Genomic DNA, 72089 nt, shown 5'->3' with positions numbered 1-72089 from the left:
TTGACTTAATTGGCACATTTATTTATGAGGTACAATTTTGTCATAGGGCATTAGCATATTTAACACGTTTGTCTGAAACTCTTTTCTGTATTCATGTGATTATATAGAATTTCAAGAGACATTTAAATGTCTTATGCATTTAAATGTTTGTGTTGTAATGCAACATGCTTTCATCCTGTTGTCTTTTTAGCACGATATGTAGCTTAACCACCTGACCTCAAAGAGGTATGATGCAATTTTCCATTTATAACTGGAAAATCATTTGTCACACAGTCAAAAATAATTTCTTTTAAATCGGAATAAGGTAGAATTAGTTGGTTTCGGTTAAGAGCAAATTAAAGCATTCAACTGGGATCTAAACATTCTGCAGCACAGTCCTGTAATACTATAAGATTCTCTATGTTGGAGAATACTGTGATGACTGTGAACAATAAATTGATTAACTATGAGACTGAAAACAGCTTTAGAATAAATCTCAAACAGACCTACCCTTTTAAGCATGAAACAAAATATAACCTAAATTGAAAAAGAAATCCACATATATTAACTTCGAAACCATTAAGAATTAAGTATGGAAGAGTTCAGCAACAAATCTGAACTCTTCTGGAGTCATCAAAGGAACTATCAAAGGCAAACCCTATTAATATTTTAAAAAGGCATTGAAGAAATTACCCTAAAGGAGGTATGGGTTTAGGTCTTAGATTTGAAATGAAGTTATAGAAGCTGGGCCCAAGGCTTATCTTACTGAAAAAAGTAGAGGTGATGTCAAGAGAAATTCTGAATTGTGCAAAATTGTGCAAGTAAATCCAGGCGAGAAGACGGTTCTCACTGTTTCAATACACTCAGTTGCAGTGATCACAAGGACTCAGATTTATTCTGCTTTCTTGTCACATTTCTGTCATTGTTTACAGCCAATGTCAAACTTCTACCCATGACTGAAGCAATATTACAAACTTATCAGGACGCTCAGAGCTTCTTTCAGCTGTAGCCACATGCTTTAAAACATTGTCAAATATCTTCAGTTACACTGACTTGAATGAGGGTAATCATTTGTAAACATTTGTCCTTTAAGTTAAATAACCGTATATTGCTGTGAGTGCAGCAGTACCGAGATCATCAAAACTGATTGCAACTGTGTAGACCCCGAATATTTAAATGCCTGTCAAAAAAAATGTTGCCCCATTCATTACATTAGAGGTCCTGATCCAAATTTAGCCTGAAGCTCTACAACAGCATAAAATATTCTCTAATGTTAAACAAATAGCCGGTTAGCTCTTGTAAATGTGCCATTCAGTTTCACAGAGAAGTTCTATGTACTGATGTCATCCTTTCAGCCACTTCAACATCTAAGTTTCTTGAAATAAGTGGACAAAATTTGACTCAAATGGTTTACTATGTCACATCATCTGCTGAATGATATGTGATTTTTGACTCTTGCAATATCTAATCACATTTCATTTATTCTCAAGCAACGAGCACCATTGACAAGGCAATATTTATTTCACCTCAGAGAAAACGGGAGCTGCAGATGCTGGAGAATCCAAGATAACAAAGTGTAGGGCTGGATGACCACAGCAGGCCAAGCAGCATCTTAGGAGCACAAAAGCTGACATTTCGGGCCTAGACCCTTCATCAGAAAAGGGGGATGGGGAGAGGATTCTGAAATAAATAGGGAGTGGGGGGAGGCGGACTAAAGATAGATAGAGGAGAAGATAGGTGGAGAAGAGAGTATGGGTGGGGAGGTGGGGGGAGGATAGGTCAGTTTGAGTAGGATGGACAGGTCAAGGGGGTGGGATGAGGTTATTAGGTAGGAAATGGAGGTGTGGCTTGAGGTGGGAGGAGGGGATAGGTGAGAGGAAGAACAGGTTAGGCAGGCAGGGACGGGCTGGGCGGGTTTTGAGATGCAGTGGGTGGAGGGGAGATTTTGAAGTTGGTGAAATCCACATTGATACCATTGGGCTGCAGGGTTCCCAAGCAGAATATGAGTTGCTGTTCCTGCAACCTACGGGTGGCATCATTATGACACAGCAGGAGGCCCAGGATGGACATGTCATCTAAGGAATGGGAGGGGGAGTTGAAATGGTTTGTGATTGGGAGGTGCAGTTGTTTACTGCGAACCGAGGTAGGTGTTCTGCAAAGCGGTTTCGAAGCCTCCGCTCGGTTTCCCCAATGTAGAGGAAGCCACACCGTGTACAGCGGATGCAGTATACCAGATTGACGGATGTGCAGGTGAACATCTGCTTGATGTGGAAAGTCATCTTGGGGCCTGGGATGGGGGTGAAGGGGGAGGTGTGGGGGCAGGTGTAGCACTTCCTGCGGTTGCAGGGGAAAGTGCCGGATGTGGTGGGGTTGGAGGTGAGTGTGGACCAGACAAGCGAGTCGCGGAGAGAGTGGTCCCTCCGGAAGGCAGACAAGGGTGGGGTGGGAAAAATGCCTTTGGTGGTGGGGTCGGATTGTAGGTGGCGGAGGATGATGCACTGTAGCGGAGGTTGGTGGGGTGGTATGTGAGGATTCTCTTTTGGCGGTTATGGCGAGGGCGGGGTGTGAGGGATGAGGTGAAGGAGACATGGTCGAGGGCATTCTCGACCACTGCGGGGGGGTGTTATGGCCCTTGAAGAACGAGGACATTTGGGATGTGCGGGAGTGAAATGCCTCATCCTGGGAGCAGATGTGGCGGAGGCGAAGCAATTGGGAATAGGGGATGGAATTTTCGCAGGAAGGTGGGTAGGAGCAGGTGTATTCCAGGTAGCTTTGGGAGTCAGTGGGCTTGAGATGGACATCGGTTTGTAGATGGTTGCCTAAGATGGAGACAGAAAGGTCCAGGAAGGTAAGGGATGTGTTGGAGATGGTCCAGGTGAACTTGAGGTTGAAATGGAAGGTGTTGGTGAAATGGATGAACTGTTCGAGCTCCTCTTGGGAGCATGAAGTGGCGCCGATATAGCCATCAATGTAACGGAGGAAGAGGTGGGGTTTTGGGCCAGTTTGAAAGAGGGACTGTTCCACATAACCTACAAAGAGGCAGGCATAGCTGGGGCCCATGCGGGTGCCCATGGCCACCCCCTTAGTCTGTAAGAAGTGGGAAGAATCGAAAGAGAAGTTGTTGAGGGTGAGGACGATCTTCCAATCAACGACTTTCTTTTTCAGTCACTGTCATCCTCTCGTCTCTTCACTTGTCTTTTTAAGATGCTAGGGAAGAGATGAAGCAAAGCAACCCACTCTACATTTAAAGGAAGACCAATTCAAGCACATTTCTGGGTTTGATCATCTGATATGGTTTTGTCAATGGATGACATAATTAGAACTTTGTATAGCAGTATAATTCACTCTGTTAAAAAAAAATTTAATTTAAATTTGGATATTAATTTACATTTAATTAGAAGTAGATGTTACTTGTCAAGACTAAAATCTGATGGATCCTCCAGCGGGGAAAGAGAGCAACAGTTTCAAATAATTCTGCCAGATGTTGAGAGTTCAAATTAACTAAGTTTCACTTATACCCATGCCTGCAGTTGCATTAGCAAATTAAATCATCATTCATTTCCATTCACCTATGTATGTAATGCTGGAAGAAAGTAATGAATGAATCATGAGACTGATTGCATGAGCACACAATTTGGAGTTTCTTGAGGTCGTATTCTCAATACCTAATCATATCTAAATCAGTATAGCTTTGAGAGTTTGCTTTGAAAGACTTACCAGCTATTTGGCTTGCGTAATACTAAACTCGCTGAACCTGGCAGTTCATAGGAAAAGAGACAACTGGCAACTGGAAGGCTTTCAAAAGTGAAGGGTAAAGCTAGTAAAAGCAGGGACAATGGATGAATAAAGACATGAGGGTCTGGTGGAGAATAAGAAGGAATCAATTATTAGACATAGACAACTGGGATCAAGTGAATTTTTTGAAGAATATCGGAGTGTAAGGGCTTTCTTAAGAGAGAAATCACCAGAGCAAAAAAGGGCTATGACACAGCGTTGGCAGATAATGTTAAGGATAGTCCAAAAAGATTCTACAAGTACATTAAGAGCAAGAGAGCAACTAGGATGAGAATAGAGACCCGTAAAGATCAACAAGGTTGACTATGTGAGCCACATGGGACACATACCAATCAAATATTTTGTGTTAGATTTTACTGTAGAGAAAGAAATGTCTTGAAAATAATCAACATTACAGAGGAGGAAGTGCTGGAATTCTTGAAAAAAACATAAAAGTGCATACAGATAGCACAGTGTCGAGCAGGAGGAACACAGCAGGCCAGGCAGCATCAGAGGAGCAAGAAAGCTGACGTTTCAGGTCGGGACATAAAGTGGATATATCCCTGGGACCTGATCAAGTTATTCAAGAATGTTACGGGAAGTTAGGGAAGAAATTGCGGCGTCCCTAGCAAAGATATTTGTATCATCTAGAGCCACAGGCGAGTTTCCAGAAGACTAAAGGGTGGCTAATGTTTTACCTTTATTTAAGAAAGGTGGTATGGAGAAGCTGGGAACCATAGACGGTGAATCTGACATCAGTGGAGGGTAAATTGTTGGAGGGGATTCTGAGAGACAGGATTTATTTTCTTTTGGAGACGCTATGACTGATAAGATATAGCATGGTTTATGTGTGTGGAAAATCTTGTCTCACTAACTTGATTGAAGTTTTAAAAACTGTAACAATAAGACAAGGGCAGAATGGTCATTGTTCTACACACGGACTTGAATAAAGCCTTTGACAAGGTTCTGCATGGTAGACTCATATTAATGACGCTGCATACAATATCTACTGTTCTGCTCTTATCAATCTTTTTGGATACATCTTTAAATAGCTTAATCAAGTTTGTGAGACAAAAGTTAGATCCCATGGGATTCAGGGTAAGCATACCAACTGGATACAAAATTGGCTTGTCAGGAGACAGAGAATGATGCTGGAGAATAGTTTTTCAGACTAGAGGCCTGTGACCAGCAACGTTCTTTAGGGATCACTGCTGGGTCCATTTTTGTTCGTCATTTGTATAAACAATTTAGATGAGAAATTAGGAGGCAGGATAAGTTTGTAAGTTAATAAGTTTGTGGATGACACCAAAATTGGTGGTCAAGTCAACAGTGAAGAAGGTAATCTGAGATTACAAAGAGATCTTGATCAGTTGGGCCAATGGGCCAAGGAGTGGCAGATGGAGTTTAACAAGTTAAATGCGAGGTGTTGATAAAACAAATAAGGCCAGGATTTATTCAATTAAGTAGGACATTGAGTAGTGTTGTTGAACAGAGAGTTTCAGGGGTTCAGGTACATAATTCATTGAAAGTTACATCACAGATAGGGTGGTTAAAAAGGTATTTAGCGTGCTTGCCTCCATTGCTCAGACCATTGAGTATAGATGCTGGGACATCATGTTGAAGTTGTACAGCACATTAGTAAAGCCGCTTTCAGAGTACTGTGTGCAGTTCTGGTCACCGTGCTATAGAATGGATATTATTGAATTGGACAGGGTGTATAGAATGAACCAGAGGGCTAAAAGCTAATGATAATATTGGACAAGAGGATGAGAAGATAAATTGTACACGTTGGGCTGAAGGGCTTGCTGATGATACTTGACAAGCTGCACGACCTTGGCTGAGTCCTGTGAATATTCCTTTACAAGCCAAAGGTGACACCCGCAGCTTGTTTTCTAGTTCTGTGTTTTTTGTAGCCACCACTAGTTTTGTCTTTCTCTATCTGCTTTCTTTGTGCTGGTTGTTTGTTACACTGTATGAGAGAGAGAGAGAGAGAGAGTTTCATTCCAAGGAGTAGGACTTCACTTTGACTCAGAATCATGAATGATGCCAGGAACAAACCTAAGCCTCCAGACCAACTCTCAATCAAGGGGCCCCTGAACGGCAGATGAGGTTGAGGCTTGTTGTTTTTTGTCTTTTCTCTTCCATTTATTATTACCACTATAATTATTTATTATTACCTCTGTAATCATTATTATTACTAAGTAACATTCACATTTAAGCAAATTGCTGTGGTTGAGCCTTCCCTTAATTATATTTACCTACAAAGATCTGCTTGGATGCACACTGCGAACCATGACATGTTTAGTGATGAGGATGGGATTTGGGAAAATATTTAAGAGAAGGGAAAGGCAATCTGATGCTTTGGAGCCATGTTCCAGGGTGAAATGTGTCAGACTGGATTTGGGTCCATAGTTAACTTGTTACACAGTTAGGACCTCCACTAGGATGGGGGACGATTAAAACCAGAAAAAAGAGAGAAAGGAGGGTTATTCATATAGTCTGCCGTGCATGAATGCCTGTGGGAGACAGGCTTCCCCTGAAAACAAGGACAATGTGTCACAAATGGGATAGATATTGTCAACAGCTCTGTGTTCTACTTGTAGGGAATTGGAAGAATGCCAGGCCAAAAACAGGCAGCTTGAGGCTACATTGTTTGCGGTAGAACTGCATAATGCTATCTTAGCAGAAGCAGTTATGACAGCGCAGGAAAGAGCTGAGAATGTGGGGGAGAAACAGATAATAGTGGTGATGGTACAACAGAAAAAGAGAGCAAAACGATGCAATTGGAAAGTTGACCCAATCAAAACAGGCATATTGTTAACTTCATAATTGGATCCTGACCTTTGGGATGGAGACATTTGGCATTCATCTGATTCAGAGTGTAAATGGACAGATAGGGAATGGGATGCTGCACCTCCAGAGCTATCCTCAGAAATGGAACTATTAGCACAATCCCTAATAACAAATAAGGCAAAACACCTAGGAGGTAGGAGGACCGAATCCACAAAATTTGAGAATAGTGAAACATTACACTATAGCGGAATTGCAGGATTTGGGGTTTTGCTTCAAGCAGAAGTTGGGTGAGCCCTTGACCTTATGGCCGTCATGGGACCAGGGTGTGGCTCATGTTATGCTGAGTGCCACAAAATGAGGGAATCTGGGAGCACTAACTATTGATCCACATGTGAATAGTGTCTTCGGAAACACAGGGCAAACTGGATCGTTTTTTAATGCACTGACACTCGCAGTAGGAAACCAGTACCCTTCCCCAATTGACTAGGAAGGTGATGTTGGAAACAAGGAGCGCATACCAGAAGGTATTAAATGTTTGAGAGATTTGGCCGTGCAAGTGGGTGTATATTCTCCACAGTTTCAGGACAGACATAAGGAAGCTTTCACAGCTGGAATGAGGAGTTAGCTAATGTGAAATGGCCTTGGCTGGATGAGAGGTGCCCTACTGACCCTATGAGGCCCACCCCGACAAACAGGAACAACAAGTTGGAGAGAGATAATGGGAACTGCAGATGCTGGAGACTCCAAGATAACAAAGTGTGAAGCTGGATGAACACATCAGGCCAAGCAGCATCTTAGGAGCACAAAAGCTGACATTTCAGGCCTAGAACCTTCATCAGAAAAGGGGGAGGGGGAGAGGGTTCTGAAATAAATAGGGAGAGAGGGGGAGGCGGATCAAAGATGGATAGAAGAAGATAGGTGGAGAGGAGACAGACAAGTTAAAGAGGTGGGGCTGGAGACAGTAAAGGTGAGTGCAGGTAGGGAGGTAGGGAGGGGATGGGTCAGTCCAGGGAGGACAGACAGGTCAAGGGGGTGAGATGAGGTTAGAAGGAAGGAAATGGAGGTGTGGCTTGATGCGAGAGGAGGGGATAGTGAGAGGAAGATCAGGTTGGGGAGGCGGGGACGGGCTGGACTGGTTTTGTGATGCAGTGGGGGGAGGGGAGATTTTGAAGCTTGTGAAATCCACATTGATACCAATGGGCTGCAGGTTTCCCAAGCAGATTATGAGTTGCTGTTCCTGCAACCTTCGAGTGGCATCATTGTGGCACTGCAGGAGGCCCAGGATGGACATGTCGTCTGAGGAATGGGAGGGGGAGTTGAAATGGTTCACGACTGGGAGGTGCAGTTGTTTATTACGAACTGAGCGTAGGTGTTCTGCAAAGCGGTCCCCAAGCCTCCGCTTGGTTTCCCCAATGTAGAGGAAGCCACAACGGGTACAGTGGATGCAGTGTACTACATTGGCAGATGTGCAGGTCAACATCTACTTGATGTGGAAAGTCTTCCTGGGGTCTCGGATGGGGGTGAGGGAGGAGGTGTGGGGGCAGGTGTTGCACTTCCTGTGGTTGCAGGGGAAAGTGCCGGGTGTGGTGGGGTTGGAGGGGAGTGACGAGCGGACAAGGGAGTCACGGGGAGAGTGGTCTCTCTGGAAGGCAGACAAGAGTGGGGTAGGAAAAATGTCTTTGGTGGTGGGGTTGGATTGTAGATGGTGGAAGTGACGGAGGATGATGCATTGGATCCGGAGGTTGGAGAGGTGGTATGTGAGGACAAGGGGGATTCTCTTTTGGCCATTATTGCAAAGGTGGGGTGTGAGGGATGAGGTGCGGGAGACACAGGGTCGAGGGCGTTCTCGACTACTGCCGGGGGGATGTTGCTTTCCTTGAAGAACGAGCACATCTGGGATGTACAGGAGTGGAATGCCTCATCCTGGGAGCAGATGCGGCGGAGGCAAAGGAATTGGGGATTGGGGATGAAATTTTTGCAGGACGCTGGGTGGGAGGAGGTGCATTCCAGGTAGCTGTGGGAGTTAGTGGGCTTGAAATGGATATTGGTTTCTAGGTGTTTGCCTGAGATAGAGACAGAGAGGTCCAGGAAGGTGAGGGAAGTGTTGGAGATAGTCCAAGTGAACTTGAAGTTGGGGTGGAAGGTGTGGGTGAAGTGGGTGAACTGTTTGAGCTCCTTTTGGCGCCGATACAGTCATCAATGTAACGGAGGAAGAGGTGGGGTTTAGGGCCAGTGTAGGTACGGAAGAGGGACTGTTCCACGTAACCTGCAAAGAGGAAGGCATAGCTAGGGCCCATGCGAGTATCCATGGCCACCCTCTTTATCTGTAGGAAGTGGGAGGAATCGAAAGAGAAGTTGTTGAGGGTGAGGACGAGCTCGGCCAGACGAATGAGGGTGTTGGTGGAGGGAGACTGGTCGGGCCTGTGGGACAGGAAGAAGGAAAGGGCCTTTCGGCCATCTGCATGAGGAATGCAGGTGTATAGGGACTGGACGTCCGTGGTGAAAATGAGGTGTTCAGGACTGGGGAATTGGAAGTTCTGTAGGAGGTGGAGTACGTGGATGGTGTCACGGATTAGGTAGGGAGTTCCTGGACCAAGGAGAAGAAAATGGAATCCAAGTAGGTGGAGATGAGTTCAGTGGGGCAGGGGCAGGCGGAGACAATGGGTCGACCAGAGCAGTCAGGTTTGTGAATTTCGGGAAGGAGATCGAAGTGGGCGGTGCAGGGTTGGGGAACAATGAGGTTGGAGACTATGGGTGGGAGGACTCCTGAGGTGATGAGGTTGTGGATGGTTTGGGAGATGATGGTTGGTGCTCATCTCCATCTACATGGATTCCATTTTCTCCCCCTTGGTCCAGGAATTCCCCAACTCTCCATTCAGAGCCGTCTCCGTCTCCCCCTTTTCTGATGAAGAGTCCAGGCCCGAAACGTCAGCTTTTGTGCTTCTCAGATGCTGCTTGGCCTGCTGTGTTCATCCAGCTCCACACTTTGTCCCAACAAGTTGGAGATGGGGTGGGTTCGAAGATGAAACAAAAGATAACCTCAAGGCAAATGGTTGTGGCATCACTGAAAGCAGGAATAGAGAGGAGTAAGGTAGATGGAATACCTCTGGTGCCTGTACAATATGTGGAGAACGCACTGCTCTGTGAAGCTTAAGAAAGAAAGACAGATCAAATCAGATGTCGAGGGAGGAAACACAAACCAACAGAAGACAGGGTTTGCACTCCACTCCAACACAGAAAATGTTGAAAACATGATAATACATAAGGAAGCTAAAGCTGTCTGAAATCAGAATTTGGAATTCTGGGGATCACATAGACACTCATAAAATTCTCACAGGATTGGACAGGTTGGACATTCAGGGAGGATGTTCCCGATGGTGGGTGTGTCCAGAACCAGGGGACACAGTATGTGGATTCGGAGTAGATGTATTAGGATGAAGAGGAAGAGACATTTCTCCACCCAAAGAGCAGTGAGCCCGTGGAATTCATTACCACAGGAAGTAGTTGATGCCAAAACATTGACGATATCTAAGAGGCAATTTGATTTAGCCCTTGAGCTGAATGGGATCAAAGGTTATGGGGAGAAAGCAGGATTAGGCTTTTGGGTTGGACGATCAGCCATGATTGTAAAGAATAGCAGAGCATGCTTGAAGGGCCGAATGTCCTCCTCCTCCTCCTACCTTGTATGTTTCTATGAATCCATTTATTAAATATGCGTAAGCCTTTCTGACTGACAGGCAATGACCCAATACAAATAGGCAGATTTCGCAAAATAAAACAAAAGATGTTGTGATTTTCAGTGCTCTATGTGATCAGTCAATTAACGTATCTGTGACCTTTGCAATCAGTCCAATTTCACCGTTATTTTCAGATTCTGTTAAAAGTCATGTTATTGCTATGAAATAAGATGATTGTGTCTCACATAATTTATGTGCCTCAAATCTGCCTACAATGTCAATTGTATCCTCTCCAGCTACTGAAACAGTATTTGCAATGCAGTCAGAACCTTCACCTTCCTTTCACACAATTGCTTCAATATCAAACCCAATACCAACATGTGAAGAAATTCAAACCCATTGTACAGAAGCCTACGTAGAAAAGCGAATGCTTACGCACTTCTCTAATGGAAGCAAACCAATCAGTGCAAAACAAAGAACAGCTGAGAAAAAATTCTCATACAGTGTTAAATGGTAGCCTTAAAAAAATCATTTATTGCACCAGAGGATGAACACTCTGCACCTTTGTCATCAGTTGGAGCACACAGTGTAATTACAAAATTGAAACAGACAACTTCTGCAGCATCAAAAGAGCTGCTGGAGATTCGGGAATATTCTCAAGCAGGACAACCAACCACTGCATCTTGTGCTACTCCTCCTTCTCCTGCTCCTCCTCCAGATTTTTCAAAATCTGAGAAGTTCACTGTCAAATCTCTTGCACGGACTGCATTATTAATATAGAACATACAGCAGTACAGCACACCACAGGCCCTTCGGCCCACGATGTTGAGGCGACCTATTATCCTACTAAGATCAAATGACCCTGCATACCCTATATTTTACTATCCTCCATGTGCCTATGCAAGAGGCACTTAAAAGTCTCTAAAGTATCTGACTCCACACTCACTGCCAGCAGCGCATTCCACATGCCCACCGCTCTCTGTGTGAAGAACCTACCTCTGACATTTCCCCTACACCTTCCTCCAATTGCCTTAAAATTATGTCTCCTCATAACAGTCATTTCCGCCCTGTGTCTATCCACTCTATCTCTGCCTCATCATCTTATACACTTCTGTCAAGTCACCTCATCCTTCTATGCTTCAATGAAAAAAGCCCTAGCTCCCTCAACCTTTCGTCATAAGACCTGACCTCCAATCCAGACAGCATCCAGGTAAATCTGCTCTGCACCCTCTCTAAAACTTTTCCATCTTTCTTATAATGAGGTGACCGGAAATGAACACAATATTCCAAGTGTGGTCTAACCAGTGTTTTATAAAGCTGCAGCATTACCTCACGGCTCTTAAACTCAATTCCCCTGCCAGTGAAAGCCAACACACCATATGCCTTCTTTACAACCCTATCAACTTGGGTAACAACTTTGAGGGATCATGGACGTGGACCCCAAGATACCTCTGTTCCTCCACACTGCCGAGAATCCTGCCATTAACCCTGTATTCTGCATTTAAATTTGACCTTCCAAAATGAATCACTTCACACTTCTGGGTTGAATTCCATCTGCCACTTCTTTGCCCAGCTCTGCATCCTGTCAATGTCCCTTTGCAGCCTACAACAGCCCTCCAAATTATCCACAACTCCACCAGCCTTCGTGTCATCAGCAAACTTACTAATCCATCCTTCCACTTCCTCATCCAAGTCATTTATAAAGATCACAAAGAGCAGAGGTCCCAGGACAGGTCCCTGTGGAACACCACTGGTTACCGAACTCCAAGCTGAAGACGTTCCATCGACTCCTGTCTTGGAATGGACAGCCAGTTTTGTATCCAGACAGCGAAATTTCCCTGAATCCCATGCCTTCTTACTTTACGAATGAGGCTACAATGGGGGACCTTATCAATTGCCTTGCTAAAATCCAAACCCACTGCTGCTTTGCCTTCATCAATGTGTTTTGTCACATCCTCAAAGAATTCAACAAGCCTTGTGAGATATGACCTGCCCCTCACAAAGCCATGCTGACTATTTCTAATCAACTTGTCTTTTTCCAAATACACATAAATACTAACTCTCAGAATCCTCTCCAATAATTTGCTCACCACAGATGTAAGACTGATCTGTCTATAATTTCTAACCTCATGTTTTTCAAAATTTCTAACACATCCTCCTTCCTAATTTCAACCTGTTCAAGCATATCTGCCTGTTTCATGCTGTCCTCACAAACGTCATGGCCCCTCTCACTGGTGAATAATGAAGCAAAGTATCATTAAGGACCTCCGCTACCCCCTCTGACTGCACGCACAAGTTCCTTCCACTATCCCTGATATGCCGTACCCTCACTCTGGCCATCCTCTTATTCCTCACATAAGCATGGAATGCCTTGGGGGTTTCCTTAATCCTACCCACCAAGGCTTTGTCATAGTGCCTTTAAGCTCTCCTAAGTCCATTTTACAGTTCATCCTAGTTACCTTGTAGACCGCTAGAGCCCTGTCAGATCCTTGCTTCCTCGACCTTAAGTAAGCTTCCTTCTTTCTCTTGACTAGGTGTTCCACATGTCTTGCCATCCAAGGTTCCTTCACTGTACCATCCGTTCCTTGCCTCATGGGACAAACCCATCCAGTACTCATAGTAAGTGCTCCCTAAAGAACCTCCACATTTCTGTTGTGCATCTCCCTGAGAACATCAGTTCCCAATTAATGCTCCACAGTTCTTGCCTAATAGCATTGTAATCCCTCCTCCCCCAGTTAAATACTTTCCCATACCATCTGCTCCTATCCCTCTCCATGACAATAGTAAAGGTCAGGGAATTGTGATTACTTTCGCCGAAATGCTCTCCCACCGAGAGATCTGACACCTGGCCTCGCTCGTGGCCAAGCATCAAATCCAATATGGCCCCCCCACCTCGAATTGGCCTAGCTATTGAATCAGAAATCCTTCTCAGACAAACGTGACAAAATCTGCTTCGTCCAAACTATTTGCACTTTGGAGGTTATTTGAAGCGATTCAATCTAGCGCTGATGCAGCTTGCTTAAGAAACATCTCAAAACTGAGAAACACAGTGCAAATCAATGAACAAAATCTGTGCAAAAATCAAGCTGCACAAGCCCATACATTTCTTAATGAGCAATATTGGAAATAATCACACAATGACCTTGTCTATTCAAGAACCTTAATGACCTTGAAATGCCATTGAGAATACTTTCAAGAATACAGAAGAATTGTGAACAATTTGTGGACCGGTTTGAATACTCCTTTGATGATTGGTTGCTAAATGTCATCCTGTACAATTTGTGCTAACAAAGTGTGGAGCTGGATGAACACAGCAGGCCAAGCAGCATCTTAGGAGCACAAAAGCTGGCGTTTCGGGCCTAGACCCTTCATGAAGGCTCTAGGCTCAAAACGTCAACTTTTGTGCTCCTAAGATGCTGCTTGGCCTGCTGTGTTCATCCAGCTCCACACTTTGTTTTCTTGGATTCTCCAGCATCTGCAGTTATCATTATCTTTGTACAATTTGTGTCGTTTTGTTTCCTGGATCTCAAGATCTGGGAAGACTTTGAAACTTTAGTTTATATTTTGAGAATGTATGATCATTTGAAAGAGTGTTGTGTGCCTGTATCAGTGTGCGACATATATGATTAATGTGGAGATAGTGTGAGCTGCCGATGCTGGAGAATCTGAGAAAACAAGATGTAGAGCTGGATGAACACAGCAGGCCAAGCAGCATCACAAGAAAGAGCTGGAAAGCTGACGCTTCGGGTCAAGACCCATCTCCAGAAATGGGGGAAGGGAAGGGGATTCTGAAATAAATAGGGAGAGAGGGGGAGGCGGATCGAAGATGGATAAAGGAGAAGGTAGGTGGAGAGGAGACAGACAGGCCAAAGAGGCGGGGATGGAGCCAGTAAAGGTGATTGTAGGTGGGGAGTTAGGGAGGGGATAGGTCAGTCCACAGAGGACGGACAGGTCAAGGAGGCAGGATGAGGCTGGTGGGAGGAGATGGCGGTGCAGCTTGAAGTGGGAGGAAAGACAGACAGGTTAGGGTGGCGGGGACGAGCTGGGCTGGTTTTGGGATGTGGCCAGGGGAGGGGAGATCTTGAAGCTTGTGAAGTCCACATTGATATCATTGGGCTGTAGGGTTTCCAAGAGAAATGTGAGTTGCTGATGCTGCAACCTTTGGTGGCATAGCTGTGGCACTGCAGGAGGCCCAGGATGGACATTTCTGAGGAATGGGAGGGGGGGGGGTTGAAATGGTTCGCGACTGGGAGGTGCAGTTGCTTAGTGCGAAGCAAGCGTAGTGTTCGGCAAAGCAGCCCCCAAGCCTGCACTTGGTTTCCCCAATGTGGAGGAGACCTCAACGGGAACAGCGCAAGCAGTATACCGCATTGGCAGATGTGCAGGTGAACATCTGCTTGATGTGGAAAGTCTTCTTGGGGCCTGGGATGGGGGTGAGTGGCGAGGTGTGGGGGCAGGTGTAGCACTTCCTGCAGTTGCAGGGGAAAGTGCCGGGTGTGGTGGGGCTGGAGGGGAGTGTGGAGCAGACAAGGGAGTCATGGAGAGAGCATTCCCTCCGAAAGGCAGAAAAGGGTGGTGAGGGAAATATGTCTTTGGTAGTGGGGTCAGATTGCAGATGGCGGAAGTGCAAGAGGATGATCTGGAGGTTGGTGGGGTGATATGTGAGGAAGAGTGGGATTTTGTTTTTGTTGTTATTGTGGGGAGGGGTGTGATGGATGAGTTGCGGGAAATGCGAGGACACGGTTGAGGACATTTTCGACCACTGTGGAAGGGAAGTTATCGTCCTTGAAAAACGAGGACATCTGGGATGTCCTTTTAAAAAACTTTCAGTGGTTGTGTAAATCTGTGAAATATTGATTCAAAAATTTGGTTTGTAAAACTTAGTAAAAATTTACCTTTTGGAATTGGGTCCACGTTGTATTTGGACTGGGTGAATTTTAATTCCAGAAATTGTGATGTTTGGAATTTTATTTTCTGGCCAGTGTGAACTTCTGAATATTGTTTTCACACAAGTGTATCTTTTATTCTGGATGATAAGGGATTGACTTGTTGTTAATATCCAAGTGATAGGAAAGTTGGAATGTTGAAATTGCAATTCCCTGTGTGCGAGGAGTTTAGGCAAGGCAAGTTTAACAAAGGGGTGAGCTTTTGCTTCCTTCCAAGAGGAAGAGAGAGGGATGATGTAATTACATGCAGGAGTTTAAGCCCCACCATCTTTTTGGATCATAGTCGATTAATACTAATTAACCATTCTTCTTGATGTGGAATGGATGGAGCTTGTTTTTTTTTGGAAATTGGAAACAATGAAGGCTGAACCCGTTTGCAGAATTTCAATGTTGCAATACAGTGATGGATGAAGAACCCTCAACCCATCAAGCCATTTGTCAATGACACATTTCACTGTTAGAGAAGTACTGTGAAAATATTAATTGTAGTGACTGCCAGGAATCTCAAAACCACTGAGCCTGTGTATACCTAAGCACATCATGACAAACACTGCATGAAGGCTCACATGCTCTTGTGTTCTAAATTTCATTTAAATGGAATAGTTGGCTTAAAATTAAAAGGAGTTCTTAGAAATAATAAAGTGTATGCATATAGACTGAATGGTTTCAATACCTAAAAATAGTCAGTGACTTTAAGGGAGTAAGCAGAATATTAAATCTGGACAAATTTACATCGAGATAGATCAAATATCTCGAATGAGTCATCAAGTAACTTTAAAAAAAAGTGAGTCATCTTCAAGAAATATCAAACAAAGTTACTTGTGTGTGAATCAAACAGAAATGTTTGACTTCTGTATTAAGATGTTATAAGATTATGTTCCACAGACAATCAAATCTCTCCAGTTCTCTGGAATTAGATATGTTGGTAACAGTTGCAAAGCTGGATGAGATAAAGTAATTTGGGATGGAGACGGGTTACAGAAGACAACAAAAATTAGAATAATGGGTTGAAAAGGTAATTGACATTAAAATGCATTTGGATGGAGAGGAGGTTTGGATGAGAGCATTAAACTGATAGTTTTCTCTTGGTGATTTGTGTATCCTTGTCTTTTCTTTTAAGAGAACAGATTTGGTGACCAAGCCACTATCTGAAGCATTGGGACCATACATGGAGAGATGAGTAAAACCCCATATAACATTTGTTAAGAATGCGTGACATGGCCTTGGGATACCTATGTAAGTGTGCAAAAGTGAATGTTATCTCAGAAGTAACAAACGTGAGATGGTAAAAAAGCATGAACTGAAGAACAGGTCTCTGACATGTATACCTACTTGACAAAAGGAATAGGGTGGCTTGGAAGACACTGACACAAAATTCATAGAGAAACTGACTTTAAAACAATGAATTAGCATGAGTGAAAAAAAAATTACAATCAAAATTAGTGCAGCACGGTGGCTCAGTGGTTAGCACTGCAGCCTCACAGCACCATGGGACCGGGTTCGATTCCAGCCTTGGGCGACTGTCTATGCAGAGTTTGCACATTCTCTGCGTGGGTTTCCTCTGGGTGCTCCGGTTTCCTCCCACAGTCCAAAGACATGCAAGCTAGCTGGATCAGCCATGCTAAATTGTCCATAGTGTTCAGGCGTGTGTGGGTTAGAGGGGGATGGGTCTGGGTGGGATGCTTCAAGGGGCAGTGTGGACTTGTTGGGCCAAAGGGCCTGTTTCCACACTGTAGAGAATCTAATCTAATAACTAATGTGTAATTAGTTATTATGTCAAAGTGTTACAGAATTGAAAGAATATGGATTCTGGGAGGAGTAATTGTGGACTGAGTGAAAGGCCCCATAAGCTTACATACAGATACCCCACCTTGAGTATTTGTATGACTAAATCAGCCGGTGAAATTGTAATGTGTTAGGACAATTCGGCTGAGCTAAGCCTCGGGAAGTGGAGGAGCCTGTGGATAGGGAGCTGGAAAAGAAAGCACACAAATTTATGAACCTGAATATGAAATATGATGAATTTTAGAGCAAGTTATGTAAATAACTTAACTGAAAAAGAATGTAGATGACATTCTGGTCAAGTCAATCAGGTTGCATAACTCACTGGTTCCATCATGGCCTTGACTGTACATCAGGAGCGATATGTATCTATTAAAGGGTCGGTCTCAAAAGGCACTGCAATCGTTAAGTTGATGATACATGCTATTGTTGTATTCTTTATATTGATGCTGGATATTTTCACTATAATTTTAATCTTCTAGTGCAGGCCACGTGCTCTTATAATTCTTGCGCAATCGTTGCTGATTTGCGCCTACATTTGCAATTGCAACATAAGCTGTCAAATATTATCAACAGTGGAATGGTATAGGTTGGGCCAATGGACTAAAAGTTAATGGTCATACTCAACAAGCTGCATGACCTTGGGTAAGTCCTATGAACATTCCTTTATGAGCTGAAGACGACGCCTGCAGCTTGTTTTCCCATTCAATATGTATTGTATCAGCCAGTAGTTTATCTTTCTCTATCTGCTTCCTTTGTGCTGGTTGTTTATTACATTGTATGACAGAGAGAGAGAGAGTTTTGTTCCAAGGCGTGGGACTTCACCTCACCTCGGAATCATGAATGGTGCCAGGAGCGAACCTAATCCACCAGACCAGCCATTGATCAAGGGGCCGCTGATGGGCAGAATGGCATGAGACTTGTTGCTTTTTCTCTTATTGCTTCCATTTATTATTACCAGTATAATAATTTATTTTTACCACTGTAATCATTATTATTACTTTATAAGCATTCATATTTAAGCAAATCGCTGTGGTCGGACCTTCTCTTAATTAAATTTACCACAATCTGAAAAGAACCACTTGGATACATGCTGTGATCCAATGCAAGCTTCAGAAAAGACTTACCAAGATATTGCAGAGACTGGAGAGTTTGAGTTATGGGGAGACACTGAATAGCCTGGAACTTATTCACTGGAGCAAAGGAGATTGAGGGATGACCTCATAGAGGATTATAAATCATGAGGGGCATAGATAAGGTGAATAGCAAAGGTCTTTTCCCTAATATGGGGAGTTTGAAATTAGGAATCATATTTTTAAATTGAGAGGAGAAAGATTGAAAGGGACCTGATGGGCAACTTTTTTACACAGAGGGTGATTCGTATGTGGAATTAACTACCAGAGGAAATGGTAGATGCAGGTACAATTACAACATTTAAAAGACATTTTGATAGATACATGAATAAGAAAAGTTTAGAAGGATATGGATTGAATGCAGACAAGTGGAACCTGTTTAGTTTAGAAAACTTGGTTGGCATGGACGGGTTCATGTTCATATATAAACTTCCATGCTAGGACTGTGACAAACATTACATTGGACAGACAGGAGGAAAACTAGCTACGAGAACACATGAACACCAACTAGCAACAAAAAGACATGACCAATACTCACTCATCTCCATTCACACGGATAAAGAGAACCACCAGTGTGATTGGGATAACGTCAGGATCCTAGGATAGGCCAAACGGAGACAAGCACAGGAATTTCTGGAGGTCTGCTTCTCCTCTAAGAAGGCCATCAGCAAACACATAGAATCAGACCCTACGACCAGATCCTGCGAAGGAAAACCGGAAATGAGGCAATCAAATCCATGGACCCCAGAGTTTAAATACCAAGCGGGAAAACACTAGAGCGCTTCATCGGAGTCTGCACTGATGATGTTACCGAGCAAGGTAATGAAATGTCTGTGAACAGACGAACCAGCTTGGCAAGCCAACCAAACACAGCGTTCACAACCCAAGCCACAAAACTACTCAAGTACCTCAACAAGTTGGATCAAAGGGCCTGTTTCCATGCTGCATAATTCTATGACTCTACAATCCATAATCTAAACTTTTTACAGCGATTTTCTACCGTGATTTCCCTATCACGTGATTTTCTATGGAGAATCCCTCGAGCGCAATTTTTTTGTAGCACAAGGCCACAGAAGAATGCAACTATCGCATTATAGGAGAAATACCTGTATTGAGAATGAGGTGATATTGTACAAGAATATTCTCTTACCCCCAACACAGTGATAGTGTTCCTTTTGTCTTCACCTACTATCACATCAGTATCTACATCCGTAGTGTCATCAGCTGCCATTGCCACCACCTTCAAAAGGGATGCTGCCACCAGACACATACTTCCCCCAGTCCTAAGGAAAGGTGACTTGACTTGAAATGTTAACTCTGATTTCTCTGCACAGATGCTGCCTGACCTGCTGAGCTTACCCAGCAATTTCTGTTTTTGTCATATATTCCTCTCCCCTCCCTTGCCTGCCTTCTACGAGAACCATTCCCTTGGAGACACCATGGCCCAGTCCTCCTTCACTCCCAAGAAGTCCCCACAACCACGTGGCACCTTCCACTACAATTGCAGAAGGTGTATCATCTGCCTATTTATTTCCTCCTTCCTCATTATCTAAGGTCACAGATACATGTTCCTGGTGAAGTAATTATTCACCTGCACTTCACTCAATCTAGTCCACTGTATTTCTTGCTCAAAATGTGGTCTCCAGTGTATTGGGGAGGTAAAGTACAGACTGGACTACCACTTTGCCAAACAATTACATTCTGTCCACAAAAATGATCCTGAGCTTCTGGTTACCTGCTATTTCAGCACACCAGTGTGTTCCTTGGCCAACATCTGCCTGCAGTGCTGCAGAGATGCTCAGTGCAAAGCTGAAAGAATAACATCTCATTTTCTGCCTGGGAACTCTGCAACCTTCTGGATTCAATTTGAGTTCAATAATTTTAGAGACTAAACATCTTCTCCCACCTCCCTACCCCAATCCTCACACACCAGGCCCTGTCATCACATGGACTGCTACCACAAGCAACCCATTGTCAGTTTCTAATGGTCCCCATTAGCAGTTATTCCTTCTGCCAGGCTGAGCATTACCCATTCCTTTCTGCCAAACTGTTTTCCTCTCTCTCTGGGCTCCATCTCCACCTAACATTTATCCCTTACCCCCTCCTGCACCCCTTCTCTAGCATATATACTAACCATTTCCTGCTAAAATCAGTTCTGAAGATACGTCGCAGGACCTTAAACATTACCTTTGCTTTCTCTCCACAGATACTGCCAGACCTGCTGAGTTTTTTTTTCCAGCAATCTCTGATTTATTTTCCGATTTCCAATGTCTGAAGTTCTTTTTTTCCCAACAGGAATAAAGTTCACTTTGATCAAATTTCCAAACACACTGGAGATAGGCATTATGGAGGATACCTTGAACATTTTAAGCATCGTTCATAGTTGTTGTAACACACTGTAATGGAAACAAACTTTTAAGCCTACTCTTGTTTTCATGATGAAAAGGTATTTTGAATAACTTTGGGTAAAGGACAGGGTTGAGTCCCTGGCAGTGCCCTTAGACTCCTGGCATGGCAGAGTTTATTAATCAGTGAACGTAGGGAAAGTGACAGAGATCCATGGCGATGGATGGGGAGCATACCCAGGAAGGGCAAAGGTGGTGGACAGGGACTGAGAGTGGAAAAGATTGGTGGTGGGAATGGTGGGGTGTTGGGAGGGGGAAGCATGTGGAGAGATACAGAGAGGTTGAGCGAGAGTAGAATTGCAGTGGGTTGTCCAGGCAGATGCTGTAGATTCATAAGATCAGTGCCTTTCCACTTAGGCCTTTTCAGGGGTCAGCTGCCAGGTTTTCTGTGAAACCTACCCATTCAGAGTTGAATGGATAATGTCTCAGACATTGAGGTTTGCAATTAGGTTTAATGATGTTATGGCATTGTGATTCAGACTTTTAACACTTTAATCTCCTGCTCACTCACACCCACTCTTTATGAGTTAAAATTCTCCCCGTAACTTAAATTTTTAAATTAAATTGATTGGTTGTCAATGTGTAGTTAATTACACCTTTTGTATGGTTCGATGAACAGAACTACAAATTATTTGAACAATTTTTGTATTAATACATTATATTAACTTTCTGTAATAATCAATAGAATAAATGATTTCATTTTAAATTTCTACCCACTGAATCCTTGCTTTAAAACACATCTTGTGCAAGTTGACATTATTAATAGCATTGATACCATTCTCAGTTTTGCACTGCTGATAAGATTGCCCAATTCTAAAATAAAGCCTTCAACTTCACAACATGAATGTGTTAGATCAGGATAATTGCAGAAAATGATAAACAAGCTTAAAAAATTCACTACAAACCTTTCTCTCCACACGCTCCATACACCATGCAGACAAATTGCGGATGAGGTGAGTGAAACTACATCAAACATTATGCACGAGAGCATCATAACCGTACCAGGGTTTCTTGTACATGTAACTCAAGTAATGATCATATGAGCTGAGATTTATTGAACGCGTTCTTTGTTGTTATGTTTTTGCCTCTTATGGAGCTCTGTCTGTGCCAGATAATCCCAGCTACTGGCTATGGTTAGCCCTGTGAGACAGATCCTGTGTCAAGATTCTGGAATTATTCAATAGTAGCAAGCACACGCTTGTAGCTCCAGTATATTTGATACAATTTCTTATCAGTACTGATATATATTCAATGTCATAAGCGAAGAATAAATTTGTTTCAGCTTAAAATCAGAGCCAAATCTTGTTCCCAAATAGCACAATTCATGCAAGTAGCCTGAGTTCTAAATTAATAGGTTGATGAGGATTTTTTAAAAGTAAACCTTTCAAGGTACATTTTCCAGACATTACAATGTTGAATCCTTAACATATCCATACGGTTTTCACGTTGTTTTAATGAGAATGCTAGTATCTATTTTAACTTGGAGTAAACATGCAGCCTTTCAGTCCAAGTTAAATTTAAATGTGGGGAGTAATTTTTAACCTAACGTGTCAGCAAACTGTCAGTATCATATGCAATAGTTAAATTGCAATCCTCCTGCTTTTAATCTTCATTAAAGTCAGCCTTGAGTAATATTGAATAATAAGTAGAAATACCATCCATCTATCCTGTGAGTTTTCGACCTGGCGAGCTGGGTTTAAACTGTCCACAGTGATTGCAGATAACAAAGATATTTTCCAGTAACTTGAATGAAAACTACTTTTAGCCCACTGGGTAGGATTTTGAATCATTTTCATACATTAAAAAAATCACAATTTCAATGTATTACTGTTAGAATTATCATTCGTTTTTTTTCAATAACTTGCCTTGAATCTGAATTCTATACTTTCTGGCTTAATATGATTCTGAAGTTTAAAAAAAAATCAATGAGAATTATCAGTATATGGTCCTGCTTAGAAAAATCAGAGTCTGAGATGTTCCTTGATTGAACTATTGCCTTGTTGATTATTTGATTCATTTAAGCTGACAGCACATTACTTTGGCAGTATGACGTGGCATCAGTTTAATATAACTCAGAAAAATATACTAACCTTTAAAGGATCTGATGGTACTAGTCACAGGTGGCTTGCAGTCTGGATCATGATAATGTTGCTGAAGTGACAACCTGACTTTTCCCTCTCGGGCCACTGCCTAAGTACTGGCCATGGGAACTCAAGTAATCCAAGATCTCTTGTAATAAATCGAAATCAATTAGAGGTCATAAAATTGTTTGTATAGTATAGGATGGACAGGCTCAGGGCAAAATGGCAATTTTCCTCAACATTGCTTTTGGTGCTGTATCAGGGTAAGATCCACGTTTGTGACAGCCAGGGTGCTAGGTGTGAGATTTGTGTGCAAACAGAGTCATTAATAAATTAACAGAGCAGCTCACTGTGACCCAGCATTTGTATAGCAACAGTGCTGGAATGTGAAATTATACTATCGGGGTAGTGACTTGCATTTTGGCAGTGCGCAGGATCAGCAGTACTTTGAAGTGAGATGCCAAGGCCTGAGAGTACTGATGGGGAACTCTAAGGTTTCATGACAATGCCGATTATCCATGGAGTTTCTCAGAAACGACAAGTTGTGTGATCGCACAGAGGTGCTCATAAAATGATTCATAATCCACTGTAAATGTAGCTGCAATTCCTTTTCTCACATGGTAAATCAAAGCCGCAAGCATTGACTGTGGCATCTAAAAACAGACGGGAGAAACTGGTCTGTGATAATACCTCCAGTGTTGTAAGGGAGCATGAGGAAGGAAGGTAGGGAAGCAATTTTCATTTGCATTTTCTCTCTGAGCAACCATTGAGTATCTTACCTGCACTTGGTAATATATATAGGGATGGCAGAGTGGAAGCAAGCAGATCACTGTCTCTGTACTGCCTCCCTTCAGTCTGCTAAGAAAGGTAAAATCCTGTCTCATCACTTTCCTATATTTATGATCTTATCTGCAGGCTTTTAAACATATGTTTCCTCCTTGTGAAAATTAACGGACAGAAAATCATGAGATGAGGCTACATAATTTCCTAGTATGCAAAATTAGCCCATATCAGGGGCATGTTATTAGTATATTTGCCATTTTTCACAGTGCTTAATACAGAATAATTTTTTATAAGCAAACGGAAATGCGCCAAAAAGTGGTTAAAGTTCCACACTTAACACAGTTTACAAGATTTACAAAGTAGATGAGAAGTAACGATGTTCCTCCAGTTCCTTGACCAGAATTTTAAAAATTTTTTATCGTTCTTTAGAATAGACAAGTTCTAATCAATGGTGTGTGATAGATAATCAGATTTTTTTTCTCTGATAAAATGGCTAATGTTTAAATAATCCACAGACACTGTGAAATTCTTTTGATGATGAGAGTTCTTACTATGGCTATTTGTTTGGTCTTAACTAATATCTAATTAATGATGCTTAGCAACATTATGGCTTTGAAATTATCCAGTGGCATACCAGAGCATGAACACTTAAGATTTCTGTCTGAAATTTGTTTCTCCATAGTTTAAAATGGATACGTTAACCCATTGTATTGAAACAAGTCGACACCTCTTTGAAAATAGTAAGTGGGAAACTTAACTGTACTGGTTAATCATTTACAAATGATTCTTCTTCAATGTTATTTAAAAACTCCTTGGAATTATGACTGGAGCGGTTTACAGGACAGAAAGAAGCCATTTCACTCATCATGTTTGTGAAGACCTTCTCTAGGACAATCCTGAACAAATGTTATTCTCCCTCTTAGTCACTCTACTCTTTGGAGTTCAGAAGATTGAGAGGTGATCTCATTGAAACCTATAGTATTCTTAAGGGGAATGATGGATAAATGATGAGAGGATGTTTCCCCTTATGGGACAGTCTAGGGATAGAGTGCATAACCTGAGATTCTTGATCAGTAGCAGAATCAAGGGCTATGAGGAAAGGGCAAGAAAAGGAAAATGAGGAAAGATGCTTCAGCCAAGATCCTATTGGATGGCGAGGCAGGCTGGAGGGGTGGCCTACTCCTGTTCCTGTTTCCTGTGGCCTCATCGTCCCTGTCTAAATCTTCCTCTGCTTTAAGATTTAAATACATTTTTATTAAAAAGGTGTTGTCCCTCTCTTGCTTCACTTAGAGGCTAGTTAAGCCATTCTATGCTTACCCAACGTTCTCCTTAATCTTCCCTGATTTCTCTCAATGGAATTTTAAAATAATGATTCTCTCAACTATGACTTTACAAGCAAAAGACATTTTTTTCCCCCTAAACCTTATCAAAGCTCTTTATATCACCCGCTTAACGTGAAGGCCCAGGTACAATTACTGGGTAACAGAGATAATGGGAACTGCAGATGCTGGAGAATCCAAGATAACCAAGTGTGAAGCTTGATGAACACAGCAGGCCAAGCAGCATCTTAGGAGCACAAATGTGCTCCTAAGATGCTGCTTGGCCTGCTGTGTTCATCCAGTTTCACACTTTGTTATCTTATTACAGGGTAACACCCTTTTTTTGTGCCATCAGAGCTTTTCTTGTTGTCAATTAAATGTTTTCACTTTGTAGTTTTGGATGCTTTCTCCTCTAGTCATAAAAATGATACCAGATTACAACTAGTCAGATTTACTTTCAGATTTCAGGTCCTTCTAATCACTCCACCCCACACCAAATGAATTAATTCATTAAAAATTACAGATAGGACCTGAAATAGCACAGTGTGGAGCTAGAGGAACACAGCAGGCCAGGCAACATCAGAGGAGCAGGAAAGTTGCCATTTCAGGTCAGAACCCTTCTTCAGAAATGGCTCTCTGTCTCCAGCATCTGCAGCTCTGACCAGCTCTGAGACAGGATCTGGAAACTAGGGTTTATAATCTACAATAACAGGTTGGCCCCTTAGATGTAATTGAAGAGAAATTACATCAGTCAAAAGGTTGCAAATGTACTGAATTCTTTGTTCCAAAGAGGTGTGGATAATCAATCAATGATGTTTCAAGAATGAGATCAAGAGATGTTTGGAAACTGAAGGTGTTAAGAGATTTGGGCATAGTGTGAAAACATAGAAATGAAATAGGAAATCCACCATGATTTTGTTGAGCAAGCTTGAAAGCCAAATGGGTCCTTTTTTTGTGTTCTTTTATTATCAAAGGGACAGATGTGAAATGGTCAGACACTCCATGAATGAGACCAGAGCACCAGAAGCAATTTAAAGATCATGTGAGGTTGTACATGATAAGTCAAGACAAGAGTTTAATGTCCATTCATCAATTCACAACTGAAAATTCCCTTTGTTAAGATTTGCTGATTTAGTCATACAAATATTCAAGGCGAGGTGTCTGTATGTAAGCTGATGGGCCCTTTCACTCAGTCCACAATTACTCCTCCCAGAATACATATTCTTTCAATTCTATAACACTTGGACATAATAACCAATCACACTTATTATTTATTAGATTAGATTCCCTACAGTGTGGAAACAGGCCCTTCGGCCCAACAAGTCCATACCACCCCTTGAAGCATCATCCCACCCAGACCCATTTGTGGGAGTGTCGGAGGATGATGCGTTGGAGGATCATCCTCCAACACTTGCGCCATCTACAACCTGACCCCACCACCAAAGACATTTTTCCCACCCCACCTTTGTCTGCCTTCCGGAGAGACCACTCTCGCCGCGACTCCCTTGTCCGCTCCGCACTCCCCTCCAACTCCACCACACCCGGCACTTTCCCCGGCAACTGCAAAAAGTGTTACACCTGCCCCCACACCTCCTCCCTCACCCCCATCCCAGGCCCCAAGATGACTTTCCACATCAAGCAGATGTTCACCTGCACATCTGCCAATGTGGTATACTGCATCCGCTGTACCCGGTGTGGCTTTCTCTACATTGGAGAAAACAAGCGGAGGCTTGGGGACAACTTTGGTTTGCAATAAACAACTCCCAGTCGCGAACCATTTCAACTCCCCCTCCCATTCCTTGGACGACATGTCCATTCTGTGCCTCTTGCAGTGCCACAATGATGCCACCCGAAGGTTGCAGGAACAGCAACTCATATTCCGCTTGGGAACCCTGCAGCTCAATGGTATCAATGTAGATTTCACCAGCTTCAAAATCTCCCCCTCTCCAACTGCATCCCAACACCAGCCCAGCTCACCCCCACCTCACTAACTCGTTCTTCCTCTCACCTATTCCCTCCTACCACCTCAAGCCGCACCTCCATTTCCTACCTACTAACCTCATCCCACCCCCTTGACCTGTCCGTGCTCCCTGGACTGACCTATCCCCTCCCTACCTCCCCACCCATACTCTCCTCTCCACCTATCTTCTCCTCTATCCACCTTCGGTCCACCTTCCCTCTCTCCCTATTTATTTCAGAATCCTCTCCCCATCCCCCTTTTTCTGATGAAGGGTTGAGGCCCGAAACATCAGCTTTTGTGCTCCTAAGATGCTGCTTGGCCTGTTGTATTCATCCAGCTCCACACTTTGTTATCTCAGTTACCTAAGTGTTAGATTTGAACAGAAATTTTCACTGTGACACAAAGAACACAGAAATTAGCTGGACAGCAGTACAGAGAGATGCCAACTGCATGGGTTCAATTTCCATACCAGCTGAGATTATAATGAAGCACTCTCTTTATCAACCCCTCCCTTCTCCTGAAGGATTGTGACCATCAGGTTAAACCACCATCATCTCTCTCTATCGAGAGAGCAGGACTATTATGACTATGCTTTTACTTGAACAAAATCTTTGTTCTTAAAAGGTTTTATGTAATGGAAGGATGGAAATATAGTGAATTGATTCTTATGAGTGAAAGTTAGAGACAAAAAAAAACTGCAGATGCTGCACTCTAAGATAGACAAGCGGGAGGCTGGAAGACCACAACAAGCCAGACAGCATCTGGAGGAAAGGAGAAGTCAACTTTTCAGATTTTACCCTCATTCATGACAGGAAGTGGGGGTAAAGGAAGCTGCAGATAAAGAGGGGGTGGTGTGGGCTAGCGGAACGGTGGTGACAGGTGGACACCGGTAGTAGGTACGACCTGGTTGGTCGATAGATGGGATGAATCCAGTTTGTAGCTGAAAGCCGGGGTGGGGGCAGTAGATGAAATGGAACAGAGGAAGAGGGACTGGAAAAGGAGCCGGGGAATGGGTGGAAGGTTATTTAAAATTAGTAAACTCAGTGTTGAGTCCTCTGAGCTGTAGAGTGTCCAGGCGGAAGATAAGGTGTTGTTCCTCAAATTTGTGTTCTCAATCCTCCTGAAGGAGGGGGTGTGGAAGTGTTTGGTTAACGTAGTGAAGATACACTCAGAACATTTAACTGAAGTTTATTTTGTACACTTTTCACTGTCCTCCTGTATACCTGTTATTGAGCACATGTGGTAATAAAATCTAAATAAAAATAAAATAAATAAAAATTTTCTGCATTGCTAATTTGATCTGCCCCTGATTGATGCAAATTGAATGGCAGATATACATGCAAAGATCGATGGGGTCCTTTTGTGGTATGATTTGGCACTAAATTTCTGGTCAAGAGGAAGAAGGAGGCTTATGTTATGATGAGATGTGAAGACTCACTTAGGGCTCTTGAGGGCTATGAAGTAGCCAGGAAAGACCTAAAGAGGGAGCTCAGAAGAGCCAGAAGGAGACATGAGAAGTTGTTGGTGGATAGGATCAGGATAAACCCTAAGGCTTTCTATAGGTATTTAAGGAATAAAAGAATGAGGAGAGTAAGATTAGGGCCAATCAAGGATAGTAGTGGGAAGTTGTGTGTGGAGTCAGAGGAGATAGAGGAAGCACAAAATGAATATTTTTCGACAGTATTCTCTCAAGAAAACAACAATGTTGTCGAGGAGAATACTGAGATACAGGCTACTAGACTAGGTGAGATTGAGGTTCACAAGGAAGAGGAATTAGAAATCCTACAGAGGGTGAAGATAGATAGGTCCCCTGGGCCAGATGGGGTTTATCCTAGGATCCTCTGGGAAGCCAGGGAGGAAATTGCCGAGCCTTTGGGATTGAGCTTTAACTCGTCATTGTCTACAGGAATAGTGCCAGATGACTGGAGGATAGCAAATGTGGTTCCCCTGTTCAAGAAGGGGAGTAGAGACAACCCTGGTAATTATAGACCAGTGAGCCTTACCTCAGTTGTTAGTAAAGTGTTGGAAAAGGTGAGAAGAGATAGGATTTATAATCATCTAGAAAAGAATAAATTGATTAGGGATAGTCAGCACGGTTTTGTGAAGGGAAGGTCGTGCCTCACAAACCTTATTGAGTTCTTTGAGAAGGTGACCAAACAGGTAGATAAGAGTAAACCGGTTGATGTGGTGTATATGGATTTCAGCAAGGTGTTTGATAAGTTTCCCCACAGTAGGCTATTGTACAAAATGCTGAGGAATGGGATCGTGGGAGATATAGCAGTTTGGAGCGGAAATTGGCTTGCTGAAAGAAGACAGAGGGTGGTAGTTGATAGGAAATGTTCATCCTGGAGACCAGTTACTAGTGGTGTACCGCAAGGGTCGGTGTTGGGTCCACTGCTGTTTGCAATTTGATAAATGACCTGGATGAGGGCGTTGAAGGATGGGTTAGTAAATTTGCAGACGACACTAACGTTGGTGGAGTTGTGGATGGTGACAAAGGATGCTGTAGTTTGCAGAGAGACATAGATAAACTGCAGAGCTGGGCTGAGTGGTGGCAAATGGAGTTTAATGTGGACAAGTGTGAGGCGATGCACTTTGGTAGGAGTAACCGGAAGGCAAAGTACAGGGCTAATGGTAAGATCCTTAGCAGTGTAGATGAGCAGAGAGATCACAGTTCCATGTACACAGATCCTTGAAAGTTGCCACCCAGGTTGACAGGGCTGTTAAGAAGACATACAGTGTTTTAGCTTTTATTAAGAGAGGGATCGAGTTCCGGAACCAAGAGGTTATGCTGCAGCTGTACAAAACTCTGGTGCGGCCGCACTTGGAGTATTGCATACAGTTCTGGTCACCGCATTATAAGAAGGATGTGGAAGCTTTGGAAAGGGTGCAGATGAGATTTACTAGGATGTCGCCTGGTATGGAGGGAAGGTCTTACGAGGAAAGGCTGAGGGACTTAATGCTGTTTTCGTTAGAGAGAAGAAGGTTAAGAGGTGACTTAATTGAGACATATAAAATAATCAGAGGGTTAGATAGGGTGGATAGGGAGAGCAATTTTCCTAGGATGGTGACGGCGAGCACGAGGGGGCATAGCTTTTAATTGAGGGGTGAACGATGTAGGACAGATGCCAGAGATAGTTCCTTTACTCAGAGAGTAGTAAGGGAATGGAACGCACTGCCTGCAACGGTAGTAGATTCGCCAAATTTAGGTACATTTAAGTCATCAATGGACAAGCATATGGACGTACATGGAATAGTGTAGGTTAGATGGGCTTCAGATTGATATGACAGGTCGGCACAACATCGAGGGCCGAAGGGCCTGTAGTGTGCTGTAATGTTCTATGTTCTAAATTAGCGTGGGGCTATAAAATTTCAATAGAAGTGAGCATGAGGGCATAGTTTGACATGGAAGATGTGAAGGAAAGTGAGTATAGGACACAAGGTGACATGTGTTAATATGCATGGGACACGGAGATGGGTAGGTGATTCGATCTGGGATGTGAGGGCAGCAGGGGTGTTTTACGTGTGTTTAAAAACACTTGGAATCAACTCCAAAGAGGCAGGCCTTCTGTCATCCATCCTCTGCATCCCACATCCTCCTCTCTATGTCTAACTGGCCACTAAAGCAAGCTGTCAATCAAACTGAAAACCTGACATTTAAACCATTTTTAAAAAATGCATTTAAGAGGGATTTGAAGACAACATGAGAATTCTATCATCCTCTTTACTGCTCCCAGTATGTTCAGATACATCCTACATAGGCTTGACAATTTAAACCTTTAAGTAACAGTATTTCTAATATCATCTCAAGTACATTTACGATATAAACCTTGTCTTCTTTCACTGTGATCTTGTCAATATCTACATCCTTGGTAAAGGCAAATGCACTGGGCCCAATTTTCAACACAACATGTAGTATGTATTTTCTTTTGCAGCAAATACAACTTTCCAAAGTCTTTCTGACACCACATCATTTCAATAAGTCTTTTTGTAGGTTGGGAAGGCCTTGGGTATAGAAGTGCAAATGCATCTCTTCAGAGGCCAATGTCTTCATTATGAGACCCACAAGATAACTAAAGTTCCTCCATGCACTATTTTCATGTGCTGGTATGGTTATGCAAGCCAAAAAAGAAAGTGTGCTCGCTTGGAGAGCTCTTGACCACAGTGAAAGGCTTCTGACAAGTTGATAACATGCTGACAAATAAAAGTAACATGTCTTCATACCAAGAAATGTTATTCTTAGATACAATGAATAACAATGAGTTATTTATGCAGATTCAACAAGGTCACTAATCAATCTTCTATGGGGAACCTTGTCAAAGGCCTTGCTAAAGTCAATGTAGATAGCGTCTACCACTCTGTCTTCATCCATCCTCTTGATCACCTCTTCAAAAAAACTTAATCAATTTTGCGAGACATGATTTCCCACGCAGAAAACCATACTGAACATTTCTAATCAGTCCTTTTCTTTCAAATGCATGTAGATCCTATCTCTCAGAATCCCTCCAACAAGTTACCCACCACTGACACAGGGCTCACCGATCTGTAATTCTATGGCGTTTCCTTGCAGCCATTCTTAAATAATAGCACAACATTAGCCACCCTCCAGTCTTCCAGGACATAACTCATGGCTGTTAATGATACAAATATCTCCGTAATTTCTTCCTTAACTTCCCACAATGTCCTGGGATACACTTGATCTAGTCTTGGGATTTATCTGCCTTCATGCGTTTTAGGACCTTTAGCACCTCCTCTTCCGTAATGTGGCCTCTTTTCAAGACATCACTATTTATTTTCCTGAGTTCTCCAGCTTCCATGTCCTTCTCCAAAGTAAATTCTGAAGTGATCAATTAATTTAGGATCTCACCTATCACTTGTGGTTTCACATGGATGACCTTGTTGACCTTTAAGGGGCACTATTCTCTCCATAGTTACTCATTTGCCCTTAATTTATTTGTAGAATCTCCTTGGATTTCCCTTACCCTTATCTGCCAAAGCCATCTCATATTATTGTTTTGCCCTCCTGATTTCTCTCTCTGAAGTGTACTCCTAAACATCCTACACTCTTTAAGGGGCTCACTTGATCCCAGCTGTCTAAATACCTACTTTTTATTGACCAAATCATCATCATCTCCAGCCATTCAGTGTCCCCTACCCCTGCTAGCCTTGCTCATTACACTAACAGGAATACGTTGTTTTTGAACTCTTGTTATTTGGCTTTGAATTACTCCCACTTGCCAGGTGTCCCTTCACCTATGAAAGGACTCCCCCAATCAACTTTTGAAAGTTCCTGTTACTCGCATCAAAATTGGCTTTGTCTGAAATTAGAGCTTTAACGAGTGGAGCAGGCCCATCCTTTTCTATAACTATTTTCAAACTAATCGAATTGTGATCACTGGTTCCAAAGTGCTCCCCCACTAATGCCTCAGTCACTTATTTCCCAATAGGAGATAAGTTTTGCCCCTTCTCTAGTAGAGTCATCTGTTGTTTCTTATACAATTTAGTTACCACTTAACAGATTATTTTCTTCTTTACAGTATCACTGACAGATTTCTGAATGACAGTTTTGTTCATTTCTCAGAGGTTTATTTTTTGATACCTGTACTTGGAAGAATATTATTGCCTGGTTTCTGAGTACAGTGCATAGAGGATGATGGATGACATAGATCTATGAAAATGTTGACAGAAATGCACGGGATGATATGAATGATCTGAGGGGACATGGGCTGCCAAAGCAGATCTAAGGGACCAAAGGCTGTATGGGGTATGAAGAGGGCATGGGTGGTTGGAGAGGGCATAACAGCAACACTGGAATCTGATGGGTCAAGAAAGGGTGTAGCAGATCTGGGGAGGATTTGGTGGCTAAGGATAAGTAGACAGAGGAGGAATGATATTAAGGGTACATTTAAACAGCTTTGTAAGCTGGGCTGGTGTCTCTAAGAGTAGAAGTGGGCCTCCTATCCAAGTCAGCTTTGTACCCACACTTCACCATGGCTTTCAAAATGAATTGCAAACCTGAACCTTGCATGAAAACACAAAATTCACATGCACAACCAGTCATGAGCTCAGTATTGGAAGTTGAAAAAGGAACTAACCCACGTTTCACACACCTGACATGAAAACTCCAACCCAAAGTATAAATTTAATACATCAGTCATGTCCTCTGCCTCCATGTATAGATTTCCATTTTGATCTCTATTCGGTCTGTCTCCAACCTTTACAGCAGTTTCAGGATTTATATGGCTTTAGAAGATAATGGGAAGCATACATTCAGCACTGGTTTTGAAAGAGAAAATAATTGCACATTCCTGTGCGTTTCTTTAGCCTTGCTACAGACTTCAAGTTAACAAAATAATATTGCTGTCACCAAATCAAGATTAATCTCCTCACCAATATCATTCACTTTCGGTAAGATTGATACAAATATCTTATGAAATACAACTGTTCTTTTTTCTCAGAACAATATGGACAAATTTGGCAAGCTTCTACTCTCAGGAGGACAACATAGCGGTTTTGTTTTTACTGATACACTTTTCAAAATTTCTTAAACTTTTTTGTGAGGCTCTTCAATCACTTTATTTCTCCTTATTTTTATTTTGTACTTTATTATGTTCTTCTCTAGGCTTTCTTCCTTCATGGTTATAGTCTTACCATGTTTATAAGCCCTCTTTATTTTGTTCCTCATCTCCTGGCTTTTGCTTGGCGCCCTATAGCAGCTATTAGCTTCCTTCCTTTTTAATGAATTACTCATATTCTATACATTTGCAATTTTTATGAACATCCCACTGTTGCTCTCTAGTCTTTTGTGCCAATTTCTCCTTCTGCTTCACTGCAGCTAGCTCACTCCTCATCGCTTTAAGATCCACTCTGATCCCATTTTTGTACTGATTTTTTTTCCCCATTTCAAGGCAGTTCTGAAAGCATCCGCAACATGGAGTCAAGATTATCATCCATATTCAGTTCATTGACCAGACCATTTTACTACTTCAAATAGGATCTAACCACAACTCTATGCCACTAACTTGCTAACTTACCATCCTAGGGAGGAACTCTCTAGATTTTCTAGGCATTCCAAATCCTCCTTCTTCATTAATCCTCTCCTTGTCCCAAATTAAAAATGAGCAATTAAATCTCACAGAGCAATAATTTTGTTATTCTGATCCTTCTCCTATCTACATACATCCTTCTTCCATTTCTTGCCTGCTGTTTGGAGGTCTCCAATACATCACATCCAATGTAGCTGGTTTATTCTGGCACATACTCTTAGGTTAGGGGCAAGTCCCTTTCTATTGGGTAGGAATTCTAAACATGTACGGTTGTTCCCATTTATTAGAAACAGCAGGCATGAAATAAAGTGCATCCTGGAGCACTTGGAGATATTCTCAAATTTTATTCAGCTATTTAATACAGAGATTATGTATGACATAGCAGATTAAAAACCATTTTCTTAACTCTGATAATATGGCTCATTGACAATTGACAGATGTTAAATGGTCATCATTAGCAATGAATTACATCTGACTAATTTATTTTGTTCCCGCTGATGGAATCTTATTCTAAGGAAGAGGGTGATTTAAGTATCATTCATTTTGACAACTTCAGTCAAGGGCTTAGAAATTATTTGCTAGCTTTTAATTTTGAGCACCACTTGGAAAACTAGCAGGAGCAGATTTGTGGCCTGTTAAAAACTATAACCTATTTTCTTTTCTATTTTCCTGCCTAGCAACAAGATTTAACATCCAACCCTAACAAAATGGAAATAACCTTTTTTCCTATTTTGTTTGAGTGGAGAGAAATATAGTTCCTTGCTAATGACAGGCAATAACACAGGAAATGACTGGATTAAATAATGTTTAGATAATTCTGAAATGTATGCAGTTCATTAACACATTATCAAAATGTCTCAAAGTATTTGACACATTGGAAAGCGTCGAGACTATTGTTACATGGGAAAATATGATAGTGAGTCGACACAAGCTGGTCGTCATAAACAATACATTTTTTTTACCTAATCATCTCGACTATGTTCTTTCAATTTGGAAAACTGAATACACTGAAATCCGATGCGTAGTAATTATTTTGCAACTCTAGTCCATATGTTACCACTTGACTGGCTTCTGATAGGTAATGAATTTAGATAATATGCCTGCTTCAGGGACAGAATCTGACCTTTTAGGAATGGCACTCTGTCATAACGAATAGCATCTGTCATTGATTAAGATTCAGAAGAATTGTAGCTGGAAAAGTGCAAGAAAACAAGAAACAGAATCAAAGTTCACATGAATAATTAATTGATTTCTTAAACATCCATATTAGTTTGGCAGTTCATAAAAAGATATCTTAACCCTTTAAGATTGCAAATAAAGTCTTGCATTAATTCTAATTGTTGTCAAAAAGTATTAGCATCAGACATTATTAAGATTAATTGTCAAGATATCATGGAAATTTTGATGAACAATATTGGGCAAAGCAATTTACAAATTGTAATTTAATTGGTTTTGCAAAAAAGTGAATAAAATAAAAATATCCATAATAGAAAGTGATGACATAACCTTACATTTGGCAAAATTTTTTTTGATGCACCATCCTAGTCTTTGTTAAAATAACTGAGGATGTTATGTTAGAGTAGTGAACTGATGTTTACAATTCTTCTTCGACTGTGCTTCAAACTATAGGTATGACAAACTGAAGATCAAAAGCTGTATTAACGTAAGATGTAACGAAGAAGGAAACAAGTAGTAAAAAGTGAAAAGGAGGGATCGAAAGGAAGGTATGAATTGCTTGTAAGATCCTATTAAGTGTGTTGTGCATTAACTTTTGCTAAAATTAAAGGACATACCCATTTGAAGATTTACTGATAAATGAAAGCAAGCCATTAAGCTGGCAACCTGTTAATTCCATGTCATTGTGCTTAACTGCTTCCTTGTATTTCAACATGAATGATTGATATAGCGTATGCTGCAGTTGAGGGGGCTTTGTGGTGCAATTGTAACATCCCTGCCTCTGAGTCAAAGGTTCCAATTTATGTTCCACTGCTGGGCTTGGCCAATCAAGTTATGTGTAAGTTGAAAATTCTTCCAACATTTGTCAATGATAGGTGTAAGAGGAGGAGAAATTCCTTGCCATCCATGTGATGAAGAGAAATTGGAGGCTATACCATCATTATTAATTTCTCTAGGGTATAACATGCATATAAAAATGTATTTTGAAACAGCAGATAATGGGAACTACAGACGCTGGAGAACCCAAGATAACAAAGTGTGGGGCTGGAGAAACACAGCAGGCCAAGCAGCATCTTAGGAGCACAAAAGCTGGTGTTTTGGACCTAGGCCCTTCATCAGAAAAGGGTCTTTTCTGATAAAGGGTCGAGGCCTGAAACGTCAGCTTTTGTGCTCCTAAGATGCTGCTTGGCCTGCTGTGTTCATCCAGCCCCACACTTTGTTATTTTGAAACAGCAGCTTGGTTTCCCTGGTAAGGGAACAGTTGCCCTAGATGGCTGGTGTGGATGAGTTAGGTGCCCACAGCACAGGACTCAATCCTTGTTCCGATTGAGATGTGTTTGGGACTTTGCACTTTGATATCACAAAATGGTTCTTTGGAGTGGAGTAGTACTCCAGAAATGATTAAACTAAAAGTTCCGATAGTGTGCACAAATCTCATAAGAAATACAACAGAATGTTACATTTAATCAAGATTCAATATTTGTGTGTCTTCTTTAATGTTGAAGAAAGTTTCCATCTCATGGCCATCATATAGCATGGATCATATTGGTGTATTTCAAAATCACAGAATAATTGAATGGTGACAGCAGTGGTTACATTAAATCTATTTCCTTTTGCGCTTAGTCCTTCCAGCAAGAAAATAATGGGCAAACTCGTGTACTTTGGAGACTAAATGCAGATCTGGACTTACAAGCAAGTAATTCTTCTGTTTGGGGTTGAGTCGGACTTTCTCAAATTATTACGTTTTTCTCAGCTTATTGCATATTCATGCACAGGTAGAACAAGAATAGCTATGGGCAACAAGCAGGATGTTCTGCACGATCCCTCCTGGACCACTTATGAGGTGATGTCTCTTCATCCAGAGAGTGTTGAGCCTGTGGAATCCTCCATCACAAAAAGTGGTTGAGGCCAAAATATTGAATGTTTTCAAGCAGGATATAGATATTGACGTTGGGGGTAAAGGGATCGAAGTGTATGGGGTAAATGCAGGAATGATACCGAGTAGGGTGATCATTATGACTGCCGGAGCAGGCTTGAAGTGGTAAATGGCCTACTTGTGTTCCTATTTGCTATTTTTTTAGTTTTAATTACAAGTAAGACTGTTTATGACAGAGTTCTTATAAAGTGGTTGCCCTAGGTAATCTTCACAAATAACACTGTAACTGCGTAAGAACTACAAGCAAGACTGAAGAGATAATGGGGACTGCAGATGCTGGAGATTCCAAGATAATAAAATGTGAGGCTGGATGAACACAGCAGGCCAAGCAGCATCTCAGGAGCACAAAAGCTGACGTTTCGGGCCTAGACCCTTCATCAGAGAGGGGGATGGGGGGAGGGAACTGGAATAAATAGGGAGAGAGGGGGAGGCGGACCGAAGATGGAGAGTAAAGAAGATAGGTGGAGAGAGTGTAGGTGGGGAGGTAGGGAGGGGATAGGTCAGTCCAGGGAAGACGGACAGGTCAAGGAGGTGGGATGAGGTTAGTAGGTAGCGGGGGGTGCGGCTTGGGGTGGGAGGAAGGGATGGGTGAGAGGAAGAACCGGTTAGGGAGGCAGAGACCGGTTGGACTGGTTTTGGGATGCAGTGGGTGGGGGGGAAGAGCTGGGCTGGTTGTGTGGTGCAGTGGGGGGAGGGGACGAACTGGGCTGGTTGAGGGATGCAGTAGGGGAAGGGGAGATTTTGAAACTGGTGAAGTCCACATTGATACCATATGGCTGCAGGGTTCCCAGGCGGAATATGAGTTGCTGTTCCTGCAACCTTCGGGTGGCATCATGACATGTCCATCATGTCCATCATGGGCCTCCTGCACTGCCACAATGATGCCACCCGAAGGTTGCAGGAACAGCAACTCATATTCCGCCTGGGAACCCTGCAGCCATATGGTATCAATGTGGACTTCACCAGTTTCAAAATCTCCCCTTCCCCTACTGCATCCCTCAACCAGCCCAGTTCGTCCCCTCCCCCCACTGCACCACACAACCAGCCCAGCTCTTCCCCCCCACCCACTGCATCCCAAAACCAGTCCAACCGGTCTCTGCCTCCCTAACCGGTTCTTCCTCTCACCCATCCCTTCCTCCCACCCCAAGCCGCACCCCCCGCTACCTACTAACCTCATCCCACCTCCTTGACCTGTCCGTCTTCCCTGGACTGACCTATCCCCTCCCTACCTCCCCACCTACACTCTCTCCACCTATCTTCTTTACTCTCCATCTTCGGTCCGCCTCCCCCTCTCTCCCTATTTATTCCAGTTCCCTCCCCCCATCCCCCTCTCTGATGAAGGGTCTAGGCCCGAAACGTCAGCTTTTGTGCTCCTGAGATGCTGCTTGGCCTGCTGTGTTCAAGCAAGACTGAATATGGCTAAGCCTTCTCATGAGCTGGTTGACCTGGAGAGGGTTCACCCCTTACACCTTTAATGAAGGAGTCATGTCAGTTAAGAAGTTTGGAATCAACAGAGTTTGGAGGAAGAAGTCTCCTCCGCCAGGTGTATGCCTCATTCATGACTATGCATGGCAGACTAATGAATGAGAAAGGTTCCCATGAAAGCCAAGAAACCTGACCTTGCCTGAAAGGACCTGAGAACTTAACAGCAAACGTTTAACATATCATCAGGGATCCAAATTTATGCCCCCCAACCAAATAAAGTTTCCATGCCCACCCTTCTAAAACTAAATCGTTCGAGAGAAGGTTGAGAGGTGACTTAATTGAGACATATAAAATAATCAGAGGGTTAGATATGGTGGATAGGGAAAGCCTTTTTCCTAGGATGGTGACGGCGAGCACGAGGGGGCATAGCTTTAAATTGAGGGTTGAAAGATATAGGACAGATGTCAGAAAGTAGTAAGGGAATGGAACGCTTTGCCTGCAACGGTAGTAGATTCGCCAACTTTAAGTACATTTAAGTCGTCATTGGACAAGCATATGGATGTACATGGAATAGTGTAGGTTAGATGGGCTTCAGATCGGTATGACAGGTCGGCATAACATCGAGGGCTGAAGGGCCTGTACTGTGCTGTCATCTGCTATGTTCTATGTTCTAACCACAGAGATAACAAAACGTGGAGCTGGATGAACACGGAAGGCCAAGCAGCATCTTAGGAGCACAAAAGCTGACGTTTCGGGCTTGGACCCTTCATCAGAAAAGGGGCATGGGGAGAGGGTTTTGAAATAAATAGAGAGGGGGGGGAGGCGGACTGAAGATGGATAGAAGAGAAGATAGGTGGAGAGGAGAATATTAGTGGGGAGGTAGTGAGGGGATAGGTCAGTCCGTGGAGGATGGACAGGCCGGGTGGGGGGGCAGGATGAGGTTAGTAGGTCGGAAATGGAGGTGCAGCTTGAGGTGGGAGGAGGGGATAGATGAACAGAAGGGCAGGTTAGGCAGGTGGGGACAAGGTGGCCTCATTTTGGGATGCAGTATGGGAAGGGGAGATTTTGAAGCTTGTGAAGTCCACATTGATACCATTGGGCTGCAGGGTTCCCAAGCGGAATATGAGTTGCTGTTCCTGCAACCTTCAGGTGGCATGATTATGGAACTGCAGGAGGTCCAGGATGGAAATGTCGTCTAAGGAATGGGAGGGGGAGTTAAAATGGTTTGCGACTGAGAGGTGCAGTTGTTAATTGCAAACCGAGCGTCAGTATTCTGTAAAGCAGTCCCCAAGCCTCCGTTTGGTTTCCACAATGTAGAGGAAGCCACAGCGGATGCAGTATACCATATTGGCAGATGTGCAGGTGAACATCTGCTTGGTGTGGGAAGTCTTCTTGGGGCCTGGGATGGGGGTGAGGGAGGAGGTGTGAGGAAAAGTGTAGCACTTCCTGCAGTTGCAGGGGAAGGTGCCGGGTGTGGTGGGGTTGGAGCGGAGTGTGGAGTGGACAAGGGAGGCCTGGAGAGAGTGGTCTCTCCGGAGGGCAGACAAGGGTGGGGATGGAAAAATGTCTGTGGTGGTGGGTTCGGATTGTAGATGGCGGAAGTGTCGGAGGATGGTGCGTTGTATCAGGAGGTTGGTGGGTTGGTATGTGAGGACGAGGGGGATTCTCCTTTGGCGGTTATTGCGGGGATGGGGTGTGAGGGATGAGTTGCGGGAAATGTGGGAGACACGGTCGAGGGCGTTCTCATCCACTGCGGGGGTGATGTTGCGGTCCTTGAAGAACAAAGACATCTGGGATGTGCGGGAGTGGAATGCCTCATCCTGAGAGCAGACCTCCACCGCATCTGCTCACAGGATGAGGCATTCCACTCCCATACATGCCAGATGTCCTCGTTCTTCAAGGACTGCAACTTGCCCCCTGCAGTGGTTGAGAACGCTCTCAACCGAGTCTCCTGGATTTTCTGCAACTTCACTTTGTTCTCGGATTATCCAGGATCTGCAGTTCCCATTATCTCTTCTAATACTCCAGGTGGGTTCTGAATATTCCGCCCAGTGTTTCTGCATTATTTCAGTCTAGATCCAAAATGATTTTGAACATCTCTGTCAAATCACTCAAAGTTATTGGTTGACAGGACACAATTTTTCGAGTCAATTCCGGACTGCAATGTAACTTTTATTCAGAAGGAAATGACAGTCACCAAGATGATTCTTGATTCTTCTGACACTTATAATGCACCAAGTACTTTGAAGACCATGATTGAACCCAAAAAGAGGCAAACTAGATACAATTCTTATGCAGCATACGGGTTATAGTTCTATATCAAAAACTTGTAAGGCTAAGAGAAAACCTTACTTGTGTTGTTTACATTGATTTATACCCTGAAAACAGGAGAAGTGATAGGAGAATGTGATCAAATAATGATTTTATGTTGTGTGTGAATTACAGCTTCAAGATTGAAAGAGTTCAGTAAAAATTTTCAAGGATATTGCCTGTGTTGGAAGGTTCGAGCTACAGGGAGATGCTGAATGGACTGCAGCTACTTTCCCTGGAGTGTCGGAGGTTAAGAGGTGACCTCTTAGAGTTTTATATAATCATGGGGGACATGGATTGGGTAAATAGACAAAGTCGTTTCCCCAGAGTAGGGGAGTTCAAAACTAGAGGACAAAGGTTTAAGGTTAGAGGGGAAGGATTTAAAAGGACCGAAAGGGGAGCTTTTTCATGCAGAGGCTGGTGGTTGTGTGGGATGAGTTGCCAGAGTAAGTGGTGGAGGCTGGTACAATTGCAACATTTAAAAGGCATCAGGGTGGTTACACAAATAGGACGGGTTTAGAGGAATATAAGCCAAATACTGGCAGATGGGCTGAGAATAATTTAGGAAATCTGGTTAGCATGGAAGAGTCAGACCAAAGGGTCTGTTTCCCTGCTGTACATCTCTATGACTCTATGAGTGTCAGATAGAAAACTTTCTAAACCCACATCTATTTATTTGATGACTTATGATTTCATACTCAGATGGTATAACAAAATGGTTTGTGTGAGTGTTTGAACAAGCGAAATGTGAGCAGAAGTATACCATTCACTGCTTTTTGAGGCAGAGAGTTCCAATGTCACACAACCCAGTTTGAGGCAAACATAACTCATTTTATTCTAAAGAGGTGATATCTGATTAATGAACAGTAACTCATTATGTCCTCTTCACAATGTATTGTTTGGATTTAGCCACCATGCCTTCATTTAAATCATTGATGTAAGTTGTAAGTTTTGAGGTGCCAACCAAGCCCCTGCTTGTCACCATTCATTACATCTTGCCAATCAGACAAAGATCTGTTAATCTGTACTCTCTATTTTCCACCACCCAGTCAATCTTCTATCCATGCTAATATGTTATCCCCTTAATCATGAGATCTGACTTGGCACAATGACCTTACATGTCACATATTGCCAAATACATTCTGAAAATTGAAGCTCAAATCATCTGTAAGCCAGGCAGCATCAGAGGAGTAGGAAAGTTGAAGTTTTGAGTCAGGTCCCTTCTTCAGAAAGTCAATTTTTGAAGAAGGGCCCCGACCCAAAACGTTAACTTTCCTGCTCCTCTGATGCTGCCTGGCCTGCTGTGTTCCTCCAGCTCCCCACTGTATTATCTCCGACTCTCGCTTCGGCATTCTTACTATCTCGAAACACCTGTACATTTCTTTTTGTCCACAGGACATGTTATTCATACAAAGAAATCTAACAGTTTGGTTAAACCTGATTTTGGTTTCTGGAAAGATGCTGACTAATTACCTCAGGCTTTTCGAATTGTGCCGTTATAACATCTTTAATGGTTGATTGAAATTCCTTCCCTACATGGACAGTCAAGCTAACTTGCCTATAGTTTACTTGTCTCCTTCACTTCTTGAATAGAAGGGCCAAATTTGTTACTTACCTGTTTGATGGAACCTTTCTTGAATGCAAGGAAGTTCGGAAAATTAACAACAATGTATCTCTGACATCCTTAGCAACCTGACTTGTCAGCCCATGGTTCCATCAGTTTGCTTATTACACTTCCCTCATGATTATAATTTCACAAAGCTGCTCTACTCTTTCCACCTACTGATTAACTAGAATTTTTTGCAGTCTCTATTGTGCAGATAGAAGCATAATATTTGCTTATTTCATCCACTGTTTCCTTACCATCTACTGTTAACTCAGAATTCTCATTTTCTCGAGGACAACAATCACTTTACTTGCTCTTTTCCTTTTTAATGACCTGTATAAATTCTCAAATTTATTTTTATATTTCTAGCTAGTTTCCTCACACTCTAATTTCTTCATCCTGATTAACTCTTTAGTTATTCTTTGATAGTCTTTAAATTCTGACCACTCATCTGCTCTGCCATGCATCTTTCCACATCTGCCTGCTTTTTCTTCCCTTAAGTTGGATGCTTTTCCCAAGCCCTTTACTTAACCGCAGATTTTGCTTCCAATGTGTTTGAAATAATCTTCCTTTACAAGGAAGATATGTCGTTAGCAAAGTCTTGTGTGGATTTGGTGCACTCCATTTACTATAGTAGGTGGAACTTGATATTAAAGCAGTGTTGAGGTATGGATCTCAAAAATCTCAATTGTTAAAACTATTTTTTTCAAGACAGCATCGAGAAGAGAGGCAAAAATCTTGGTCTTTCTCAATTTGCTTCAATGATGAAAAAGCTTGAGGCATGTAACATGCCCGTCAAAGTAATTCTCTTTAACATTTGGAGCTTCTGAATCCATGACAGACAAAAACCAGATGCAATCATCAAAGTGGATCCTTAATGGATAGAACAGGATGGATCTGATATGTTCTAAACAATGGCTCAAGGCATTTATTTATATTACTGTGAGCCTCATTGCAGTATCTTTGTAAGCATGTATATTACAAGATGGATAAAGGTAAAGCAGCCACTATCCCAGAGGTCCAGAGGGCTAGTGTCTCATTGGAGAGAGGCTGAAGGGAGGATGAAGGATCTAGGCCCGAAACGTCAGCTTTTGTGCTCCTGAGATGCTGCTGGGCCTGCTGTGTTCATCCAGCCTCACATTTTATTGTCTTGGATTCACCAGCATCTGCAGTTCCCATTATCACTGCTGCTGATAGTTTTTTTTAACATCCAGCTGGTGAAACCACAGCTCAGTGGTCTAAGGCTTGTGTCCAACCTGTGGTGATAGTATACTCACATTTAAAGATGCAATGTTCTGCTCAACATGCATTTCCTGTTGCCTTCAAGGTAGCTTCTGTCTGCTGTCTTAAGACGAACGTTTGACTATTCTCTTTGGCAGAGGAGGAAGGTAAACACAGCAGGAAGATGAAATGCCTGCCCATAGAAATTTGAATCAACTTATATCTCTTTGATAGACCCAGTAATTTAATACTTAAACCTGGCCTCCAGAGTATCATGAATAATTTATTGGTTAAATTGACTCATTGTGGTTCCCAAAGAACCATTACTGAGATTTGTGTACTATACTATCTATTAGCTGTAGATAACTGTCTGTTTGCTATGCCAAAGACTTGTAGAGTGGTTGCAGGCTCAGAAAATGTCTTCACAAGTAAATGTGTTTTTCTTTCTAAGTATTATACACAGTTTTTGAAACATTAAAACTGAAAATTTATACCACATTGTGATAGGATTCCCAGCTGTATCTTGAACAGTGAAGTGTAAATGAAATTTCTAACTTTGCATTGAATCTAATAATTTGGTTTCAGTCCTTTTTTACGATTGTCTTAGAATTTTGCATGTCATACAACCGACATTTCGAACTAAAAAAATTCAATAAAGTAGAATTCATGAATTGATTCCATAAAGAATACTTTAAAATTTTGACATTAAACAGACTAGAATTATTTTGAGAATTTATATCAAAAGTTGAGGCAAGCAAATACATTTGTTTGCAACATGACAAATGTTATGATTATAGTGGCTGCACTCTTTGCATAAATATTCACCAGAGGAATGCACATGTGGAAAATCAAGTGGGCAGTATCAGCCACATACATGAAACAATTAAATGGATAGTAAAATCATGTGGGCTCAATTACAGATACAACTTCATGATGGGAATGAAAGTAACTGTGGCTTCTCCAGTTTTCATTAAATAGGGCAACCTACCATCTTAACCCTGAGTTAACAGTTCCGGTCTAGTGACACTTCCTCAGAACTGTTCAAATCTTACTTGAATATTCACTGCTCTGAGGAGAATATCACCAGCTTCACCAAACTAACCTTGCAGCTATAGTTCCACATCCCTGAAACCATTCTACAAAATATCCTCTATACCCTCTCAAGGACCTTCACATTCTTCCTAAATTGTAGTGACCAGAATGGGATACATTGCCACAGTTGTGGGTAGTCGGAGCTGTGTAAAGATGAAGCATAACTTAGGTAATATTTCGAATCCAGTACCTCTTCCTCAAAAGTTGTGAAGATGGCTCTCTGTCTGGAAAAAGGGTCACCGGACTTGAAGCATTAACTCTGTCCACAGATGGTGCCAGATCTGCTGATTTTCTCTAGCAATTACCACTTTAGTTTGTTTCAGATCTTTTGCATCCATAATTCTTCATTTTCTTTTATTGGAGCATAACTTTACTATTTTTATACTTATTATTTTTATTTATGAAGTCTTTTTGTCTACTTTCCCAGCAAATCTTTCCACCTTCAAAGCTCTGTACCCATCCTGGCTCTACATTCTTCTGTTGCCACCTATGCAAGAGGTAACTCCCTGCTTTTCTTACAGGATCTTATAGAGTTATAGAATTGAATAGCACAGAAGAAGACTCTTCGATCCAACTTGTCCATGCCAGCAGATACCCCAAATTAAAGTAGTCCAATTTACCAAGATTTGTCCCATATTCCTACAAACTGTGAACCTGTTTTCTCGAAGATATTTTTTGAAAATCGTTTCTGCTAAATTGCAACACTCCTTCAGTCCTGCACTGGAATATCTGCCAAGATTTTTGTGCATAATCCCTGGAATGGCACTTGCGCTCACAACCTCTGACTCAGAAGCAAGTGGAAGACTGATTGAGCTTTAGTTGTGCAACTACTTTAATAAAGATCAACTGTTTCAGATTAAAAACTGATCTGATTAAAAACACAAAGTAAGCAGCGAAGCAAGAATTATTGGATCAATAATGATTAAAATCAACATTTGCTAGTCAACTTAGTCCAGCTACTTCTTTCACCTATTGCTTTCAACATGCCTACATGCAACATCTGCAGGTCAGAATCGCACTGACTCTTTTATGTTGTGCTATTGATTTGAGTGTTAGGTTTGGGTGCATGTTGTCGTATCAATGAGGTGATCCTGCTAGAGGAAGCAAGAATGTCTAGAACCAATCTGTGTTGCTGATGGCAAGTTGGTGTTCACTGTCACTCTGTGGGCAGCACTCTGATCTCTTGGGTTCAAGTCCTATTGCATGGGTAATGGATATAAAATGGTTAATGACTTGTGCTGAAGATCCACTCACTGATTTGTGACACAGGCACTGACTAGGCATTCAGCAGGTAGACAGCTTGGGCAGGCAGTACTTGAAGTCTGGCCCAGTCTCCTCCAGGAGATGCACATATCTCCTTGGTAGTAGTTGGTAAATGCCTCTGAATTTTTGTAACTTCTATCTAGTTACTGAGATATAATAAACAGCAACCCAAGACAAGAAAATGTTCTGTTAAGACTTGTTTAGGTCCTCATCCTTCACTATGGACTATTCAATGGGTTCTAGAATAGCAAATGAAGAAGCAGTAGTGGCAGCGCTCTACCCCAACAATAAATAGTTGGTACCCAGGATTTCTTATCAGTGTTACAACCATAATACCATAACATGTAGAAATAGACCTTTCAGCCTGATCAGTCTGCTTTGCCATTCATTGAGACCATGGCTGATCTGATCATCCTCAAATGCACTTTCTTGCTTTGTCCCATACCCTTGATTCCTTTATTGATTAAAAACTTGCCTATCTCAGCCTTGAATATCATTAACAACCCACAGATTCTCTGCTCTCTGAGAAAAAAAATGTCTCCTTACCTCTGTCATTAAGGGGCAACTCTTTACTCTGAGACAATGCCCTCTGGCTGTAGACTGGCCTGCAATGGGAAACAACCTTTTTGCATTTACCCTGCCATGTTCCCTATAAATCTTGTTTACACACTTAACCTGCCTGCGTCCTTCTGCAGACTCCTTGTGTCAAATTGCCATTCAGAAGCACAAGAATCTGGGATTATTCTGACAGTGGATAAACTGATTAATAACATAAACCAAAAATCTGTGTCTGTGCTGCTAGTCTACATAAACCTGCTCCAGCTTTTAGCACGCTTGCTCCAAGCAAAAAGAAACCACAATATTGCCTGTGCTTTGAGGGGATGAATGACCTCCTCCTTAGCCATGATCTTAGTGTCTAATTGAGTGTGAAAACTGATTTGAGGAGATGAATGGCATACTCTGGTTTGAACATAGACTTCATAAAACCATCTCTGCTCGGTTTGCTTTGAAATAAATGAGGACGAGTTTACCAAAAAAATTGAGTTCACATTTCTATTCTGGCCTAAAACCTGATGCATGACCTTTATGATGCATTACATTACTGTTCTATTCCACAGGCAAAAAATGCATTTATTGTCAGTACAGTAGCTAATTGTGTACATCATAATAAACAACTAAGAATGTGATCAGGCCTGCAGGATCGGGTCAGTGCCAGCTGGATTGGAGCTCACTCCATACACAGCATGCAAGTACTGCAGAGAGTTGACTTTGTATGACTTTGTAAGGCCAGTAATGATTCTTGGACAGATTGTACGATGCTCAGCGAGTGAGTGAACTGTATGCTCAGACAGGATATTGGAGTCAGCAAATCTTAAAGTGTCTCTGCTTCTATGCATTAATAAAACGGACCTAGAATTGTAATGGATTTCTACTTTCTTGGCACAACATGGAAACAGTGAAGTAGGACAGGACAATGAAGGTCTGGCACGTTGGCCCAGTGGTTAGCACTGCAGCCTCATGGTGCCAAGGACCCTGATTTGATTCCATCCTCACGTGACTCTCCATGTGGAATTTGCACATTCTCCCAGTGTCTGAGTGGGCCACCTCTGGGTGGCCCGGTTTCCACCCTACTTCAAAGATGTGCATGTTAGTGGATTGCTGTATTAAATTGCCCATTGTGTCCAGGGATATGCAGGCTAGGTGGATCAGCCATGGGTTATGCATGGCTACAGGAATCAGGCGAGGGACCAATAGGTGTTGGTGGAATGCTCTTTGGATGGTCATTATGGACACAATGGGCTGAATGTACTGTTTCCACACTGTAGGGATTCTGTGATTACTGATTTCTTTTTGAATTCTGCTCCAGTGACCTTACTTCAGAAGTGTTACCTTAGTTGAGAAAATATTCTGAGGACACATATTAGATCATTTGAGGAATGAAAATGTAGTTTTCAGTGGGAAGGAAGCTAGTTTGTTCAATTCAAGAAAATGATCAAGGTATGAGTATCCACAAATTTCCTAGTTTGAAAAATATGGAGTATTTTCTCTCAACTTCGTGGTTGCTTCACGAAGACCTTATGCAATGTGCTTAAGCAGCCTTTTAGTTCTTTGACAGGTGCATAAGCATTCTCCGTACCGATGCAGCCAAAAAAATCACTACATGCCTACAAACATATGCTTCTGTTTTGATTTAAACCTTGCCAGCTAAGCACGTCACGTTTCCTGCTAACAAAAGTGATTGTCATCTTCACAGCCTCCCATACTAAGACATGACCCTAGGGTGGGTAAATTAAAAGGGCTTAAATACTCTGGGGATTAAAATACTCTGATACCCCATGACCCTCACCAAACTAGAGAGGAAGAGAAAACTGGCTGTTCAATTTGACTGGCTTCAATAAAACAGATTTGTACAAAAGGACAGAAAAAAAGACAGGGAAGTTAGTATATGGGTTCATTTTTTTATTTGCTTTTCCACAGGCTTCTTTAAAATTTGGATCAAACATCATTTAAATCAATAGGCTGTTGATTAGACTTGCCTTAAAGCTCTTCCTATTTATGACAGTTACATATCCCAAGGCTGTACAAAAGCCCTTGATCTTAACTGACAAGTGTTCAGGTCTCAGTCTCCTTTACTCTTAATTACCCTCTCTTAGAAGCTATTTATAGCTATGCCTCATTATATAACAACATTGTGCTTTGGTCAATATGACTACGTTTATTTAAGATTTTCACTGGTAGTTTAGGACAGTCTTTACTCTATAGAAACATGCTGTGTCCAATGATATTCCTGATGACCAAGTGTTCCTCATTGCAACACTGAGCTCTTTTTATTATGTGGCCCAAGGGATGATATGACAAAACAACATAGAATTTAATTGATCTTAGAGAAATCATATCTCCAGCGTCCCATGTATTTCTAAAAATGATGACACTACAAAGTGATGTAAAATGTAGGTGTGTGACTGTTACCATGGCAATGAACATTCAAGTGCATTTAATGGCTACAAACTAGTTGTACATTAGTACAATGAAGCATTTTGCTGCCATAAAGGCAATAGGATTACATCTAGGGATTAGATTGCTGTATATCAGAAATGTTACACAGTCAATTTTAAGGGAAAATCTATATCACATAAAAATCTAATTGTTCTTTAAACTCCTGTCTGCTTTCTACAAAGAAAGTCATGTAAGAATTTGGTCTAACATGCAAACATACACCCTCTCTTTAAGGCATCAGCTGGTTGGAAAAAAAACTGTTTGTTATTCTCAGCTGGACCTTGAAAGGATCCAGTGATGTAGATACTAAAAGCATTGGTCTTTTTGATAACCAGGGCGAGAGCTATCTCTATAATAAAGCTTGCCTGCCAGTCAATTCAACATTATTCGGTCAGTGCTACCTTCATGAAGCATTCATATGACAGCAGTTCAATATACCTAGAAATATGCACTATGATCTATTGTCAAACGTAACTGTAAGGTTATAAGAGGGTGATAGCACTCTACCTCAGGTCTAAACTCAAGCCTCACTTATTATTCCCAAGATTTTCTCCCTCTGCTTCCAAAACGATATGTACATCCACAGAACACGCATATTCTTAAAGAGACTATTTAAGTTGCAACTACTGGAGATGTCAAATATGGTGACCCAACCTGAAATAATGCATTTTGTAGGTTTGAAACCAAATAGCAAGCTGGCGCCATGAAGGATAATCCAACAAAATTCCTATAGAGAACTTTTTGAAGAAAATGAACTTCTGAAGGCACATGGATATACAAGGCACTGTAAAAACTGATTAATTTATCCTCTTTTCCCGAGCTTTAGGAAACTGTTACAGATACATTTGATCCCCTGAAAGCTACTGTAAAATTCTTGGTCTCCGCACTTTGACATCAATGTAAAATATATATGACATAAATTGAATGGGTTGGACTAATTTAACATGAACATTAAACCCTTCAGAATAATTACCTTATATGACAACCACGAGCCTCAAACACTTCTCAGTTCACCATATTCTTAATCATTCACCTATCAACATTTCCCCACACGATACATCCCTAAGATTCATATACGCAACTGAATCCTCACAGATGTAGCACTGCTGCAATCATCAAAATGCATTTCAGAGCCAGGTTACACTACCAGTAATTTAACTACGTCAATCATATCACCCAAACAGGTTACCTGACACCCAATGACATACTTTCCTCGAGCAGGAGTAAGTGGTGTGTGTAACCAGAGGAGTCAGACATGTGTGCATATACAACATGGAGAAGATGGAGCTAGTCGTTACCAATTGGCTATTGCTGAGCCTGTGGCCTGTAGGGGAAGTGAAGACCTAGTTGTATTATCGCTGCACTGTTACCCAGAGACCCAGATCATGTTCTGGGGACTTGGGTTCAAATCTGGCCATGGCAGATGGTGGAATTTGAATTCAATAAATATCTGGAATTAAGAGTCAAATGATGACCATGAATCCATTGTTGATGGGTCTGGTTCACTAATGTCCTTTAAGGAAGGAAACTGCCATCCTTACCTGGTCTGGCATACTTGTGACTCCAGACCCACAGCATTGTGTTTGACTCTTAACTGCCCTCTGGCAATGAGAGATGGGCAATAAATGCTGCCTAGCCAGCGATGCCCTCATCCCATGAATGAATAAAGAAAAAGGCAGCACTAATTTAAGGTGGTGTCATCCTCATCCTAATCCTTCTGATGCCCCAATTCCTCCTCAACCCATGCAATCCTCTAACTTGAAAGCTGCAGATATTATAAGCACTCATTTTTTAGTCAGTTTCTTTCCAGCACTCTTGTGCCTTCCTGTTTTCAGATGACAAGGAAATGTAACAAGGGTGAATAGTGCAGACAGAGTAAGGATGGTGGTCAGGTAGGCCCGCAGGATGAGCCCAAGGCCAGCAAAGCACCCCTGCAGGCTCCGCTGCCCCCCGACAACCCGGAGTCGATGGAGGCAGCGACAGGCGACCCACGGAAGTGGACGACGGTCCGGAAAGCGAGGAGGAAGGTGCATCGGCAGGTCCAGGAACTGCAACCATCAGGCGGGAAGAGGCAGCTGCAGGGGGGCTATAAGAGCCCCTCTGACGAGGGGGATTCGGAGAGGGCCCGCCCGAAGCAGAGGTTAAAGATCTTAAGGGAGAAGAAAAGCAGCACCACGCTTCCAGGTGACGGGAGGCGTCCTGAGGCTCCCTCCGACACCCAGTCACGTGCCGCTGGGGCACTGGAGGGCCCCCCGGAACTTCCAGGCGAGAAGGAGGAAACAGCGCGTCCCCAGCCTGACCCAGAGCCGGACTCTCCTGCCTCTGTACCCCCGACGGGAGGATGCCACCCGGAAGGCAGCACGGACGGTTTCCTCAGCCCAGACAGCGTCCAGCAGTTAGCCCGGGCAATGGGCATGAAGGGACAGATGGAGGGGCTGGACCTTGGACTTGGGGAGGGTATTGCGGTCACTGCCCACAATGGGGGTACAAGTTGCGAGCAGTGATGTGCGCAGCGTCAAGTCAACCGCGAGATGTGTGTCCACGTTGGCCTACCTGACCACCATCAAGGCGGACCTCCTGTTTCTGCAGGAGTGCGAGATACCGCACCTCGGCAGGTACGGGAAATGGTCTGGCGCCTGGACCTGTGGGCCTTCGATGTGGTCGGGGGGTAACGACTGTCGCTCCTCGGGCCTGGCTATTCTGCTGCGGGGGCGCGACTTCACCATCTCTCAAGTTCAGGAGGTGGTGGTGGGGCGCCTCCTAGTGGCTGACGTCACCTACAGGAACGCTCCCCTGAGGCTGATCAACGTGTACGCCCCAGCGGTACGGAGTGAGCGGTTGGCCGTCCTGCAGCGGCTTCCACCCCTGCTGGCTACGTCCAGGCCAGTCATCCTAGGCGGAGACTTCAAGTGCATCATCGATGCAGATGGAAGATCCGGCGTGGGGACAGCGGGTGGGGGGAGTCAACTGGACGTCACGTCCAGATTCTTGACGGGCATGGTGAAGGACGCCAAGCTGCTCGACGTCTTCAGCGCCCCTGCAGACGGAGCGCAGCAGAGGTACACCTGGTCGCGGCCAGACGGGTCTATTTGCTCAAGGATAGACTTCCTGTTTGTGTCACGGGCGTTCTCGGTCAGGTCCACCGGCGTCGAGCCGGTGTTCTTCTCTGACCACTGCCTCCTGCTGGCCGAATGTCACTTACAGGATGACCAGGCGGCCGGCAAGGTGTCGTGGAAGCTCAACACGACTCTGTTGACCCCAGAGAACGTCGAGGAGCTTAAGAGGGATTACGCCAGTTGGAGAACCGTGAAACCCTTCTTTGAATCTCCGGGTGACTAGTGGGAGACGGTGAAGGAGAACATCAAGAGGTTCTTTGTCCTCAAGGGTGTTCGGAAGGCGAGAGAGAGGCGGGGAAAGCTGTCGCGACTCCAGAAAAGGGTGCAGAGCCTGCTCCTTCTGCAGTTGATGGGGGTCGATGTCACGGAGGACCTTCGCAAGGTGAGGGGCCAGCAAGCCTCGCTCTTCACCGCGGAGGCCTCCAGGATAATCTTCCGGTCCAGGGTCCGCTCCGTGGAGCAGGACGAGACGTGCTCGCGTTTCTTCTTTCAGAAGGTGCACAAAGAGAGCTCTGTGCTTAGCCGGCTGAAGGAGGACAACGGCTCGGTGATGTCGTCTCGGCCCGACATTTTGAGGATCAGCAGATCCTTCTATGCCGGACTGTACGACACGAAACCCACGGACAGCACGGCCACCGAATCGTTCCTGTCGTCTATCATGGAGGTCTTAGACAACGGCACGAGGGAGTGGCTGGACCGGCCGATATCCCTGGACGAGTTGACCAGAGCCCTCAAGTCCTTGGAGAGGAAGAGGACTCCCGGGAGCGACGGCTTACCCGTCGACCTATATTCCGCTCTGTGGGACCTGGTCGGCCAGGACCTGCTGGAGGTCTACAATAGTGCACTTCGGGCAGGGGAAATGTGCAAGTCCATGAGGAAGGGCATCACCCTCATTTACAAGAGGAAGGGGGAGAGGGAAGAAATTAAGAATTGGCGTCCCATTTCACTATTGAATGTGGACTACAAAATCCTGGCCAAGGTCATAGCCAACTGGGTCAGGTCTGTCCTGGAGTCGGTGATTCACCCTGACCAAACCTGTGCTGTGCCGGGCAGGAAGATCGCTGAGAGCCTCGCGCTCATCAGGGATACGATCGCCTACGTACAGGACAGGCGGGTGGATACCTGCCTCGTCAGCCTGGACCAGGAGAAGGCCTTCGACAGGGTCTCTCATGCTGACATGAGTGACGTCCTCTCCAAATTGGGGTTCGGGGAGGGCATCCGCAATTGGATCCGGCTGCTCTACACCAACATCGTTAGCGCAGTCTCGATCAACGGGTGGGAATCAGACAGTTTTCCTGTCAGATCTGGAGTCAGGCAGGGCTGCCCGCTCTCTGCTGCCTTGTTCGTGGGCTGTGTGGAGCCCTTCGCCGCATCCATCAGGAAGGACGTGAGCCTGAAGGGCGTGACTATCCCAGGCAGCGGAGGCCTTCAGGTCAAGACCTCCCTGTACATGGACAATGTCGCCATCTTCTATACCGATCGTCGGTCGGTGAGTAGACTATTGGACATCTGCGGCCAGTTTGAACTGGCCTCGGCTGCCCAAGTCAGTAGGGGTAAGAGCAAGGTCATGTTCTTTGGGAACTGGGACGACCACTCCTTCATCCCGTTCACCGTCAGGACAGACTACCTGAAGGTGCTGGGTGTTTGGTTCGGTGGAGCTGGGGCGTGCACTAGGACTTGGGAGGAGCGTATCACAAAATTGATGCAGAAGCTGGGCAGGTGGACGCTCCGGTCCCCCTCCATCGCAGGTAAGAACCTGGTTGTCAGGTGCGAGGGGCTTTCGGTACTGTTGTATGTGGCGCAGGCCTGGCCTATTCCCTGGACCTGCGCCTCTGCGGCCACCCGGGCCATCTTGCACTTCATTTGGGGGTCGAGGATGGACCGGGTCCGCAGGGACACCATGTACAAAGACCTGGAAAATGGGGGAAAGGGCGTACCGAACACCACCCACACCCTGACGGCTACCTTTGTGTGCGGCTGCATCAAGCTGTGCGTAGATCCTCAGTACGCAAACACCAAGTGTCACTACTTACTGAGGTTCTACCTGTCCCCGGTGTTGCGAAGGATGGGCCTGGCCTCGTTGCCGCGGAACGCCCCGAGTATTTGGACCGTTCTGTACCACCTGTCCTTCGTGGAGAAATTTTTGAAAGGAAACACCTTTGACCACAAGGCCGTCAGGCAGTGGTCAGCACGTAGTATCCTCGAGACCCTTCGGGAAAAGGAGAGGGTGGATCCCGTCGTGTGGTTCCCCACGCAGACTGCCAAAGTCGTTTGGCAGAATGCCTCATCGCCAGAACTTTCAAACAAGCACAAGGACGATGCTTGGCTGGCGGTGAGAGGGGCTCTGCCAGTGAGATCCTTTATGCATGCCCGGAATATCTGCACCACCGCACGCTGCCCTCGAGGTGGCTGCAGGGGGGACGAGACTGTTGATCAGCTCCTTCTGGAGTCGCCTATGCTCAGGAGACCTGGAGGAGGATGCAGTGGTATTTGTCGAGGTTCGTCCCGAGCAGCTCCGTGACACGGGACTCCGTGCTCTACGGGCTGTTTCCCGGGGCGCACACTGAGACCAACATCAACTGCGCCTGGAGGACCATCAATGCGGTGAAAGACGCTCTTTGGTCAGCCCGCAACTTGCTGGTCTGCCAGCTGAAAGAACTGACCCCGACCGAATGTTGCAGTCTGGCACACTCCAAGGTCCAGGACTACACGCTGAGGGACGCGCTAAAGTTTGGGGCAGCCGCTGCCAAGGCGCGGTGGGGAAAGACCACGGTATGAAACCCCTCGTCCAGAATGGTGAAAAGGGCCCTATCTGGTAACTGGGCCCAGCTGGCGCCTTCCCCAACTGGTCAGGGGGCCAACGGGGACTGTGCAGGTTGACAACTGCCGGGGTATTTTCTTTGCTTTTTTTTTCTTCTTTGTTTATTTTTTTCCTTTAGTTGGTGTACGTGCCCCCGGGTAACCCGGAGCGGCTTGCATGACTCAGTAGGTGTATAAATATGTTTTAGTTTTTGTACATCTTACGAATAAAGTATATTTTTTCAAATTTAAAAAAAAGTGATGAAACATCTGGGAACAAACCTTCAAGCTCAGTGAACCAGCTTACATCCAGATTCTGTTCCCTGACATCCCACATGTACTCCGATTTGAAGGATTACAACATCCCCTCTCCAGTGATCAAAATTGCCCTCAACCACATCTCTAGCATTTCTTACACTTCCACCTTCAAGCACATCATCACTCCCAACAAAAACAAAGGCAGGGTCCCCCTGGTCCTCACCTTTCACCCCACCAACTTCCACATCCAGCATATCATTCTCCACCACTTCTGCCACTGAAAATATGATCCCATGACCAAAGAGATATTTCCCTCCCCACCCCTATCTGCCTTTCATAGGAACCTCTATCTCTCAGTAACTCACTCGTCTGCTCCATACTCCCCACCAACCCCACCAATCCTGACACCTTTCTCTGCAACCTCAGAAAGTGCTACACCTGTCCCTACATCTCGCCCCTCACCTCCATCCAAGGCCCAAAGCAAACTTTCCCTATCAGTTCACCTGTACATCCATCAACCTGGTCTATTGTAGCCGCTGCTCCCAATATAGCCCTATCTACATCAGTGAGACCAAGTGCAAACTTGGGGACTGATTCGTGGAGCATCTACATTCTATATAGAATAATCAACAAAATCCTCCAGTTGCTCACCATTTTAACTCCTTCTCTCATTCCCTTGATGACCTTGATGGGCTTCCTGCAGTGTCACAATGAAACCACACGCAATCTGGAGGAGGAACACCTCATATTCCACCTCAGGAGCCTACAACCCAATGACCTGAACATGAAATTCACCAATTTTAAAATCTCCCCCAGCCCGGCCTCATCCCATATCCAACTGTCCCTCTCACCCTTGACACAATCTGTCCATCTTCTTGCCCACCTATCCGCCTGACCTTTCCCACCAACCAATCCCCACGACCCCCTACCTGTATCCATCTTTCACCACCCTACCTACCTTTCCCCAGTTCCATGCATCCTCCCTCTCACCTCCTTGACCTGACACCACGTGCCCATCTTCTTTCCCAACAGTCCACCACACCCATTTCACTGACCAATCCCTACCACACCCTACCTGCATTCACCTATCACTATCTGCCTACATTACCCCAGCCCCACCCCTCCTCCTCCTATTTATTCCCAGTTCCCTTCTCACTCCCCAGTTCTGAAGAAGGATCCTGACATGAAACACCAACGTTCCTACTCCTCTGATACTGCCTGACCTGCTGTGTTCCTCCAGAAGCATGCAGAGGCTTTGGAAAGGGTACAGAAAAGTTTAACCAGAATACAGCCTGTTTTTGAGCTATGAGAAGAGATTGGACAAATGTAATTTGTTTTCACTTGTATGTTGGAGGTTAATGGCTGGCCTGGTAGAAGTTTACAAATGAGAGGATGAATAGTCGATGTCTTTTCTCTGTCTTGAAATGTCAATTACTTGGGGACATTGCTTTAAGGTAAAAGGAGGAAATTTTAAAAGAGATGTGAGAGCCATGTTTTTTTTTACACAACAGGTGTTAAGTGTCTGGAAGGTGCTGCCAAAGTAAGTGGAAAAAGCAGATACAATGACAACATTTAAGAAGCTTCTTTAGAGATCCATGAACAGGCTGGAATACTGAAGTATGAAGCAGGCAAAGACAAAGTTTGTTTTTAGTTTAGAAAGGCCTCCTGTGTTGGTGCAGATTTGGTGGACCAGAGGTCCTGTTCCTGTGTTGTACTGTTCTTTGTTCTAATAATCAGGCACTGGGTGAATATGCAAGGGTGATTAAGAATTCATTGAATAATTTTGTTTGGAATGTGCCTTTTTACTGCTGTTCTTCTTGGATGGATGAGTGGAAAATTAGGGTTCTGGTTACTGGTATCTCACGCGAAATAGCCTGGGACTTTCTGGCATGCTACCTCTTTCTCGTCCTCTTTTTTAAATCTGATTCCGCCTCCTCTGCCACCTCCTGGCTGCTTGTACTGTTCAGTGTGGTATCAGTTCCTTCTCCAATTTAATGCACTCTTCCTAGGGAAGGCCAACTGGAGTCTCAATACCTAGAACAATTGCTTTGTGCAGAAACATTGGTCATAAAAACATCAGTCAACATTTCTCACACCATTCCCTTTCAACTTTTATATTTTGAAACAGCTGTGGAAAGCACCAAATATTTTGAGATGTGCAGCAATAGCTAGAAGAGGTCAACCAGCAGCTAATGTGACTAGTTAATGACCCCCATTAAATAGTACTAATTGGGAATCCTTCCTGCTGCTTAACATGTGTTTAGCAACTTGAAACACCTCAACTGATCCAAGGATAAGCAGACAAGACTTTTATTGTTAATGCCAGTTGCATTCATCCAGATAAGTTCCCAATTGCATTCAACCACATTTAGGACATTGGGCGTGACAACTGACTCTGTGTTCTTTGTCTCTCTGCCTGGTCAGCTCCCAGGGAGTTCTGGACAAAAATGTGTCACACAAGAAGTACATTATTATATGATTGATAGCCACATCACATTAATAGAGTACTGTAAAATAACAGTAGCATATTAATTAAATGTAGAGGTCACTTTTGCATAATTTCTGGTTACAAAATTCTCCCAAACCTTTTTAACTCCTCTCAAGAGTGCAACATCTGCTTGATGAATTCAAATCTCTAAAGAAAACCTGTGTATAAACCAATGCATCTTATTTACTGTCTGTGGATCCTCGGTATTGGTGGTACATACACGTTTTGTAACTTCCACCTTTTATTAAGAAGAGCTAATAAATATTGTTCGCAAAAAACAACTGCACCTCCCAGTCGCAAACCATTTCCACTCCCCCTCCCATTCTCTTGATGACATGTCCATCATGGGCCTCCTGCACTGCCACAATGATGCCACCCGAAGGTTGCAGGAACAGCAACTCATATTCCGCCTGGGAACCCTGCAGCCATATGGTATCAATGTGGACTTCACCAGTTTCAAAATCTCCCCTTCTCCTACTGCATCCCTAAACCAGCCCAGTGCATCCCCTCCCCCCACTGCACCACACAACCAGCCCAGCTCTTCCCCCCCACCCACTGCATCCCAAAACCAGTCCAACCTGTCTCTGCCTCCCTAACCGGTTCTTCCTCTCACCCATCCCTTCCTCCCACCCCAAGCCGCACCCCCCGCTACCTACTAACCTCATCCCACCTCCTTGACCTGTCCGTCTTCCCTGGACTGACCTATCCCCTCCCTACCTCCCCACCTACACCCTCTCCACCTATCTTCTTTACTCTCCATCTTCGGTCCGCCTCCCCCTCTCTCCCTATTTATTCCAGTTCCCTCCCCACATCCCCCTCTCTGATGAAGGGTCTAGGCCCGAAACGTCAGCTTTTGTGCTCCTGAGATGCTGCTTGGCCTGCTGTGTTCATCCAGCCTCACATTTTATTATCTTGGAATCTCCAGCATCTGCAGTTCCCATTATCTCTAATAAATATTGTATCTGCTTCTGTCCCAAGACACAAATAGTTATAAATTAAATAGACCAAAACATTCATTCACAGCTAGATGCAATGGAGGAGGATCCAATAGTGGTCCAGTAGATAATATTCCTGCCTCTAGGACAGACTATCAAGGTTCAAGCACCACTCCAAGATTTAATGAGTGTGGAAGGTGTGTTAACAATCTGGCCAAGTTTGATTCTCTATTTGCAGATTCTCCCAACATTTACCAGTAATAAGTAGTAGAAGAGGGAGAGATTCCTGATCTGCTGTGTGATGGGAAGAAATTGGAATCTCAACCATCACTAGCTATAGCTCCCGACTACAACATGAATGTAAAAGGGGTATGCAGTTACAGCAACTCCCTGGGGGTCAGTTGACTACACTGCCAGTGTGGACCAGATTACTCTCAACAATGTAAGGTTCGGATAATCTCAGATGTATTATGGCACAGAAGGAAACTATTCAGCCAGTTTGCCTGCACTGGCTTTTCAAATGAGCCTGATTACCTAGTGCCAATCTCCCTCTCTTCCCCTAAACCCTTACACATTATTTCTAACTAATTATCCAATGCCCTCTTGAATACCTCAATTGAACCTACCTCCCTCCACATTTCCAAGCAATGCATTCCATACCCTAACGACTTGCTTTGTAAGTGTTTTTTTTTCCCAACACCCTTCCTCCTTTTGCACATCACTTTAAATTTATGCCTGTTTGTTTATGTTCTTTTTATGAGAGGAAAAAAGCTTCTCTCTATCGAATCTGTTCAGCCCACTCATAATTTTGAAAACCTCTGTCAAATCACCTGTCAGCCTTCTTACCTTCAAGGAAAACAGTCCCAACTTCTTCAATCTATCATCATTACTGTGCCCTGTCCAACACATTCATGTCTTTCCTATAATGCAGTGCCCACAGCAGCACACAATATTCCAGCTGAGATCTAACAAGTGCTTTATACAACTTCAACACTATCTCCCTGCTCTTGTACTCTGTCACTGATAACAAAGCCAAGGATACCTTATGCTTTATCAATTGGCCTTGTCACCAGTCCTGACACCTTCAGTCATCTTTGGAATCAAGACCTGCTTCCTTACCCTAATCTCTTTGCAAACTTGACAGAATATTTTACTTTTTGATCAATTGTAAACTTAGTTTGGCACAAAACATGATGTCAAATACAGGATTTGCATCAGTTTTAGTCTCCAATGCAGTTACAATTAGGTATCACGGCAGTTTACGGTACAGAGTGAGGCCGTTATTTGTTACATCTTTGAAAGAGCAATCATATTTAGCTAACTTCCTCATTTTGTCTGTAGCTCAGTAAATTCCTCATCGTCATGTTCTAGTCGTTATAAAATTGTATGTCGAATCACCTTTTCAAATGGGCCTTTCTAAATCCTGACAATGTTTTATTCTTGTCTCCCGTTTTACCTGAGGTTGGTTGGGCTGTTTGATCTCTCTCTGTCTCCTCCTGTCAGTTGCCTATTCCTCTTTCAGTTCTGCTGTATTGAAGTCTCTGGCAACTGTGTCTTTCCCTATTGTCTTTCTCCTCTTCCTGGCAGGCCCATCTCCCCACTCACCTCACCACATTCTCTCTCTGTCTCTTTCCAAAAATCTCATTTTCAATCTGCTAAATGTGCTCATAATCTTCACTGATCTTGACCTTTCTCATCATTCGACATATTCATCTCCATATCTGTATCTTATTACCATCCATTCAATATTCCTGTCCTCCTGATGTTGTCTTCATTGCTACATTATGTATCAAGGCTGGTCCCATAATGGCCATGTAGTTTCTTTCAGTTTTAGTGATTTTTTTTTCTGTAAAATCACAGTCTACTGCACTTGTTCCAATTATCCCAATCAGAGCTAATCCTCTATTAAGTTCCTTGTCCGTTCTTCCATCTTTTTCCCCCATTGTCACCAGCTACATCAAATTGTTCACTTTCTCAAAAAGTTTAATCCTTCATCCCACAATTCTTATAAATGCATGCTCATCCTCTTCCCTTGACTCCAGAAGACAGTCCATACATTGCATATTTGATCGACATTGCTTCAAATGTTTTCCAGTTTTCTCCCATTCTCCAGGTACTCAGTATTGTTCTTGTTATCCCCTCCGCATAGCTCTGTGTCATCTGCAGATCTCATTTCCGATCTGACTTGCTTGGTTGCACAATCAATCAAGAAGATAAACACAGGCTTAGTGATCATCCAAATTGCAACCCAACTTTGGCATCAAAATTTTGAATGGTAACCTTCTATCTCCATCAGGTGTCTTGCTTACTTGGTGAATAGCTGGCAAGACATCAAGCTCACTTTTCAGAGCAATGTCTGCCTCATCTTCCTCAAATTAGGGATGTTGGTAGGCAGCAGCCTTTTTTAAAAGTGAAGTTCCTGGGGGCAAAGGCCTTGTTCGGTGAGAGCTGCCGGTCAAACAGCTGTTGGGGCTGTAGCTCCTATTAGTAGATCAAACCAACAAGGTGAAAACCCGGTAAATCCTTTGTGGAAGTTGGGAGGATATGGGTTTCTGGATTGCACGACACAGGGGGGTGGCAGGGATTCAGAAAAAAATGACGGAAAGTGTTGATCAATGGTTACTCCATTGCTTTATGTCTGGAGTCATAGTATACCTAGTGTGAAAGCAAGCCATTTGGCCCATTGTGTCCACACTGACTCTCTGAAGAACATCCTACCCAGACCTAGCCACCGTACCCTGCCTCTGTAACCCTGCATTTCCCATGGCAAATCCACATAGTCTGCACATTCTGAACAATATGGGCAATTTAGTTAGGCCAATTCACTTAACCTTCATATTGTTAGGCTGAGAGAGGAAACAGGAGAGCCCAGACAAAACCCCTGCAGACACACGGAGAATATGCAAACACAGACAGTCACTCGAAGGTGAAATCAAGCCTGCGTCCCTAATGCTGTGAGGCAGCAGTGCTAATCACTGAGCTACAGATTCAGGCTGAATAGGCTGGGGCTATTTTCACTGAAGTAGCAGTGGTTCATAAGATCATGAGGGGCATGTACAGAACGAATAACCAAGATGTTTTCCCCATGGTAGGGCCTCTGAAACTAGAAGACTTAGGTTTAAAGTGAGAGAGGAAAGCTTTAAAAGGAACCTAAGGGATGTCTTTTTTGTGCACACGCTGAGGATGGCGTGTGTATGGAATGAGCTGCCACAGGAGGTGGTGGAGGCTGGTACAATTGCAACATTTAGAAAAGTATCTTGATGGGTACATGAGTTGGAATTCTTGAGAATTGTATGGGCCAAAATCATAGAATCCCTACAGCGTGGAAATTGGTCCTTTGGCTCAAGAAGTCCACACTGCCCCTCAGAACATCCCACCCAGACCCATCTCTCATAGCCCAACTAACCTACACATCTTGGAACACTGTGGGCAGTTTAGCATGGCTGATTCACCTACCCTGCACTTCTTTGGACTGTGAGAGGAAACTGGAGCACCTAGAGGAAACTGATGCAGACATGGGCAAAATGTGCAAACTTCACATAGACAGTCACCCAAGGCTGGAATCAAACCCAGGTCCCTGGTGCTGTGAGGCAGCAGTGCTAGCCACAGAGCCAGCATGCCACCCCAAATGCTGAGAAATGAGACTACATTAATTAAAGATGTCTGGTCAGTATGGTTGAGTTGGATCGAAGGGCCTGCTTCCATGCCTTGCATCTCTATGACTTTATGATACTGCGCTACTCCTGGTCTCTAGTCTCCCAATCATGTGCAAATTAGCGCAGATCAAGCTACACTTGCCCCCACACCTCCTCCCTCACCCCTATCCCAGGCCCCAAGATGAATTTCCATATTAAGCAGAGGTTCACCTGCACATCTGCCAATGTGGTATACTGCATCCACTGTACCCGGTGCGGCTTCCTCTACATTGGGGAAACCAAGCAGAGGCTTGGGGACCGCTTTGCAGAACACCTCCGCTCGGTTTGCAATAAACAACTGCACCTCCCAGTCGCAAACCATTTCCACTCCCCCTCCCATTCTTTAGATGACATGTCCATCATGGGCCTCCTTCAGTGCCACAATGATGCCACCCGAAGGTTGCAGGAACTGCAACTCATATTCCGCTTGGGAACCCTGCTGCCCAATGGTATCAATGTGGACTTCACCAGCTTCAAAATCTCCCCTTCCCCCACTGCATCCCAAAACCAGCCCAGTTCGCCCCCTCTCCCCACTGCACCACACAACCAGCCCAGCTCTTCCCCCCCCCACCCACTGCATCCCAAAACCAGTCCAGCCTGTCCCTGCCTCCCTAACCTGTTCTTCCTCTCACCCATCCCTTCCACCCACCTCAAGCCGCACCTCCATCTCCTACCTACTAACTTCATCCCACCTCCTTGACCTGTCCGTCTTCCCTGGACTGACCTATCCCCTCCCTACCTCCCCACCTATACTCTCCTCTTCACCTATCTTCTTTTCTCTCCATCTTCGGTCCGCCTCCCCCCTCTCCCTATTTATTCCAGAGCCCTCTCCCCATCCCCCTCTCTGATGAAGGGTCCAGGCCCGAAACGTCAGCTTTTGTGCTCCTGAGATGCTGCTGGGCCTACTGTGTTCATCCAGCCTCACATTTTATTATCTTGGATTCTCCAGCATCTGCAGTTCCCATTATCACTAAGGGAATATCCCTGCCTTCTTCCGGTTGACAGCTTTCCTGCACTGGGTTATCAGTCAGTGGGACTGATTCTTTTTCATTCCACTTGGAGCAGAGATAATTTCATCCCAGATGGGAATAGGCGCTCTATCGGTTATTAATTGATGATGTAGGAACCTCCGCAGCCAGTGAGGCAAGAAAGTGGCACGTAGGCTATCCCAGCCAGAACTTAATTCAGGCAGAGATAAGAAAGCAGCAGTGTTCTGGAACACTACAAAGCCACCTCAATTATTACCTTGATAATAAAGTGTGAAGCTGGATGAACACAGCAGGCCAAGCAGCATCTCAGGAGCACAAAAGCTGATGTTTCGGGCCTAGACCCTTCATCAGAGCATTCCACCAGTCCCATCCCCCATAACCCTCAGACCCCTGAACACAATGGGCATTTTAGCATGGCCAATCCACACCCAGACTCATTCCCCTATAACTCACATAATCTATTTGTCACTGAACACCACAGGCAATTCAGCATGGCCAATCCACCCAGCCTGCGCATCCTTGGACTGTGGAAGGAAACCAGAGCACCAGGAAGAAACCTGCACAGACATGGGGAGAATGCTCCTGAGATGCTGCTTGGCCTGCTGTGTTCATCCAGCTCCACACTTTGTTATCTTGGATTCTCCAGCATCTGCAGTTCCCATTATCTCTCTCAATCATTACCTTCCCTGCTTGAGACTTGCTACCTGTGGGACTGGAAGATTCTGCTATGTCAGTCCAATTCTTCTGGCACTCTTTGTAAATACATACAAATTTTTTTATTCATCTCCTCATGAAGCATTTGCCAAACATTTTCAAATTATTATGTTTGGTTGCTGGCACGCTTATTGCAGGAATAATATTTCTGTCTAGATGATCAGAACTTCTTATTAAAACATTAAAACTTCTCTTTAAAACTTGCTTTACGTCATTGCTTAAGAATCTGAGTTCCAAAAGTAACAGACCTAACATTTACCGCTTCTCCTTACAATTAGACTCTCTTATGGACCTTCTCTGCATGATTGAAAAGCTTTTTTCACATCTGAGTTGAAGTGGTTTGCTGAGAAATGTTCATAGGAATTCATCTGAGATCTAATCAGTGATCTTCTTTGACATGACAAATTTGCTTTTATACTCTATTTTCCTATTCATAAACCCATATAATTTTTTTCCAATAATTTTATCGACATATGCATAGCAACATTTGTTTGCTTATCTATGTTTTTCAAAATTGTTTCACTTATGGTATTGAACTCCACTTAGCATACTTCTGTCCACTTTACCATAATATCAACAACACTCAGAGGCCTGCAGGTATCCTCATCATGATGCATCGGTTTCCTAAGTTTTTTGTTATGTACTAACTATATAACAGGGGAAAAACTTTAGGGGCAGCACAGTGGCTCAGTGGTTAGCACTGCAGCCTCACAGTGCCAGGGACCCAGGTTCAATTCCAGCCTCAGGTGACTGTGTGGAGTTTGCATGTTCTCCCCATGTCTGTGCAGGTTTCCTCCTGGTGCTCTGGTTTCCTTCCATAGTCCAAAGATGCGCAGGCTGGGTGGATTGGCCATGCTGAATTGCCTGTGGTGTTCAGTGACATGTAGATTATGTGAGTTATAGGGGAATGAGTCTGGGTGTGGATTGGCCATGCTAAAATGCCCATCGTGTTCAGGGGTCTGAGGGTTATAGGGGGATGGGACTGGTGGACTGCTCCAAGGGTTGGTGTGGACTTGTTGGGGTGAAGGGCCTGTAAGGATTCTATTCTAACACTGCTCCCAGCTCCTGAGTTTAAGCCATTCATAACAGAAATCATTAAAAATTGGAAAGGGTGCTTAGGAAACAGTAATGCAAACCTAATCGCCATTTGAAGATCAAATATCTGTCACCACCAACATGCATTGCTTCCACTTCTAAGCTAATTTTTCTATTAGCATAATTCCCTCTTAATTCCTTAGTTTTCCATCTTTGCAAAAACCTTCCAAGTAGCATTATATTGAGGGTCGTCTAGAAACTATGTATCCCTTCTATTGAAGTACCTTAATAAATCATATGAAAGAATTTAGTCAAATTTTGAGCGATGCTATAAAGGATAATCAACTCATGTTATTAAGGTTATTTTATAAGAACTGGTCTTGCAGCAAACAAGAAGAATATTACACCCAATTCATATTTTGTCCCTTATTTTTAATTCACAGCTTTAAATCTTCTTGATGAGTCATCTAAATATGCTTTCATTTTGGAAACTCATTGGTGAAACTGGCCGTTATGTTGTAGAGATTTTAACAATTGTCCGCTATCGTAGAACTAGACTGTATTACATTAATATCTGTACAAATGCACTCAATATTGAAATGTATAATCCTGTTCCAGTGATTCACTGAGCATTGACAATCTCATGTCACTGTCTAAACAAAAACAAAGTTCTTCTGCTGCTTTGGCAGAGTAGATTAATGTATCTGAATGTTCTCCTTATGGTTATTTATAAAATGGTTTGCGCTTCGAATGGCAGCCACGTTTGCCAACGTAATATCACATGCCTATCCTCAAGTAATTCATAATGTATCTTGAGAGTTTGATCATAAAGGATAATATTAAATACACAGATGTGATATCTCTTTGTGCCAGCATTTGAAATTCTGAACTTAGAGTCATTTTGTGCCTCATGTTAAGTGGCAGTGTTTAGTGAATCAAAATAATATATTTTTATCACTCGGCTGTTTGTTTCTCCTCAGTAGATTTCTAGGTAATGCAATGATTGCTGAAGCTTCTGTACAGTGTATTTTATGCAATCGGCCAAATCCACATATGAATTGTTTAATACATTCATGCTTCATTCCTGCACAGATTATTCTTCTTGAAGCATTCACCTGTTTATTTTAAGTTGGGTTATTCACACCACTGCATCTTTCAATTTCCTCACTTGCAATGGATCTTAAAAATGGCAAGTAAACAGCCTCAAGGTTGTGTGAGCTGTGGCTGGCTTTTCTTTTGTGAGTTCCCTGACGAGTTTCATGTGTGGAGTTTTGCCCATCGAGCGTTAAACCAACAATTTGTTGTAAATCCTCAGAGAAGCAAGTTTGTCTGCTCAGTGGTTTTAAACACACCATGCCTGATGAAAGTGCTTCCAGCCTGTAGTGCAGCACCTATGACAGGACACGTGAACTTCTAAAGAAACATATATGGGAGTCAAAAAATGAGCTGTTTTAAAATCCACTTTAATCTCAGCTGCACCTCACAATCTGTGTTCAGGGTATTTCAGTTGTCATAACACCAAATTCTTTGTTTTTCTGTGCTGAATTAATTCAGTCAAACCAATTTTCGCATTTGTTCTATGAGAACCAAACCTGTCTGCTTGTTAGATTTCTGAGACATTTTTTAGAAACTGTAATTAAAGTTTATCTGCTTGCTTCTCACACAAATTGTCAGTTACAAAGCACCAAAGTGTGCTATCTGTGTGCTTTCCATGGGGTGACATTTCTTATCTTTTTATTTACCTACCTTTTATAATCATGATCAATGAAAATCATGCTTTTTTACAGATTAAGATTGTTGCCCCAATCCCAAGTATATATAAAAAAAACAAAATGATGCTGTCTGAGACAATGTTTGCAATCAGAAAAAAACAAGAAATGAAAAATTTATTCAGTCAGGCATCATTTGATTTTTTTAAGTAAAACATGTTAATGATGAACTAATGCATGCCCCTTAAAATCACAAGATCAAATATTTATGATGTGACAGAGAGAGGAGAGGAGTTTGTCAGCAGCTGAAGGAATTGAAAACCAGAAATTGAGGTCTGCATTAGAAAATCTTTACTTCAAATTCTACCCAGCTGCCAACCAAATTGAAGTTCCAGGTGGGAAAATCTGTAGTGCGAGGCATGAGCTGAAGATGGCTAAGGCAATCTCCAGCAACTGAGCAGGTCAGGAGTTGGTGTTTGGAGGATGGCAAAAAGGAAGGAGAGAGTTTGGATTGAGGGAGCATGATGAAAGACAGGGTTGTGGGTAGGCATTACGGATAACATTGATCATGTATGGGAGACAGATTGTAACAGGTCCACTTGAGGAGCCAGCGTGGGGCTTAGGAGAGTTGAGGAAATTTTCAACTCATCTTGACCCATAAATGGTGCTAATCATGTACCTTCTGGATCAAGAGAATGATGTTTCCTTTTAGAATAGATTTTCCCAACCTCAGGAAAACCTTGGGGATATTAATTATGGATTATGACCAAATCTGAGGCATGGACCTCAATCAAATATTGTCATGATCGACCCATCTCTTCAGATTGGGTTAATCCGTCAAACTAAATTCCATTATGTTTTTTTTGAACGCAAATAATTACACTCTTAATGATTGGGCTTTGTTTTCTATTTAATATTTCAGCTTTCTCCTGTCTTGCCCTTCTGGTGCGGTTCTGATACTGAGCATGTTTAAAGTTCTCCGTTCTGTCTATCAAACCCTTGAGTTTGTTTGATCCAGTCAGACAAAATGAAAGTCTTCTCCGTATGGTTCTGAAAGCAGATTCTGAAGGGAGTGAAAATGGGTTAACATGCCCAGTTTTATGACAGAGGACATTTTGAGGTTTCATTAACTTTTGTTTCAGTGCTTCAAGTATAAGATCAATTATTTATCATGGAGTGGAATCATCCTTACTATAGAGAAATAATGGTCAGAAATATTGTAAAATACAGCAAAACAAAACACACGCACTGAGCAAAAGACATTTCAAGAGGTTACAAAAATTTCAATTTAATTAATTTCATTTCAGCAAACTTAGCAAATTTTAGGCTCATATCTAAGCACCTTGGCTGTTCAGCTGATGTGCATCTAGTTTAACAACTATCTGTGGCATTCTTGCACTGGCATCTAGTTTCGTTAATTTAGAAGCAGACAGAAACTGTGCCTGTCTCATCACATGAGTTTTTATGATTTCACATTCCACTCCAAAGAAGGAAGATGTTTATATTGATTGTACATTCTTTGCTGTATGTTACGCATCTTGCGAATTCGAGGCAGGCACTATCTTTTGTGTTTGAATGACCCACTTCATTTGACAATGCCCTTTGGAAGTAGTTTCAGGGAAAAAAAAAGCAGTGATTTAACATGAGAAATAGTAAGAACTGCAGATACTGGAGTCATACATAACACGGTGTGGAGCCGGAGGAAATCACCAGGCCAGGCAGCATCAGAAGAGCAGGAAAGCTGCAGAAACGTGAACTTCTCTGCTCCAGTGATGCTGCCTTGGCCTGCTGTGATTCCAAATTAATGTTCCTCTGTTTTCATCCCAAGAAAAAGAGTTGGTTTCAATCCACAAAAATGTCAGGTGACCTCTACACTGATTTGAAATACAAAAATTGATTTGAAGTGAAAAATTTACAGGGGTATGGTGAGCTGGAATTACATTTTTTGCACGTTTTCATTAGATAAAGAGATTAAACCTTTTCAAGCTAATTTACAGTATGGCTCTATATCAAGCTCCTTGATCACTGGAAACCAAAGCTGAAGCATAAATGGGAGCCAGACAATAAGTCACTCCCTCTGCAATGTCCCACCAGTTTGTTTTAACTTGATAGGGTTGATGACAGCAAATGAGGAGCATCCTGCTCTGAGTCTGGTACTTAACAAGCCCCTGATGTTTCTCTGCATTTCAGCAGCACTTATCTTGTGATTTCAAGCATCATGGAGAGACATTTCACAACAATATCACACATTTCATAAATGGGGAGGTGAACTTTTTTTTGCTATTTATATGGGTCAAGTGACTTGTTGGGAAGTGTTAAAACATCATTATCACGGCTGGCTCATGATTGCTTGCCTTTTATAGTCCCCAGAAACCAAATTACATCCAACAAAACCCTATGTTTCAACCCACCACTTGTCCTATTTTCAAGCAAGTCTAAAATAGAAGCACAGAATGCTAGAACATAGAACATTACATTACAGTGCAGTACAGGCCTTGATGTTGTGATGACCTGGTTGAGAAGGTGACCGTTAAGCTAATCCTGCCCATGTCAGCTCTTTAAAATCACCAGTTAATTTGTACAGCTCCTCAGTAACAGAAATACAGAAAATAGATGGGGTAGACCATTTGACCCTTCAAGCTTGCACCACCATACAATATGATCATGTCTGATCAAACTATTTCAATATCCCACTCCTACGTTCTCTCCATACCCTTTGGTCCCTTTAGCTGCTAGAGTCATGTACAGCTCCCTCTTGATTATATCTAATGAACTGGCCCCAACAGCTTCTTGTGGGAGAGAATTCCACAGGTTCACAACCCTCTGAATGACAAAATTCTTCGTCTTCTCAGACCTGAATGGATTACCTCTTATTCTTAGACTGTTGCCTCTATTTCTGGACTTACCCAACATCGGGAACATTATTCCCACATCTAGCCTGTCAAGTCCCATCAGGATTTTATATGTTTCTATGAGATCTCGCTCCCCATACTATCCCCCACACCACCACCACCTCCCCATTCCTCGAAATTCCTGCAATCACAAGAAAGTTGCATATTAAATTTCCTGAGGAAATGTGGCACACAGTAGCTGTCACATTTTCAACCAGAGTACAAACAGTGGAATTCTCAAAATCACTTTCTTAATATCCCACAGTAAGCTTAAAAGCTACCGACACTTCACTCCTCAGTATGGAACTTTAGAACCTTTCAAGTATGCCTCATAATTCATGCTGGCTCACAATTTCTTTGATATGAAATATAATATTGACATCAAATGTATATTAATATGATATAATATTGTAATTACTCTGCTTTTACTCTGTAATTACACAGTTATTCATGGAACATAAAATATTACTGGAATCCCTGATGCTCATGAATATGGTACATGATGTAATTGACAGCAATTGACAATAGTTTGAAAAAAAATCATTAAAATTTTATGTGGATTTATAATCTGACAACCAACGTGGTTATGTTTATGGCATGCTTTGATTTCTTTCTTGTCGGCTTAACACTTAGGTTAAGTTGACTCCTGGCCTTCGGAAGTATAGCAATAAAGATATTTTGGTCCACCAGTTTCATTTTCTGTATAATCCTACCAAGTAATGCATCATTTATTCTCTCATTTTCCAGACTTTCAAAACCAAAATCTAGAATGCTTTCAATGTTCACTTGGAGACTGGCTGCCATTCTAGTCTGATGAAATGAGGATTTCTATTAAGGCATGCTTAACAGTAAATTTCTGCTGTAACACTCAGAAGTGGATTATGCTTTGCAACGAGGTCACAAGATTTAGAATCACTGTGTCAGGCATCAAAGAGACAGCTGACCTCAATAGATATAGTACTTTGCTCCTGCCATTCAAGTGTTGGCTTTGATCAATGCCATGTGTAACTAGTTCCATTTATCTAGAATTTTCAGTGAAGATTGAATTAACTATATAATACAGATGCCAACAACTGTTCACTTGTGGTTTTTGTGGAGTTTGGCTGCATTATTGGCAATATGTAAGCAAGGACTTTACCACAGACTATTAGATATTGGTATTTCAGATGAGGCCATTGTTTTTCCATTCCAAAATAAGAACCGTGAGGTTGTATCGGACCAGAGTAAAAATAATGTTGTTTGTGCTTTTAACATTACAAGATCAAGCACCCCACCTCACCAGTAACCCTAGAATAATTTGGAAGAATTTCCAAAGCAAACTGCTTAAGGATTATTTCCACGGTCCTGTGCTCAACTCTTAGGTGTCTTCATTAAGGTTAACCCTTTCAAGCTAATACATTGTCATGGGAATATCCCTTGACTTCAAGAACAAAAACTGAAGTTGCTGGAAAAGTTCAGCAGGTCTGGCTGCCTCTGTGAAGAAAAATCAGAGTTGACGTCTCAGATCCAGAGTCCCTTCCTCAGAATCAGTTCAGAGGACCCGAAGCATTAACTTTGATTTTTCTTCACAGACGCTGCCAAATTTGATGAGCTTTTCCAGCAACTTTTGTTTATGTTCCTGATTTACAGCAGTTGTTTCGGTTTTTAATTCCCTTCAAACCAACTTGTGAAGGCTCCTTTACACAAATTGGGAAGAAACAATATATTAAGGCTAACCTTCGGCACTCAGTGCTGATAGGTTAAAAGGAAAGGTTTACTTCAGCTGAAAAATCTTTATCCGCGAACGGGTCCCAATGATTCACTCAAAAGAAAAACAAGAAATTGATGGAGAAATGCAACAAATCTGGCAGCATCTGTGGAGAGAAAGAAGAGTTAACGTTTCAGGTACAGAGATCTATTCTTCAGAACATATTCATTTGTTATTCCTTATCTGCACCTCTACAATCACACATCATGTTCATTTGTTCTGAAAAATAGGAAGGCACACTTTCTATTCTGCTACAGGCCAATGCTCACCAAGAAACATAACTGCACCTGAGGAAGTGGAAAAATAAAATCTAGTAAGTTTTTGCAAAGCCTTTCCCTCATTTTAAAAAAAATGTCTTTTCCACTAGGTTTAATAGCACAGAAAGAACAAGAACATGTCAGTAGCATACACCATGATTCATTAAGAAGGACAGTTACCACCCCACAGAATCTTGGGCACCTTTCCAGTTGTCAGGGCAGTTGTGTCAACAAGCTGCACTTCAGCAAATAATCTTCAGCTGTTACTGTGAATTGCTAAAAGAGGAACTTCGGATGCATTTGCTGTTCATCAGTGACCATGAAGGTAGACACAACCTTCAGATTTTATGCAAAGAGTTTGCCTCAGGCAGGAGCTGCTCATGCGTGCAACATCATGCAAGTGAGTTCATACAATCAGTTCAGCGGTCACATTATTGATTATTGATGTAGGCCACGATGGAGGTGTTTGAAATATCAAGGCACTCTACTTTGCGCAATTTGATCACATGAATGTGACTCCCATCAGGGTGGAGTGTAGGTGATATAATGCATACCCACTAAAGCTATGGCTGATGTCACCCTACTGTTCAGAACAAGCACCAATCCAAGACTCAGACAGGGTGGAATTTCTTCTCTCAGAGGGTTGAGAGCTTTTGAAACTCCTCGCCACAGAGAACTGTCGGGGTAATGTCCTTGTGTATATTTAAGGCTGAGATAGCGCAGAACATTATAACAGTGCTGAAGAAGTTTAA

General features: G+C 43.1%; 1 long non-coding RNA gene across 1 annotated transcript; it reads left to right on the top strand.

Moving 5' to 3' along the window:
- The first annotated feature begins 23196 nt into the window (after window positions 1-23196).
- LOC125455272 (uncharacterized) lies at window positions 23197-40774 on the top strand. The gene is made up of 3 exons (XR_007248203.1): window positions 23197-23293; window positions 35308-35402; window positions 40661-40774. It is a non-coding gene; the product is annotated as an uncharacterized LOC125455272 (long non-coding RNA).
- The last annotated feature ends 31315 nt before the right edge of the window (window positions 40775-72089 follow it).

This window comes from Stegostoma tigrinum, chromosome 10 (assembly GCF_030684315.1).
Source record: "Stegostoma tigrinum isolate sSteTig4 chromosome 10, sSteTig4.hap1, whole genome shotgun sequence".
In the NCBI taxonomy this organism is placed as follows: Eukaryota; Metazoa; Chordata; class Chondrichthyes; order Orectolobiformes; family Stegostomatidae; genus Stegostoma; species Stegostoma tigrinum.
The sequence above is the reverse complement of the archived record's forward strand: the minus strand, read 5'-3'. Positions and strand labels throughout refer to the sequence as shown.